Source organism: Phyllostomus hastatus, unplaced genomic scaffold (genome assembly GCF_019186645.2).
Source record: "Phyllostomus hastatus isolate PE091 unplaced genomic scaffold, TTU_PhHast_1.1 phas_scaffold_21, whole genome shotgun sequence".
NCBI classification, from domain to species: Eukaryota; Metazoa; Chordata; class Mammalia; order Chiroptera; family Phyllostomidae; genus Phyllostomus; species Phyllostomus hastatus.
In genome coordinates, this window is record NW_025334017.1 from 28,864,078 (window position 1) to 28,936,166 (window position 72,089).

The 72,089-nt window shown below is 39.8% G+C and overlaps 1 protein-coding gene and 1 pseudogene across 1 annotated transcript; both read left to right on the plus strand.

Annotated features, from left to right (window-relative positions):
• The first annotated feature begins 18,764 nt into the window (after positions 1 to 18,764).
• TRHR (thyrotropin releasing hormone receptor) lies at positions 18,765 to 54,255 on the plus strand. Its single transcript, XM_045861465.1, has 2 exons — positions 18,765 to 19,553; positions 53,615 to 54,255. Exons 1-2 carry the CDS (start codon positions 18,765 to 18,767, stop codon positions 54,020 to 54,022), a joined length of 1,197 nt encoding a protein of 398 aa, XP_045717421.1. The 3' UTR covers positions 54,023 to 54,255.
• On the plus strand, positions 39,725 to 39,915 carry LOC123833409 (annotated as a pseudogene).
• Positions 54,256 to 72,089: the final 17,834 nt, after the last annotated feature.

Here is a 72,089-nt window from a genome sequence, read left to right on the forward strand (position 1 = left end):
GCGATGTTGATTACAATATATGAAGAGTGACTACAGTGAAATGAGACAAATGTCTTACAGGATGCAGTGGCATTTATGCATCCTAACAATGCCATCTCCTTCAAAGTGTCATAGGGAAGAAGACAGTTGCAGCGGTTGCTATAGTTCCAAACATTTTAGGAAATTGTATTTTAGAATTCAAAAAAGATGATGACATTTTTTTCTTTTCTTTTTTTGCAGCTCTTATATGTGCATTTTTTTTCCATCCTGCTTGGATCTGTTCTACAGAGTAGGTCCTGGGTAGGCCCAGAACACGTGGTTAAGAACACAGACTCCAGGAAAAGACCGCCCTCAGTGAATTCCCAGCTCTCCTCCACATAAGCTGGAAAACCTTAAGTGAACTTCTCATCACCTCCTTGTCTGTTTTCGCACCTGCAAAGTGAGGATAATAACAATAGTTCCACATCGGCGGGTCTCGGGCAAGCCTGAGACTTTACGTAGGCTTGAAATCATTTTAGCATGAGGATAAGGTCCCTGGGAGCAAACAGGAGAAAAATATGGTATTGGTGAACAAATAAATCTGAACACTAAACTATTTTTTTATCACAAAATATTCTTCAGCAATGAAGTTAAATCTTAACAACCAAGTATCTCATGTTTAAAAAAATAAAAATAGAGCACCTTTGTAATTACTGTCTTAAATTGTTTAAAAAGAACAGATTCTCAAAATGTAAAGAAAGGGCAGAACAAGGTGCTTCTAAATTAACACCCCTGCCTTCAAGACAAATGAAAAACTACTGAGAAATTGAAGGGCAGTCTCCAGGTCCTCAGCTGGCTTGCCTTGAAGATGATGCAGTCTAAATGAGCTCTGCGTTGGGGAGGATTTTCCTGTCTCCCTTCAGTAATGCAGTGTTCATGGAGTGGTGTCAGCATGGCAGATCAAATTTCCTGTGAGAGGGCAAATTGGAAATATAGAATCAGTTAGTGACTAGTTTTATGGGTCCTCAAATTGTTTAATTACAGCCTTTACTGAATTTATTAATTTATATTCCCCACTGAGAACTGAGTGGTTATCCCCAAAACACCATGTAAACACAGGACTGCCATCTGCTGGAGCTGCAAAGGCCCCGTGCAGATGCATCCCTCGGGCTCCGTGACTCACGCAGAGCCCAGGACATCTGGGCCATCAAGCAGTATGGAGTAAGTCTTGCCATGAAACTGTTCACTGCTCTGGAAAGGTTCATGTGCACTCTGGGTTTTGTGTGAATACGTAAATTCAGACTTGTGAATGGCTACGGAAACAGTAGTTTGACCAAAAATGTGTTTCTTTATTGCCAGGTAGACCCTGACTTGAAGAATTCATGTGGGTCCTTCATTGTCTGTTTAGGCACATCACAAATCATGCCACAGGGAAGGAGGTGAGTGGTAGAATGTTCTAGTTGTCTGACCTTGGCCATGGCTGTTTTCTTGATTCTTCCTCAAAAGGATACTTTTGCTTTCAGGTATTATATCCCTGCCCATGCAATAGGTGTACAGCCCATCTTTCTGGTTATGAGCATCATATAAGCATTACCTAAACATTATCTGAACATAATTTATACAATGAACTTGAATCAGACAGAGGAGAAACCTTTATTAATGTACAAAACAGAATTCTTTCAAATCCAAGATGAAAGACTGTTTTTGGAGTACATATTTGCAAAGGATTTCAGCTATCGCTCTTACTTTTTTCTTATTATTTGCTTTTTTCTACCTGTTTCAAAGTGTTAATCTGATGCTTTCAAAGTTTCCTTTAAAAAAATTTAAGATACTATTAGGAACTCACTGTGGACAGTTCAAAGGAAAATCTCTAGGACTTCTGTAAGTTTGAGGAGATGTGAAGAAGACCTTTGTGCTTGGATGACATTGAATTTGACCTTTGGGACACCAGCAGGAATGTCAGTGTGAAGGAACGTAACAGACATACATGGGTGTTATATGAGCATATAAAAAATAAAGCTTTGTTTTTCAAAATGATTTCTACTAAATGAGGGCATGAAATACACACACTAGTGCATACACACACACACACACACACACACGGCAGGGGATAAAGAGGAGAGAATTCCATGGTCAAAGTCACTGGAGAAATGTTGTACACTACATTTTTTCATAGAGACACCCAATATGTATTACTATCTTAAAAGATATAAAATTTTCTGTAGCAGAAATATGTTTACACCAGAATTTCTCCAAGTGTTTGAACCACAGAATATCTTACCATTTGGGTTTAGTAGGATTTGTGTTTTCCACAAAACACTTTGGAAAACATTGCTTAGTAATCACCAGTTAAGGCTTGTATCAAGGAATAACTAATGTACTACTTTTAAAAAATAATTATTCCATCAATTTTAATCACATTATTCCTGTGAATTACATTACTATATCTCTACAATAGTCATTTGTATTTTTGAACACCTGTAAGTTTGAAGCACTGGAATGTTGAAGTTTTGTCTATAGAAGCCTGGAAACAATGCTTTGCTTGAATCAATAGATAATTACTTTTCTAACCTGGTGACTAATTTGGCTGTGGTCTTTCCTTTTTCAAAATCCTAGCTGATAATCACTGTAGCTTCCATATGCCTCCCATATGCCGGTTAGGGAGTGAATATTATTTTCCAGCTATAATGCAGTTATGTAAGATCGTCTCCATTTTATTAAGAAGAAAATGGAGCTACTAAAATGCTGAGAAACTTCACTAGCAAACAGCAAGGTGAGGGTCTGAACACAGGTCTCTTTGACTTCTCCTGCCTTCCTTTGAACCCCAGAGCCGCCCTCTACTGTGAGCCTACCTGCCATCTGCTTTTTAGGCAGAATATTGTGTCTACACTCAAAATAAAAGCACTCTGATCCCATCGGTTTTAAAGGATGAAAATTGACTGTGGGCTGTTACCTGAAGCCAAGGACCATCTGTCCACACGTCTGTCATCACCATTATCACACTCTGTTAAAATTATTGGCTTACTCATGGTTTCCTTTACAAATTTGTGTGTGGCTATGTTTTTTTGTGTCAAAATTCCTAGAAGTTACCATAAAGCATTGACTAATTAATTATAAATATAGTAATAGCTACCTGGATTAAGCAGTTACTTTGTGTTGGGACTTAATATAAATGCTTTAAATGCTTTTAACATATTTTCTACTCCAATACCATGACGTAAGTACCATTATTATCTTTCTGTTACAGATGAGCAGCCTGAAGCTCAGAGAGGTTATGCAACTTGCCCAAGGTCATATAGCTAGCAAATAAAAGAGGCCAAGCTGTGAGCATAGTAGGGACAAATAAATAATGATTGCAAAGAGCTAACACTGATTGAAGTATTACTCTGTACTAAGCACTACCTAAGAGCTTTACATGAATTATGACTTTTATTCTTACAAGTCTATGAGAGGAGTATGATTATTACCCCCACCCCCATTTTGTGCAGAGATGGAAATTTAGCAAAAAGAACTTAAATAACATTTTGTGTCAAAATGTTAGTAAGTGATGGGACTAGGATTAGAACTGACTCCAGAATCTATGTTTTGTGCTATAAATAAATGAACAATTTAATAAAGTTTTAAAAAACTGAACTAATTACAAGACAACTCAGTAGGGAGTCATACACAAAAAAATAGGAATCATATACTTACTAAAATCATTAATCTTAGAAAATGTCTGACACCATTTTTAAGAAGCAGTAAGAAGTGTTGTCAGTGGTTTCCATTGTGAAATTCTCCAAATAAACACTCGACTTTCCCGAAGTTAGAGAGAATATTTTGGTACAGCATTCCCTCTTGTGCTTTGTGTCTTTAAAAAAATAAATAATAAGGTTTTGATATGGTCTTTCTTGGAAAAGCTAATTTGAAAAATTTTAAACTAATTACCAAAAAGAAAGCTAAACAGAAAGTAAATCATCAGAGAATGACCTCTAGATATTTTCAAAACTCCTCCAAATAAAACATGCCTTTTCTATATACTCTATACTTTCCCTCAAAAAACTACAATCCTCAGCTCAAAATTCCTTGAAGAACCAGGAGCCAGAAACAAACAGGGGCAGTGAAAGGAGGAGAGAAAACAGCAAGCACCATAAAAAACTATTATTTTCACAGACAACTCTGGGAGGGCAGTTCTCGGCTGCCCAACAGCTGTGTAATGTTCAGCAAATTTTGCCTGTCTGGATTTATGGGGTATAAAAAATGGCCGTCATAAGGTCTGAAAATGATGAGCCTAGTCCTGAAATCACCATGTCAACCCTTAGAAAGTGCAGTGGAAGGCAAATAAAAACGATTACATTGTGTGTGACAGAAGGTGCCGGCCCATAGAGCACAAGCAGCCATTTCCACAGGGAAGCATTTGTCACAAGGGGGACATTGATGGCGGCCAGGAGCAGGCAGCCAAGGCAAGTGGGTGACAGGCAGGCTGCCTTGCTTTGGTGCCTGCAGAAGGAAGGGTGGGTATATAATCGATCCCAGCCACATTGGCTCTTTGGGTGGCCCAAAGATGTCCTGCCCCACGATGACACAGCATCTTCTGTTGTGCCCTGAGACCATCTGTGGATGAGAATTACTCTGATTGGTGAGCACTTACTATGTCAGAAGCAATTCTAACTACTGTATATCTATCCCCTTATTTAAACTCTAAAAGCTCCAGCTGTAGGTATTATCAATTTCACTGTACACCCTGGGAAACCAAGACATGGGGAAATTAACTGCCCAAAGCAGGTAGAGAGGAAGAGTCCAGAATTCTGAGAAAGACAATCTGACCTGATTTCACCCTAACATTCTATGCTGAGGTCAGCAAATAGCAACCTGCTGACCAAATGGGCCCACAGCTTGTTATTTTAGTGGCCCCTAAGCTAAGGATAGTTTTTACATTTTTAAATTTCTGGTGGGGACAAATCAAAGAAGAATAATATTTTGTGGCATGTGAAAGTCATTGCATTCAAACTTCATTGTCCATAAACAAAGTCTGATTGGAACACGACCACACTTATTCTTCTCTACATTGCTCACGGCTGCTCTTGTGCTACCATGAAAAAAGGTGAGCGGTTACAACCAAGGTGGCAAGGCGTGAAAAGCCAAAGCTAGTTCTCTGCCCTGTTACAGCAAGTTTTTTGGTACCCAGTCTACGCAATACTGAGCAAGGACTGAGGAGGATTCTCCACATTTGACGTAGTCAAGGGATGATCCAGGCAAACCTCCTATTCTCCCATCCCCATCCATTTCATTTCACGTCTTTGTTTCTGTACCTGAATGAGATGCAGTAGCAGGTTTCTGACCTACCACCAATCAGTTAGCTTGAGACATATGGCTAGAAATACCCCAGCAAAAGTGAGCGTTCTACAAAGTGGAACTAGTAACCACACCAAATTTCCAAAATATAGGTATTGTGACTTTAAAAATATTTGGGCCAGTGTTCAAGTGGGAGGGAAAAGAAGCATTGAAAATATCTTTGTAATTAGATTGCTCCCATCAAAGAATACAAAGTTAAATTGTTGCCCAGAAAAGGTGGGCCCTTCAGCTATTCCAGTCAGTCACCTGCCTTCACTGTGGTTCGGCGAGTCTCATCTGGGAATAAGAAAATGCAGGTGAGTCACTGCTGCTGAAGACACGTGTGTGCATAGAACAGCAATCAAGGAGGAAAAGGCAAAGGTCGTTGGGAAAGTAGTGTTGCAGCTTCCCTGATCACCGGATTTTGAATAGTTTAATAAATAAAGTCCACGTTTAATTTAAACATTAGTTTAATAAAAATTTCACCTGAATACTTCATGCCTGGCTTTTATCTCTCTGGGATCACTATAGCAACAGGACAGGAGCAGGATTTGGCATTTCCTTAACCGCAGTTAGGGGGGTAACTAATCGAAGAGGTGCGCTACAACAAAAGACCTGTAAAATATGCATCATTAGCCCAGTGGAGCTCTGGTTTTCTCTTGTGTTAATATGCATTCCAGAAGAACCGAGAACAAGACGGTCGATCTAATGATTATCTCCAAAGAGGAGATACTAACCTGTACTCCCAAGGGGACTGACTCATCTGCATAAGTACAGTGGGTTTAAAGGTCCCCAAGAGCTTGATTCTTTGACGTCAGCCATGTGGGTTTTTCTGCTCTTTTCCCTTATGCAGTTCTTAGCCTCCACAAGCTCTGAAAGATAAAGGCATTACCTCCCTGATGCACCAGAGCTTGAGCGTTTCTCCATGCTGAAGGGAAACTGGCATGAGAGCCAAACAGAGCAGCCCTGCAGGCTGCCAGCAAATGCAGGCAGTGTAGTTTTACAGACATGGGATGAAGTTTCAGCAGCACAAGCAGAGGGGCCAACTTCCCAGACTGGGTTCAGGAGACAGCTTAGTCCAGCTTCACAGAAGAAACCGACTTCTTCAACTTGGATTCCCTGGAGATGATGGGGTAGGAGAGAAGCTAGAATAGGATTGTACTACCTAAGCCTTAAACATCTTTTCTGTTGGTTCTTGAGAAGCACCTAAAATACTGTCAAAATCAAACATTTAAAACCAGAACATATCAATGATTCCAACACCCTCATTTTATAGACCAGGAAACTGAGGTTCAGAGAATTAAAGTAAATTGCCCAGGGTCATCAGATGATTTATGGGATGCTCAAGTCTTTTATGGGACACTGAAAGATTCCTTTTCTGTTACACACATCACCTTGCCTCCTTGCTCTTCCAAGCATGGACCAATCAGGAGAGAGCAATGGGGGAAAAGGTGGGACAACTGTAACTGAACAACAGTAAAAAAAGAATATAAAAAAAAGATGATATTGGATCACTGCTCATTATACTGCACTCTGGTAGCCAACAGTTAACGTTGCTTGTTGAAACATGTTGTTAAAAGCATATGTCTAGAATGAGGAAAAGATGTTCTCATGGTTTGTTCCACTCTGGGGAGCTGGGGAACACTTGACATACTAATTGAGACAAGCAAGGAAAGTTCACAATTGCTCCCTGCAGCGTCTCACTTGAAAGGCAGTCAATCAATCAACAGAAAGTGTTTCCATCTTTGAAACACACTAACCCCTTAGGTAAGTCAATTCAGCCAGAATTTATTAGGAACAAGCATACTGTTGTAGAGTTTTCCTTCTCCAGCTGGGCTAGTATTCAATTACCCATATTCAATAGAGCCTAGGAGAATGCAGCTAATTTTGGCAAGGTTCAGCATTTCTTCAGTTATTAGGATATTGTAGAAAAATATAGAATGTTTAACTGCAAAGTCTTTCTCATTGCTAGGAAACAGGGTAGTAAGTTGGAACAACTTATGTTATACTCCATTAAAATATTCCACTATCCCACTATTTCACTTTATTATGTACATTCATCATTCAGCCTGAAATATCTCTTCCTTTTTTATCCTCTGGGCCACACAGTGGCCACTCTTCTGTACAACTAAAGAGTGCACAGCATTTCTTCATATTTCTGCTGTTGAATTTGCAAGGTCATATTGTACCTCTATTTTGTGTTTGCTTGTCTCTCCCATTGGACTATAAATTACTGAAGAACAAGAGACCCTGCTTGTTTATCTTTGATTCCCACCATAATTGCAGTATGTAAGTTTATGGCAAATGTTTACTTTCTGAAATACATTTTTTGCGAATGATAGGAACAGAATTTTATATGATCTGCACATGCCAGCTGCTCACCGTTTTCTCTCCCTAAAAGGATGCCCTTGAAGAATTCGACATCTTACTCTTTTGCATACACGTACAATCCTCTGCCATTCTTAAATTGATTCAACCATTTGGCTGAAACTCAGAAGTAATGTGAACATTAACATTAGCTGTGATTGCCAAGAAGGGGGGAGGTTTGCAAAGGCAGCACACTTGACGAGAGACCTCAGAGTAGTAGGACTTGCTCATCTCTTCATCATATTGGCTTTCAAACTCTTTTGACCTAGACCCACAGTGAAGTGTACATTTTATACTATAGCCATATGCCTCATAGCTTCTGGCCAGACTGCCAGGTCTGCACGCTGGCTCTGGAATGTATCAACTCTCTGTCCTTGTAAAGTTTAACCCCTTGGTTAAACAAATTGGTTTCCCTATTCGCAAAACAGAGTTAGTCATTGATCTCCTAAGATTGTTATGAGACTTAATGGAGTATTATAAAGTTCTTAGAACACTATCAGTCATGTTATTATCCATATGACTTCAGTAAAACTAGAAGTTTATGAAATAATACTTACCCATATTATCTACAATCTAAAATAGTATTTGTCATAAAAATTTAAATTGATTTCATAACATAAAATTGAGTCTTAACCTACAGTTTGAAAAATAATGATGCTTGACAATTTTATTCTCTTTTTAAGTATTCATTTGCTAGATTTTGCTAAATATCTATTGCTTTCAAAAATTCCTTTAGAACACACAGAGAGACTATAAAGCTTCAGTCAGAAGAAGTCACAAAAATGGACATTCTAGTCTCCTTGACTTATTTTAAGAATCCATTCAGCAAAAAAGGAGCATCTCTATCCATTCCTCTCATCATTAAACAGATTGGAATCCTGGCTTTTCTCTGTTAGTTCTCTTCAACACTGATGACCATCTAGCTTTTTTAGACGGCCCTGTTACTTCTTTTTTTTTAAAGATTTTATTCATTTTATTTTTAGAGAAAGGGGAAGGGAGGCAGAAAGAGAGGAAGGGAAACATCGATGTGTGGTTACTTCTCATGTGCCCCCTAGTAGGGACCTGGCCTGCAACTCAGTCATGTGCCCTGACTGGGAATCAAACCAGTGACCCTGTGGTTCACAGGCTGTCACTAAATCCACTGACCATACTAGCTGAAGGACCCTGTTACTTCTTGAAGCCAATAAGCAGTTAGTTGTATATAACTTTCAAGACCCATGCCTCAAACTTCAGCAGAATTAGCAAACAATGTTTTTTCTACTCTAAATATAATAACAGTTAACTCAGTACACTTTTGTGTGGGCACAGTTCTAATAATTTTATTTCATATTATTTTATTTTATCCTAAAAAAGGCACACAACTCTATAACTATGATTAAAACAACTTGCCAAAGTCACACAGATAGTAAGTAAGCTGGGACTAAAGACCAGTCAGTCTGTGTCAAGACCACGGGCTTGGTGAATGCCTTTGCAAAAGGGTTCCTCACCCAGAGATGAAAAAGTCAGGCACTGCATGTTTTGCAGAGCAATGTTCACCTGTTACATCCTCAGAGAGAGGCTGGTTATCTGCTGCTTCACACCGGGAATCTTATATGCACGGTTCCATCTTTATTGCCCAGCTGGTTGGCCAGGGGCTACTTGTCCAATTCTTTATTGCTTCCCCCCTGCCCCCAGGCCCGAGACTTACTTTTTCCTTGGTCTGGAGAAATTCCTCCATACTATTTCAAATGGAATTAGTCGCTCCTTACACTATACACCCTTAAAAATGTGTCCACGCCTCCATTACAGCAGCTAAAACACTGCATAACAATCAGCAGTTTATGTGGGTGCCTCCTGCCAGGCTGGGAGCTCCTCTGTGCTCTTTGTAGTCACATGTTTATCTGCAGGGTCTGGCAGAGAGCCTGTCAAATAACTGACACTCAATGAGAAAGCATTTACCAAGCACAAATGGATAAACAGGTGGGCAGGCAACGGAACCTTTGCACTGAAGGTGAGAAATCGCTTCCTAATGTTGTCTCATAATTCATTCACCACACTCTGTTCCTGCCATTCTTCTTCCAGAAGGATTTCCCAGCACGCTGGACAGTTTATGAAAAAATACAGTAAGATGCTTCCAAAAAGTCTTGACTTAGAGGAAATTACCGTGATGATTTCACAAATTGAAAATGTGTTCCACATTAATGCCTCTTTTTATTTACAGTTATTTATTTATTAATCACTTCAATATTAAGGTGGCCTTTGAGTCTCTAAAACAACACTTCTGATTTTAGCCGATCTTACTTAACTCCTTCAGACAAACCACCAGTTCTTATCAGCATCACCCCCAAGGAGCTACCACCCCACCCACCTTCTCCATGCATTTGGGCCACCTGGGGGACTGTCGGAAAACATCTCTCATGGAGGTGTGGCCCATTCTGCACATGAGTGCTAGGATGATCTCACCAGCAACACCAGTTAGCCAGCTGCAACTAAAAACCTGATCACTGCCTGGATTTTATTTGTAATTACTGTCTTCCTTGCCTTTTTACTATGTATAGCTTCTATATTTTCTACTCTGTCTTAGGCTACTACATAAGCCAACAATTCCTAGCAATGAAAACAAATCATTTTTTTCAAGATTTTCTATCACAATCATTATAATTTCAAAAGCATCATAAGAATTTCAATTCTACAAATTCCTCTATTTCTTATAGACATAATTCTGGCAAATGAACAAATACTTGCATCTTTTAAAATTAATTAATAAATTCACCAATGCACACAAAAAATGTAATGTTCCCTTTTGCATTGACTCAGGTTTAGAAGGATGAGAGTAATACAGCACTAGGATCTCCGTAGAGATAGCTCTCAGGCAAACCACCAAAATACTCCGTGAGACACAGCAAGACATATCTTATAACTTAGATATTTTAAAGGTGCAGCATGGCATTTTACTGTTTAATACTGTCAGTTTTATTGTTCACAAATACATTGTGTTTATCAGGTAGCAAATACACTGAACTTGTATTATGTGCCAAGTGCTAGATTGAGTGCTTTACATATAGCATGTCATTTACTCATCACATCTATTCTATGAGTTATATTACAAGTTAGTCACTTGGGAAATGAGTCCGCTCATTTGCACAATAATGTATTGCACACAAGCTGCCCTCTCTGTGCTCTGTGTGTGTGTTGTCTGCTGCATGCTGGGGCCGCACCGATGCATCAAGGAGAGTTCTGAGCTTCCCCTACAAGTGTAGGGTTACTTTCTTGCTTTGAATGTTTTATACATAGCCATTATGCAGATTTGAATAAAAACAAAACATTATGTAGATTTGTATGAATATGGTGCAGTCATTTTGGAAAACATTTTGGCAGTTTCATAAAAATATAAACAAACTCTAAATTTATGTCCTAACAATTTTACTCTTAGGTAATTTGATAATCCTTGTTCAACAACTAGGACAAAATACTTCCACAGACATGGTATTTGTATGCATATTAACAGGAGTTTTATTCTAATAACCCAAACCTGAAAAAAATCAAAATGTCCACCAACAGTTGAATTAATAAACAAAATAAGGTATAGCTATATATCACTACAATGGATTATTATGCTGGTAAAAGGGGACAAACTACTGATTCATGTAACTAAATGCTGGTGGCCCTAGTCAGGTAGTTCAGTTGGTTGGAGCATCATCTCCTGATGCATGAAGGTTGCAGGTTTGATCCCTGGTCAGGGTACATATAAGAACCAACCAATGAATGCATAAATAAGTGGAACAACAACAAATCAATGTTTCTTTCTCTCCCCCTTTCTCTGATTTCAAAAAGCCAAGAATAAGAATACATGCTGTATGCTGTAAAACTTAATTTAAAAAATTGCTTTAAAAATCCCTACTGATTGCAAGATGACTATAAATGTTTAGGAAAACACTAAAAATTCAGAAGAATTATGGGATTGAGCAAAAAAAGGGGGAAAAGAGAAAAAACTTACGGACAGGGGCAACAGTTTGTTGACTGCCAGGCAGAGGGCTGGAGGGAGGCAGAGGATGGTATGGGGGGGGGGCCTGTGCACCTTATACCTGTAAAATTTTGTTCACCAGTATCACCGCAAAAATGCAATGAAAAAGAAAAACTATATGCTTTACAATTCTAATTATATAAAACTGTTCAAAATATCAACATAATCTAAAGATGGAAGGCTGAACAACGCTTACCTGAACACAGAATTGTTCGGGGGATAGAAACTCAACACAGAAGGAATGTGGGGGACATTTTAGGGTAATGGAAGCTTTCTGTATTATGTTCATGGTGGTGGCTACAAAGGTTTATAGACTTGTTAAAACTCATAAAACTCCACACTCAAAATAAGTTTATTGCATTTTAGGTAAATTTTGCCTGAATAAAATATATTTTTAGAGAAAATTATATATGCATATTTGGGAAGCAGCATTATATGTCCATATTTGTGGATATGATACAATAAAGAAATACGAATCAGAGGAGGAACCGAAGGTCAAATACCAAGTTGATAGATTTAGTAGGAAAAAAACTTTCATTGTTAAAGTCTTATGCAACTATTCATGTGAGGATACAAACTTGGACTTGAGATTTTTAACATTCAGAGTAAAGCATAAAACGTAATCAGCTATAAAATGGAAGTTTATAATAACTTAACAGTAACTTTTTAAAATTATGTGCATTTTTAAAAGTAAGTTTAGTGTTCCATAAAACATGCAATAACTTGAAATAAGCACAAGCTCAGAAGTTAGATGTTTTGATTAAATTCTCACTCTTCAATCTTTTGTGTAGGTCGTGCCCATGAGTGACACTTTGGGGAAACTTTTGTAAACAGGGTTAACTCTTCCTGAACATACTCCCCCGGTCAGGTGACAAAAGGGGGCAAGTACAGGGCAGAGGAGCTACATGTATGTGTTCACGCCTTTTCATTTTTAAACATTTTTAAGTCGAGTCCTATGGCGCTTTGTTTTTAAATTTAAGATCCTATTTTCTCCACAAATGTGGACTCTAGGATATATAAAAGTATATGCATACATGACAGAGAAATAGAAAAGAAGCATAGCTTGTGCCCAAAATACCCGACACAGAGTGTTTTATCTTTCGGGGTAAACAGGAATTCTTGTCTCCTCAATAAGCACAAACACAGCTTCATAATCCCATCACATAAAGTATTTTCCTTTGTTGATCAATGGCCAACAGTTGTCTCTAGCTAATATTTAAATTTCAGCAAAAAATGGATTTTGACATTTTTTCTCTCTAGTTTGCCAAATGCCTTCTTCTGTCCAGACTCTGTAGGAAGTTACACCTGAACTGAGGAAGCTGGAGGATCCTTAGTTCAGTATCTAGGTGACTCAGCATAAAGCACGTTGTTTTCTGCTCCCAGAACCCCGACCTCATATCCCAGTCCAGTGACTAAGTCTTTGACGCAGATTCTGCGCCCGAATATTAACTTGATAGACTGCACCGCATTCAGCACTTCCGAACCCAGATACCTGCACGGTACTACAAATTCTCCCAGGACCCAGGGACCTGTGCCAGGCCTCTGCTGCCAAAGTTCCCTGCTGGCCCCTTTGGGCATCTTGGCAGGTGACTTGCATCCAGTTTATTTCACCGTGCTGGCTGTCCTGCAGCCTCGCTGTCGTGTGCTCCGGTCCCTCATCTCCAGAGGCCAGCTTTTGTTGGTGTGGATCATTGGCTCTTGACCATCGTTGTATGTACTAAATCCTGGGCTTTATTTCATGGTTATTTAAATATCTGGAAGACGGGCCTAAGTATCTAAATTTTTAAAAACTTTCCAGATGATTCTAAAATTCAACCAAGGATGAGAAAGCTGGGAATAGGGAGAAGCAAGGGAGGGTACAAAATTCAAAGGAACTCAAAAACAAAATCCTAGTGATGGAGATACAACTTTAATGCTATAGTTGTAAAAATCAAAATGCATGACAAATAGTTCATAATAAACTATCAAACTTTTACATAAAGGCTCAATACTTGAAAACTTAACATGAAAAGAAAAATTTATGATATTGGTTTTGTCTTAAAAGTTTTGATATTTTATTCATCAAAGAACTTTTGCATTAATTCTTTTAAAAAACACCGTATTCAAATATTAATTTTAAATATCAATCACTGAGGTTTTGGTCACTCCTTTAAATGTTGACCCCTCCTTACTCTGCCCTGGGTGCTAAAACCCACTGACCCAGCTGAATGTCTACAGTGTCTGTGACCCCAGTGGCACTTGACTGTGGTGCACAGAGCTTTTCTATTTCCCAGCAACCCCCCACCTGTGAAGATCAGCCCCAGTTATGCCAATTTAAGACACACAATGAGATGAACACTTTTATCCAGGGGTCAGATCTCCTTCTCAGGCCCTTGTCCAATCCTGGGAAATATACCTCTATCTCAAATATGTAGGAGGGCTAGCAGGGTATGTACAATCTGAAACTCCCTCTAGGTGATTCTGATTCATCATTGCTCTTCACCTCCCACACAAGAACCATTAAGCTAGATTGTACAGTTCCTCACAGTGTTATTCAAACTGCAGTCCACAGACCACTAGCATCAGCACTACCTGGAAGTTTATAAGAAATGCACTACTCAGATCCCATCCTAGAGCAACTAAAACAGCAGTTTGGAGATGAATCCAGGGATGTAGGTTTTAATAAGGTCTCTGGGAAATTCAGATGCATGCTGAAGTTTGAGAAACACTGATAGCATAGTAATCATCTATCCTCTAATGGTTTTGTGAAAACCAGTGGTGTACCACCTACTACCTAGATAGCTAAGATCATCCCTGAATTCTTCTTGTGTAGAGGGAGGTGGGCCCAGCAGGTGCAATATCATGTCAGCCACTGTGTCTCAAGGACACACAGATAGTTTCCTAGAGTAGCAAGGAAAGAGAAAGTATGATACTGAGAGCAAGCTATCTGATTAGGAATGCCAAGGATGGGAAGCAGAAGTATGATACTAAATTTTCCCAAGTTCAAGGGTAAGGTCTGAGGCCAGACCCTCCCCAAAATAGTCCTGACCAGGATTCCAAGAACGTTCTTAGAGGAGCCTGTGAAGTCTGATGCTCATGTTGATACTGGCCAAGGTGTGCACAAGTGCAGCGGCCTGGCTGAAGGCAAAAGGTCAGAGAAAACAGGGAGGGACTGAATGGGCGTGAAAGCACTTGCGGTGTTCTGGGTTCCCCGTCTACATTGCTGTAGCCGTGACTTACCATCCTCTTTTCAAAATCAGATGCCACTGGACTGTCTTCAAAGCATGCATCTCTCTAGTCAAAGGTACTCAAAAGATATAAAAAGATATTTTAAAAGATATAAAAGCCACAATTCTAATATCTTCGAATTTAAGATATTATGAGAAACAAAAAGTCTGAACCCAAATGTAAGGTTTAGTCTAATTGTATCCTATTTTTGTGCAGTTCTTTACACATAGGGAGTGTTTATTAGACATTATCTAATCAGGGTTTACAAATTAAAAATTCTACCTCATAAAATTACAGTTACTTTGAAAATATAATTTCTCAAAGGGTATTTTAGTTTTGATTGAAAATAGGCAGGACCATAAAGCACAGACACATCTGGGAAGGTGGAGTCAGAAGGTTGGACTCCCCAGAGTTGAAAGGACAAGTTAAGGGAGGGGGATGGTCTAAGCCAGAGCGGAAGAGAGGGCCCGCTCCTCATCAGTGGCTGTCTCATCACCAGCTCAGACTCCTCACGGCCACAGCAGAATCATAAAATCACTGGCCCCACCCTCCAACATCTTGCTGTTTTACACAGCTGGGGTTTACATACCCTATGGCCTTCAGTCAGATCTCACTCTCCCCACCTAACGAAAGGAAGCTGTACTTTGCGCTGAGACTGAAGCCCTCTCTGGTCCCTCAGTCCATTGTCCCCCCACCCGCAGGTGACATCTCTTCCACAACCTAAACCCTCTTGGCATACTTTTTATCCCCATCACCCTGTAACTGTTTATAAGTTTGCTTCTCCCAATAGACTATGACCTCTTTGAAAGTAAAAACAAGATTTTATATACTAGGTCCTTAGTACATAGTAGGAGCTTAATAATTATGTGCTAAAAGAATAAAGAGAGACAGACACAAAATAGAGACTCAGAATGACGAATTTGCATAGAAATATTAAAGAATGTGATAAGAGAAGATTTGGAGCAGGGGTGGAATTGCCAGAGCACGTGGCATTATAAATGATCTCTCCCCTCATCCTTACTGCTCAAGTATAGGCCTTGAAGTAAGGTCTTTTGGGAGGCGTGGCAACTGAGTAAAACCCCAGGAAGAACAACAGGAGAAGGTGTGCTTTATGAAATATGACTTCAAGGGGCATTTCGGGTTGGAGGTGGTGGGGTTGGGATCAGGTAGGGAGGTCATGCCTTTATCTTAGAATTTTTTATCCTGAAATGCAGAGGTCTAATCAGGAAATCGGATGTTCAGAGCAACTTCTGTCCTCTAGACCAGGGAGAAAGGTGCAAGGTACATCCATTGTCCAATCTGCCAAACCAGTAGAGAACACAAACTGCTTCAATAGAATGTGGGCTGAGATTCTCCTTGGGGTAAAAAGAATTTGCAGGTGGCTGGTACTCTCCATTCTCTCTCCCAGGAACTTGTATATGACACAGAAGTTGAGACTCAAAGGGCTACAGAGACCAGGTGTGTGTGATAACTGAGTGAAGCCGGCTCGTGGGGCAGATGAGAAGGAGGTAGTTTCCATGAGGAAAATGGATGGCACTTCCTGTACCAAGGGTCCCCCAAACTGCTGCCCACAACCACCACTCAGCTTCAGATGATCATTTCTATGCAGGAAGAAGGGCCCATGGCGGCTACATCTTTCCTGTTCTCCAGGCAGACAAAAATCCAGATGTAGTATTCAATCTCTCAGTTTTGAAATGTAGACAATGATCAACTTATTGTAAATTACACTCAAGCTTACATTTGCAGGCTAAACAATATGCGTTTGGAAGCTGAATCTGGGTCATGAGTCATTAATTTGTAACTACCGATGATTTGAAAGGAGCAGTAGAAACTCCAGGAGCCCTTGGTTATTCAGAGGGTGGGATTTACTCCCTACCATCCAGAGCCCCACTTATAAGTCATTGTTACCTGGCCTTGAACATGGTTTTCATGCCCCCAGGGTCCCGTGTACTCGAAACCTATTCTTCCATTGACACCTTCTGGAAGGATGATGTCACCATGCAGGAATTTCAGTTAAGGGTTGTTTTTCTCAGTTAATAAAGAAAAAGTGGACGAGCATTAACATTTGGTGTATTCAGCTGGTGCCTGAGAGGTGAGACACCTTCTCTAAGCTTCCATAAAAAAAGATTCTCCATGGATGACTTTAAACAAATAAAAATCAATGTCAAGTTCACACTTCATTAAAAAAAAAAGATGCGTCTATAAAGTTTCATTTCAGATGTGTGGTACCAGAGAGGCATGAGTCACTGACCTAGGTTTCCACTGAACAAGTTTTCACCTGGAAATCAATGAACAGAACGCATTGCTGGGGGGTACCTCTGGCTGATAGTCCAGGAGGGAGGTGAAGACGGCAGAGGCACCAGGGCAATTAGGGAAATTCTATCAAGTGGTGCAGAGGCAGAACTGAAAAACAAGCTTAACAGACCAGGTGCAGATTTAAATTGATGTTCTCAGCTCAAACGTTTTTTTTAAATTCACTAATATTTATAAGCCACAGAAGACTGAAGCTAAAATGATTTTAGATGAATTTTAACTCATTCTCCATTCACATAGTATGAGAGGAGGGAGACAATTTTACTGGTCTTCTGGAGGAACAGTGTAAGGGTTTCTGCAGTCGAGAAAGAAGTTGGTTTCAGCTCAGACAGATATTTCAAGATCCAAGGGCTGTGTCTGGACTGAGAAGGATGTGCTTGGTATTCCAAAAGTCCTACCAAACAGGGAGTGTCGATATATTCCAGGACTGCTCAGGAACTGAAGTGCCCGCAGAACTCAGGCCATAAGCAACTGTAAAGACCACCTGCTACTGGATCCCTTGCTTGTGATTTCAGCCTTCCAGGGTGAAGAGTGTAACGTCAGCAGAGTTAAAAGTAAATCCTGCAAGGGGAGAAGATTAAGAATCAGTGAGGACTGAGAGGCATTTGTGTGTATGTCAATGTGTATGTAGTGTGTGTGTGTGAGAGAGAGAGAGATAGAAGTACAGAGAGAGAGTAATACAGAGAGAGAGAGAGAGTTCTCATTAGGAGACGATCTATGATTTGACAGCCTCGCTGCTCCTGCTCCTGCTCCTGCTGCTGCCTCTGCTGCGGCTGAATGGTCTGTCATCACTTGAACAGAGCTGCGAGGGTTCAGAGGAACTGCAGTTCTGGAGATGGAGCACTGCTAAGTGGTTTCCCTGTCAAACAAAGTAGACGAGAATTTCTGCAGCTTTGGGAACTTGGACTTCTTACTGCTTCATCCACCCAGGGAAGCAAGCAGCGCAACAGAAGAAGAAAGGTAAGAGAAGGCACTGTTCTTTAAGGGGTAGGCAGGACAGGGGGACACCGGATTTGTAGGCTCAAAGGCTTGCTTTTCTGTAGCAAAGGGATCTCGCCCCCTGAGAGCTATGGAGGTGGATGCTGATTTCCTATCAGGCTTGGTCAGTGAGCCTCTTGGTTTCCCCGACACCACCTCCCCTCTTCTCGTATCTTTTTCTTATTTTTACTTTTTTCAAGCATCTGAGAGGTTTCCTGGCATTTACTTTTTAGTTAGCATGTATTGTTTAGTCTTTTCTCTCTGAGCACTCTTTCAAAACAGGGAGCTTTTTCTGTTTCTTGTTTCTTAAACCTTTTTTCCACGAAGAGGAAACTGGTCCCTCTCACTGTAATCCGGTCAGAACAGTTCATCGTGCACTGGAGTTGCAATAAAAGGAGTTTTCAGAAGTACGCATCAGCCCTATTCTTGCAGAAAAAGGGGAGGGGAAAGGAGAGGAAGTGAGGGTTAGCAGGCAGAAGCTGTGTCTTAATCTGAAACGGCAAGGCTGTGAATGAATATGGACTATCACTCTCCACAGGGCAGAGAAGCACTGTCATAAAGGCAGGGCGCTGGGCAGAAAATGTTTTGAGAAGTGTTGTTTCAGAAAAACTTCATACCACTGAAGATGGAAAACGAGACAGTCAGTGAACTGAACCAAACACAGCTGCAGCCACGAGCAGTAGTGGCCCTCGAATACCAAGTGGTCACCATCTTACTTGTGCTCATTATCTGTGGCCTGGGCATCGTGGGCAACATCATGGTAGTCCTGGTGGTCATGAGAACCAAGCACATGAGGACCCCCACAAACTGCTACTTGGTGAGTCTGGCAGTCGCCGATCTCATGGTCCTGGTGGCTGCGGGCCTGCCCAACATCACAGACAGTATCTACGGCTTCTGGGTCTATGGCTATGTGGGCTGTCTGTGCATTACGTACCTCCAGTACTTGGGCATTAATGCATCCTCCTGTTCCATCACAGCCTTTACCATTGAGAGGTACATAGCAATCTGTCACCCCATCAAAGCCCAGTTTCTCTGCACATTTTCCAGAGCCAAAAAGATCATCATCTTTGTCTGGGCTTTCACCTCCGTTTACTGCATGCTCTGGTTCTTCCTGCTGGATCTCAACATTAGCACCTACAAAAATGCGATCGTCGTCTCCTGTGGCTACAAGATCTCCAGAAATTACTACTCACCAATTTACCTAATGGACTTTGCTGTCTTCTATGTGGTGCCAATGATCCTGGCCACTGTCCTCTATGGATTCATAGCTAGGATCCTCTTCTTAAATCCCATTCCTTCAGATCCTAAAGAAAACTCTAAGACGTGGAAAAATGACTCACTTCATCAGAACAAGAATTTGAATTCCAAGGCCTCTAATAGGTGTTTCAACAGCACCGTATCTTCAAGGAAGCAGGTAAGTACATGTGAATGCCCAGGTCCACAGGGGAAATGTGGGCCAGAGGTCCTTGTGAGATGAAATCAACTTTGCCCTTCTTAGCTGATGCCTCAACCAAAATGCAATCATGCAAACATTTCCCAGCGTAAGCTTCTGCTTTACATATTAAATCCATCTCTAGAGCAACTGAAAACCTAAAAATAGATGAGGAGATGTTGGTAGAACATCAACAGGTACTGGTTCAGGTGTTACTAACATATAAGGAAGTACAAGCAGAAGCCCTAGAAATCTACCTTTAAATGTTTGTGCCTCTCTGGGAAATGTTATCAAAATTTGTATCTCCTGTCTGGCTTCTGGAGGGAGCAGCTGGATATCTTTAAGAATTTTATTGCACAGCAAAGGTTTGACAAGACAGCTTGAGAAAAGGCAAGACAAAGCAATGATGAAACTTTTCTTAGCGTCCTGTTGTTGCTCTCGACTGAGACACATAACTGAGAGGGGTTCCTGAACTTACTGTTAAAAATCTTGGTGGGAAAGATTCCCTCACCCTCTTCCCCAGTTCCCTATAAAATGCCTCATCCTGCAGAAGCTGAAAATGCATTTTGCTCAGGAAATGTTCTAATAAAAGCCTAACACCAAGCTCAACTTGTTATAAAAAATGATTGAATTTTTAAAAGTGCCTGTTTTTCCTGCTAAGCATGACTAAAAATCCTTTCATGTTTTCAGGTCACCTGATTCCCTATGCGGTTACAGCTGAATAGTGGTTTTACTAGTGAACGAAGTACAACTTTGTTACAGTAGATATGGTTTAAAAGACAATTTAGGAACTAAATACTTTTATAGTACATACTTATTTATATTCACACAATTGTTCTAAGTTGTTTATGAACTTAGCTTTTAGTTCTTTTTCTTTCTTTGCTAAACTGAATAGGCACATGGTAAACATTTATTCTCAGAGCTGAAAAAGAAACCTTGAAAGCAACACTACCAGCTCTTTCAAATGGGCTGGTTTTGTGTGTGTGTGTGTGTGTGTGTGTGTGTGTGTGTGCACATGTAGAGAATGCAATTCTCCCCATGTGCAGAGGTAGAAGCTGAGTATACCTTTTACCGTGTGCATATGGATCATCTATGCTATCACTTCCTAACCTCTAGATTAGCTGACATTGGAGGAATTATGATAGGACATTTGGGTACAAGTGAAATAAACTACTAATAAATGTATCTGCTTTAGATCAGCATGAATGAATAACGAACTGTGACTGAAAGAAATATTTACCACATTTTATATGTTGTGGTGCTTGATTTATACAACATTTATTAGTAAAGATGCTTCGATGATAGACAGGGAAGACCTGAGCAACTATTGCCAGCTCTCAGATTCCTATTGCTTTGGGTCTAGCAGTGCCACCGGGTACAAGGCACATTTGGCCACCTATTACTCAAAACCTGATTAAGGGAAATTTACAGAGAACTGCTGACCATCTGCCAAGACAAACATTAACAAATACAATACGACAGTAAAGAATATGCATGTCTCAATTACAGATAAATCGTGGGTTAATATCTGCAGCAAAGAAGGTCAGTGAGTAAATTTATTCATTAGACTCTAACTGATAGTCTTGTTATAAATTCTGAAACATTGTGTGTCTGGTCTCACATCATTCCTTTCAATTATAGTCATTAGTGCCTAACATCATTAATAATGTCCTTTAAATTGATAATTGTGTTACACGTTCACACTATTGTTTCAGGTTAGGATAGACTGTCTTTATAGGGGCTGTGTGGTTAAAGAAAAAAACAAAAATTTGGCTCCGAACAATCCTGAGCTTAAATGCCAAGGTTCTCATTAAAATTGTGCAATCTTGGATAAGCAGGACTCTCAGTGCCTCAGTTTCCTCATTTATAAAATGAGGCTAGTTAGCAACATCCAGGGTTGTAAGAGTTCAATGAACTATCTTATAAAAGACACCTAAAATGAATGGTGATTAACATGAGGTGTTAGTTAGCCTCCTTCCTAAACTTGTAATATGTTGGTAACTATTAAGAAAATATAGATTTATTCTTAAAAATACACTTTTGACACTTAAAGATTGTTTGTTAAAATTATTTGTTAAATAGGTGTGTTTATCACATAGTAACTTCTCTAAGGAAATTTTCAATAATTAGGGCATTTGGAAATGTATTCAGAGCTCCTTGAGTTGTCACAATAACATCACTGTCATTTAGCATCAAGAGCCTGGGGTGCCAAATATCCTGAAACATGCAAGACAGTCCCACACAATGAAGTGCCCTGTTACCAATGCCAATAACACCCTCAGTGAGAAATATGGGATGGCAAATAAATCAATAGCATTGTATTGTAAGTACCATGATCAAGGCGTCACATAATTTTGTCCTGATCGTGGATAGGATAGAAGTTCAGGGAAAAGAAAGGAAATTATGAAGCTAGAGAGAACAGGGAAGGCATCATGGAAGAGGTGGCATTTGAGAAGGCTCTAAGAAGATGGGATAATCTGGAAAGCAAAAGCCAGGAGGGACAGCACTCCACATGGAAAGGCCATGGATGGGATGGGAAGGGTATGGGTTTGAAGACGGGACAACAAGCACATAGGGAACGATTTTTAATGGGATGAGTGACTTGGCTGACAGAAACAAATGATGTATTTGGGCGAGTAGTGAAGACTAGGATTGGATGATAGGGGTGTGTGTGTGTGTGTGCGCGCGCTCGCGTGAGAGAGAGAGAGAGGGAGGGCGGGGGGAGAGAAGGCTTTGGAGAACCCCAAGTATCAGGCAAAGGAAGGAGCCTGAACTTAGTGCAGAGGCGACGAGGAATGAGAGCGGTGAGCAGGAAGCAGCAATGAGGGAAGTGGTGCTGGGGCTGATGACCCTGACGGCTGTGGACAGGGCTGATTTGGGGGCGAGGCACTAGTGGCAGAAAGACCACTCTGGAAATTGCTTGTAGTGACTCAGGAATGAGGCCGTAAGCCTCCCCATCAGGAAAAGGTAAAGTAAGGTGTGAACTGCAGAGATGTTTCAAAGAAAGAAAGAGTGAGGGGTGAGCATGTTAGACACAAAAGTTGCAGCGAGGACGACTCAGTGTGGCACCAGGGCTCTGAGCTGGGACAACGGCGGTGCCCCTGATAAACGGGAGCAAGCGCAGTGAGATTGGGTCCAAAATCAGTGGCCCCGGCTGATCTGGCTTCTTCCTCTTCTGAATAGTTCTTTCCTTACATCTTTGAAAGTTTACACCTCCACCTGCTATAACCTAAGGGCTTTTATTTTAATATTTTCTCTGCATTTTTTTCTTTCAAGCAAGTTTAATTCATGTTTTAATAACTATTCTATCTAGTCAGGTCTTTCTAACCAAGTTATTGAAGTCAAATGTACATAGCCTAAAAAACTACATTTAGAAAGGAAATAGCATTTATCTGTAAGGGACAGACATGATCTTTTTGTTTGCTTTTAATTTATATTGTTTATGCAGAAAACGCAGGCCAGAATCTTTTATTCCCTAGTATCCAGAGACTTAATTATATTTTAAGAAACTAAATAAATATTTGGTAAATCAATGAAACAACCTACTCGAACGAATGCATAGACAAAAGAAATATTTGGCAGACTAAATTTTTGACTTTGCAACTGGTTGTTTTGATAGTGAGGGAACACGGTTTAAATAATCAATTTGTCCCATTTCAGCTGTAGCTGCACAATGCAGAAATATTCTCTCAGTCCAGTCAATTCAGGCGTCCAGCACTGTGTAGAAAAACTCTCTCTCATTGATTGTCTGTGTCAAAGGAATTGATTGGATCTTTGGCATTTTGAATGCAACAAAAAAACATGTGCCTCCAGAGGACTACCGCAGGGATAGACACGCTCCATTTGAATGCTCGCTGTCTGCAGAACGCAGGGGTCGGCAGAACCCTTTACTCACCACGCTGCCACTTGTATTTTCAGCTGATTCACGCTCACACAGTTTTCTGTCAGTGCAACTGGTAGGGCAACTCTAACATAGTCCAGAGAGAAGCTTCCAGGCTTTATGGGCGAATTTTCATTATGAGTTGCATGTGTCTAAACAAGCCTTTAAAATATCAAACAGTCTTGGTTTCCATAAATTTCTTAAAAAGGCTTCCACCTCTACTGGAAGAAGGTTGGTAGCCCAAGAAACAAAAGCAGGGTTTTTTTTTCTCAAGCAATACTTGCCTTTTGTTGTTGTTGCCATTGTTACCGTGATAGCAATACAAAAGCAATCATGCGTTTTATGAAACACACAGAAAACTAGAAATAAGAAAAAGGTGTCCTTTATGCCCCTTCTTAGAATCACAATTTATTAGCATTTAGTTATATTCTTTTTCTAATGTTTTTACTGGATTTTTTATACAATTATAATATATAGATATTATGAATAAATGTTCTCAAAGAAAACAGCACAGAAAAAAGAAAATGGGTAAGACTGAGCTAGTTTCTCTCAATCTCAGTTTTCTTATCAATAAATTGGGAATAACAATTACTCATAGAATTGCTGTTCAAATTAAATGAGATGCATCGGACAAAACTCACGTTTGCTCTCTTCCCACCCGTCCCATGGGCTACCTTCCCTCACACCTGTCCTCGGCGATCTCCGTCTCCTTGACAGCCTCCCCTCTCTCCTAATCGATTTCCTGTGGTACGATGTGCTCATGGAAAATGAAGAAAGGGCTTTAATGTGTCTTCTCCCTACTCCCCCTGCCTCCCTCCAACCCCCACCTCAATTGCCATTTACTTTTTCAAGAAGAAATCTTAAACCAGAAAAGACCCTTTAAGACACAGGGAAGGAGATATAACGGTAGAACGTCAGGCAGTAGGGCTGATATTTGGGAGCACAGAGTCCCTTAAGTTACATAAGTAGCTTAATTTCCTTACAAGGCAAATTAATGACACAAAACTCTTCAACATTACATCTAAATTAGAGGTTTCTCAAACTCATTGGGACTGTTTTTACAGTGTTTTCACAGGCCCATCTTTTATTTGTAATTGTTTTATTTGTTCCACTTGTCTGGGTTCAACTATATCCTTAACAGTTTAAAGATATCCATGTTGGAAAAAAAGTGCTATTTTTGTCATGCAGCACACAGAAATCTAAGTGTGCCATCTTATTCTTCTTATTAAAAAATAGCCTTATATTTTCGCATTCACACTGTGTATATCCCATAAACTGACTAAGTGAAAATCCCCTGCAGTTAGCTGCTTTGCATGCTATGGTTAGATGAACACACATTGTTTGTTCTCAGTTTTATACTTGTAGCTACGAGCCATAATTTCATCAGCAAAGAAAAATTAATTTTTCTAAATGCCTGTAAGAAGGGAAAACTTGAACTCCTTCAGAATTCTCAATTTGGCCACACATACAAAAAAAAAAAAGGGCCACCATAAAATCAGCTAACCTTGAAAATAACAAACTAATTTATACTTTTTTACGTAGCCTCTTGTGAATTCTTCCTACTGGAAACAGATATCCCAAGTTCCAAACAGATGAAGGTATGGCTGTAACTATATCTCATAGATAGTGAAGTCTCCCTTACTTTTTTTTAATTAGTTAGAGGAGGGGTGAATGGTATAAAGCTAGATCTTGGCCAACACTAGGTCAAATTTTGCAGTGGGTCATTTTATATTCAATGCCATCCTCCATTAAATGAAACTGCCCACGAAACACCTAGCGCTGGCAGAGTTGTTGAGGCTGTAGGGTTACATAAAGACAAGCTCTTCAGCTTCAAGGAGCTCAGTGCTGGCCATGTACACAAGTAATTCTGAATGGGCCAATATGTTCTACAATAGAGGGCACACACCTTATTGCTTTCTTCTTATTCAGCAATAAGGAGAAAGAGAGAAAAGGAAGGAAGACAGCTCAACACAAAAATGAATTGTCTAGAGGGGAAGTCAAAACCAGGTTGCAGTGCCGCTCCACCTAACTCCTGTCTGCCCTTCCAGCCCTGCCCTTTGCCATACAGCCTGCTTTCCCCGTCCCCACTGGCACAGCTACCACCTCCCAGTCTCCATAGACAGCTCCAGCAAAGACAAATCCTGGCCCGTAGGATCAGGTTTGTGGACCTCAGGCGTGTACATCCAATCTAATCTGTCTAAAACTAAACCCATTATTTCCCCTGATAAAACTTTACCTTCTCTCGTTCCTGTTTTAGGTTCCCAAGCCAGAAAGCTAGGAGGCCCTACAAGTGCCTTTTGGTCCCACACACCTGCCAATCCCAGCAATAGCCAAGGCCTGGCACTCACAGCTCCTAACTCTCAACTCTGACTGCCCCCATCCCTCTACATTGTCCTAGTTCACTATTTGTCTCCTGCTTAGTACAACACACACCTCGCCAGCCTTTCTGATCCCATTCTACTCACCCCACCCCCCAATCATTCTGCACAGATCTGACACAGAGATAGCTTATCAAAATGATTTGCATAGCTCCTTGAGGCCTAGAGTTTAAACAAATAAGATCCTGGCTCCTCCCTATGTTCTCATCATCATCTCTTCTGGCTCTCCTAACTTAACTTTCTGCCAGTGATACCAGATTATTTGTAGTTTTTTGAACTTTCTATGTTCTCTCATTGAAGTGCCCTTCATCTGGCAAACTCCCAGTAATCTTTCATGTCTAAGAGCGATTGATACCCACCATGTACCTCATCAAGCCTTCCCTGAATTTCTGCAGCAAATTTATATACCTGAATGCCTAAATGTATCTATGCATGTTAGGAGCTCTATGTATGCTTTTACAGTACTTTGCATATACTTTTGGTGTAGTTATTCTTATGTATCATAATTGTTAGTTTGTCAGTCTTTCCACTGTCACTAACATCCTTAAGAGCAGGGTCTTCCATCCCCAGTACCCTCAGCCCTGCGTCTGACATACAGTAGGCTCCCAGAAGTTTATATTTGTTGTTGTATGTTATAGCCAAAGAATATAGGCTTCATAAATGCAGGTTATTAGCATCTCTTCCCAACTCTCTGTTCAGTGACAACAAACTGAGTGGTTAAAATGGGTCTTGGTTAGAGTACTCACATTGCAGAAATCAACAACTATCACAACTCAGGGCCCCTCCCTTCTTTTGTGGTGAGGCAATTGTTAAATATTTACCAGTATACTTTGTGTGCATACATGTGTCATATATAACTTTATATATAATAAATGAGTGTGAAATATTACTTACATGCATGCTTTGAGGCTCAGTCAATTCCAACACTTTATTTTGTTCCCCCCAAAATTGTTAACTTATGCTTTGACCTTCTCCGATTTTAATTAAAATTTCCCTGTCTTATTGAATTCCAAAATAGTCAAACTAGCTGCCTGCTAGTATGATGGTGAGTTTGCTAGTAACTAAGGCTTTTTAGGAAGATTTCTCTCTTCCCAGCAGGTCAGGATAACTTAGAAAATGGCAGACTCAAATAATAATTTACATTTTGTATAAATTCCTGTTGGTTTTCCAATGAGCCTTTCAAACGCCCTCCAGGATGAGGGAGCTCCACTGGACAGAATGGGCAAAGGTGCTGAGGGTTGGCAACTGTGGGAAGGAAAACAGTGTGAGCAGAGAGGTATAAAGATGAGAATGAATTTGTCTAAGAGCTCCTATGTGACCAATTTTCCTAAAACAATTTGCGTACATCACCTTTTCAAAAAGACATACCCCCAATCTCCTCTGACTAGCTTTCAAAGCCTATTAAAATCTGACCTTTTCCTCATTTTTCTGGCTTTGTTCATCCATTATTTCTTTAATTCAACACACAATTATTGAGTACCAATTTCATACCAGGCATTGCTCTAGAGAACCACTGATAGCCACAATCTTATGGAACTGCAGTAAAATATGAAAGATCATTATTCAAAAATAGCTGGAAAACGTAAGTTCAGGCTGTACAGTGTACAAACTGAGTGGTACAGAAGAGGTACAAAGAAGGGGTGAACACTATACTTAAGGCTGGAGAGCAAGCCCCTAACAAACTGAGAGTCACTTCTGCTTTTATGTAGTGGGTAGACATTCACCAGGCCAATGTGAAAAACAAGACCTTCAAACCATCAGAAGTAGTCATTTATGTGAGCAAGCTGAGCCCAGGGCAAGACCTGGAAGGCCCTGGGTGTTATCCATAGACATCTGAACTTAGTTCTAAAGCGCTGGGGAACCACTGAAGGCCTCTATCAAGGACAGTGACCAATGGGACTTGACTTTTGGGAACTTTTCTCATAAAATTGTCAACCCGGAACCAGGCAAAGAGAAATAAGGCTTTTGCCACAATCCAATCCAAGCCACAAGCAAAGAAGTCTTGAGTTAGGAGGTAACAGTAGGGAAGGCTAGGAACGATGTATATCAGTCAAATCGATGGTGTTTCACTATTAATTTAGCAGATGAACGAGAAAAGTTTCTAAGGAGCATCCCAGATTTTTAGCTGGGATGACTAGACAGGCAGGCAGTGGTGTTATTAAGCATGGCACAGAAAACAAGAGGAAGAGAGGTCTTACTTATATTTATTACTTCCCCATAGGTTCAGGTGCATCTCACCAGATGTTCCTAAATACCAAGCTCATTTATATTTTCAACCTGGCTCATGTAATTGTTTCCCACTTGTAAATACCCCTCTACTCTTGGCATTTCCACACCTATGAGCAAAGCTCAAGATCCAAGTTCAGGCTACAGTTAGATCAGGAGATCCCGTATGTTGGATGTATATTGGAAGGCAGATGGGTATGAACTCTACAGTCAGAAAACCCTAAGTTTAAGTCCTAGTTCTTCTACTTCTAATCTCTTTAGCTTTGGATAAGTTATTTTGCTTCTTGGTACTTCAGTTTGTTCATATGTAAAGTAATTATAACCATTTATAGGGTTACTGTAAGGAGATTCATGCCTAGTACATACTAAGCACTCAATACTCCTTATTTACTTTATCTAAATTATATGTTATATTTCAAATAGTATTTGCTCCCTCCTTATTATAAAATAGCAAAAATATAGACTGGTAATTCTTTCCTGAAGAAGACAAAGTTTAGAGGTTATAATCGAAGTAGATCTTCTAGGCTCATCTAATAACATATTTATAAGGTCAAATTAGTAAATACTTCTTGAGCATCTACTATATGCCCAGGGTGAAATATAATAAGTACAACTACACACATAACAAAAGCTAAGCATTTTTGACTTTTTATTATGTATTCTGTACTGTTCAAGTGTTTTACATGAATTAACTCAATAAATCTTCAAACAAACATGGAAAGTAAGCACTAATTATAGAAGAGGGTTTGGAGGCATAGAGATGCTAAGTGACCTTTTCTGGGTCATGCTGCTAGTTGTGGCAAAGCCAGGATTTGAACCTAGCACTCCTGCTCCTGAGCATCTATTCAGATCAATGATAGGGCAAGAGAAAAATCAAATAGGGGTGAGATTGCTGGAGGTTAGAGTAAGTCTCTTGAAGCTAGTAGAATGAAAGGGTCTAGAGGGTTGAGGAGGGTTAAAGAAAATGAGAAAAGAAAGTTTGTTCCAGATAAAATAGAAAGAAAGGAAGAATGTTTCAGTGTTATCAATAGGAGAAAAAAAAAATCCCAGGATTTAAAAGAGCATGTGCTGTCTGAGGAATAGTGATGAGACTAGCCAGATGTGGGCCAAAGGTTCATGTTAGGGAGACGTGGGAAGCAAATCTGGAGGGCATGCAGGCTGGGGCTGCGTCATTTGGGCCAGAAAACCAAGCACAAGATCCACACCTGTCTCCTCATCCTGCTATTGAGCAACACCAGGGAAACGCACACTTGAAATGCAGCATGTACTTGAGCCTTAGAGTTTCCATTCCACTGGGCCTTCAGTGACATCTGTCTATCCATTTACAGGGTCATAATGTATTCCCTCTTTTCATGACTTAAATGTCTATTTCAAAACTTCTTACTCCCCTCAAGTTGTTATACCTGGAACTTTTTTCCTCTGAAGTCCTCCCACATCCAACTTCTTTCAATTGCCATTTCCTCAGTTCGAGTCTCACAATTTCCTCTCAGCACTGCAGATGAGGAGTTTAGTCTCTGCTTTGCCACTGTTGCAAAGGCTCCCTAACCAATCTTTGTCTCTTAATTGCCCTCTTATTTTTTTAAAGATTTTATTTATTTATTTTTAGAGAGGGAAAGGAGGGAGAAAGAGAGAGAGAGAGAAATATCAATGAGCAGTTGCTGGGGGCCATGGCCTGCAACCCAGGCATGTGCCCTGACTGGGAATCGAACCTGCGACACTTTGGTTCACAGCCCATGCTCAATCCACTGAGCTATGCCAGCCAGGTTAATGGCCCTCTTCTAAATCTAGGACCCTGTGGGTCTCTCCAGTGAACTGTCCTGTGGGGCTGGGAGTTTCTCCCGCCACCTCCTCAACCCCCACAGGTGTTTTCAGTCAGAGGTTTTGAGGCTTTATTTCCTCATGCTGGAACTCTGGGTTGCAGGGTCTATCTCACTCCCCAGTCATTCCTCCCATTTATCTGCACATGAATGTGAGGCCCCCCACTCTGCCAGCCACTGCCCACCCCTGTCCTCCAGCCACAGCCTTGCTGTGAGTCCTCTTCACTCGTCTACCCATCTCCGCCCCTCCTACCGGTCTGGGCGAATATTTCTTCTTTAACTCCTTGGTTGTTGGACTTCCATACAGTTCAATTTTCTAGCAGTGCTGGTTGTTTTTTCTTTTTAAACTTGTTGTTATCCTTCTTTTGGTTCTATGAGGAGGCACAGTATATCTACTCTATCCAGCCTCCATCTTGGCTGGAAGTCTCTATTTCTTATAGGTTTAAATCCAATGTCATTATCATGCACATGTTCAGCTCTCTGCTTCCTTTCTTAAACCTATCTTTTCTTTGTCCTCAACATGCCTTTCAACATGCAATTTCCTAAACTGGCCACACACTACCATGCCACTAAGTCAGTAGGCACACTCCCCCAGCCACCAGCACTCTGTAGGCCTCATTTGACCTCCTCTAATGCGCCCTCTCTAGATGGCCCCTCAGAGCAGGCTTTCCTGACTTCCACTGGCAGCATTTGGTGTTTCTCCCTCCTCTTTGTGGCACTTTGTTCTTGCATCTGTATAACACACTGTGCTGCTATAGTAATTTGTCCAAATATCTCTCCCACCAAATTGTACACCCACAGTGGCTGAACATCATCCCATTCATATTTGTGTCCACAGAGTCATGGTGCCCAGAGATATACTGATAAATGACAAAACTAGTAGAGACTGGATACAAAGAGTAAGATAGATGACAGAATCAAATATGACTCAAAAGATTGTTTCAGGAGACTGGAAATGGAATTGTTAAAAGAAATGTTGAGAGAGAGATGTTAAAATTTTCAAGTTAAGCCCTGGTTGGTGTGGCTCAGTTGACTGAAACTTTGTCCCATAACTGATAGGTTGCTCATCCGATTCCCAGTCAAGGCGCAGGCCTAGGTTGTGAGTTCAGTCTCCAGTCTACGCATTTACAATCCCCCATCCAGACACGTACAGGAGGCAATCAAACAATGCTTCTCTCTCTCACTTCTACGTTTCCCTCTCTCCCTTCCTCTCTCTCCACAAAAGCAATAAAAAATATTCTCTGGTGAGGATATTAAAAAAAGTTTTTAATCTATGGGCTAAGATGAGGATATGGAAATTTTAGGTTGTAAGTGAGTGGTCAAGATCAGATATATGGATTTGGAAATCAATAGAATAATAAGAAAAATGTATGACTCAGACTGAATTTTAAAAGGAGGACAGACTGACAAAAACTGAGTTCTGGGGGAAGTTATACATTTTAGGAGACTAGAAGAGAAATGAAGTCTTAGCTAGAGGTAAAAAGACCTATTTTTGCCTCTTGGAACATGGCCAGAGGACCAAAGACAGCATTGCATAGGATGCTCCAAGTTGGGAGGAAAGCAAAGAAAGAAGAACCCAAGGACGGAGGGAAGGTTTAGTTAAAAGAGCAAGTGGATTGAATGTATTCCTTGATAAATGTATTCGTCCATTATTCAACAAATACATTTTATGTTAAATTTTAAACAGTGAGTTAATCTACAAATATAGAATGTGCAAATGGTAAAAAAATGTTTACATGAAAGTCATTAAAATTGTTCTTTTCAAAGTGAAAAAAAGAATAAATGTATTCTCTACAGCTGAGAAGTCATGGCTTTGCCACTAAAACACAGCTCTTCAGAGATTCATGAGAGGCACATGGTAGGAACTGGAATCAACTAAAAATTAAATTAGCTCAGAAAATTAAATAGGGCTAAATACGTGTGCATATGAAATAGGATGAATAATGTAAAAACACCTGACAATCATATTTGGTTGAAATAAAAATAAATAACATCATTCTGGAAAAGAAAATGCTGTAACCTTTCCTAAACAGTGGTGACTTTTGGCTATATCTCTCAGAGAGATTGCCCGAACATAATTATATAGTTGCTGCAAGTAAGTGAGACATCCTATGCTTCTCCATTCTGTGCTTCTGTTGTTTGAGTTTTATGGGGATTTATGATTATGGAAGAACTCAGCATATTTTCTGCAGGCAGCCGTTCTTAGCTTAGACAATAACGAAGTGACTCAGAGAGACATGGCACCATTGTGAGAGCTGGAAAGGGCAGAAACAGGGCAAATGCAGAGCACCCAGTGAAACTTTAAAGGTCATTTGTAAAGCCAAGTATCTGAAGCCTCCACCACCATGCAGACTGACGCCCTGCCACGTTTCCTCTCACGGGGGTTCGGCTCTGTGACTGTTTCTATTTAGCACACATTTGGAAGACTTTGCATATAGAAGATTGGGTGGGGGAGAGTAGGAGAAAAGCATGCACTGAGCTATTTTCTACTCTACCAGGAAAGAGAGAATTCAGGGTAAATTTACCGGAGAAACATTTAACAGAAATTATCAAATGCTAAGATGGACCTCCAGGCATGTCTTTATGAATCAATTAGACTCCTCTGTGAATATGTTAACATCAATCAAGTCAAAACTTTTGTGTAAATGAATTGCAGGGCACAGAGGCACTGCTAGCCTACAACTAAAGATGGTCTTGTCATTATATGAAATAGGCAATGATGGAGGCAAGGACAGATTTGCACCTATACGTTTATGATTCTAATGAAAACCCACAATACATGAGACCCTGCGTTAGGCACTAGGATACAAAACAGACACCTGTTCACAAAGAGTTCACGGTCTGAGAGAAAAAAAAGGAAAGTAAACTGATAATTAAAGCCATAGAAGAATAAGTGTTACTGTAGAAACAGGCATGGATTAGTGTTACCTGACCTGGGTGGCTTGTGAAGAGGTGAGCATAAAAAAGGCTTTTTGGAAAAGGAAACTCATAGGCTGGGCCTAGCAAATTAACAGTAGTTTCATAGGTGGAGATGGGAAGGAAGATAGTTATGCAGGGGGAACTATAGAGGTAAAGGCCAGGGGCCCCAAAAGGACGTAGAGAACTTCAAGTAGCCCACTGGTGCTGGGCAACAAAAGATGAGAATAATGAGGCAAGCAGGGATCAGGAGATAGAGCCTTTATATAAGACATTGAGGGATTTGGACAACATTCTCAAAGCTATAAGAAGTCACTGGAAGGTGACAAGGCAAAGCATATTATAATCAGATTGATGCTTGAGGAAGATTACTGTCTTCAGTGTAGGCAAGGATTAGACCAGAGTCAAGGTCATTAATTAGGAGAGTGCTACAACCATATGGGCAAGATGATGATCCTGTGAAGGCCTAATATGATCAGGGAAATGGCAGTAAGAATAAAAAGAAATAGACACATTGGGAATAGAATCAATAGACTTCAGGTGAGTAGATGTGAGGACAGGGGAAGGGAAAGGAGCCAAAAGTACTCACTTAAACCAGTGAGAAAGAATGCAGAGAGACAGTTGAGAACCTGTATTCTAGAATCTCACTCCATGGGGTCAGGGCCAGGGTTGGCCACTGACTGAGTGCTGTGAGCGTTAATTTGACTCAGTTTGCACATCTGTTGTAAAGGATGTTAGTACTAATGTCTGTCTCTAATGGCAGTTACATATTATTAGGATTTGGTGCAAAAATCCACATAAAGGACTATGCAGGGCGCCTGGTACATGAAAATAATAAATGGTAACTACTGTTATTATTAATTATGTAGGATAACTTGCCTAAATGAGGACAATTAGTGGGAGAACATGTTTCAAAGCAGCGAGCATATTTCGTTCTGTTTTGCCCACACTGTGTGTGAAGCGTCTATAGACTGACTACCAGCGTACGGTTAGAAATACCGTAGGTATCAGAGATTGGAATCAGAGCTCAGAAGAATCATCTGGCCAGGAGATATGCACAGATGGTTTGTTGAAGACTTTGAAGTGGATATGATTACTGGGGGAAATTTTGTGGAATAGAAAAAGAAATCTTGGAGTACCTAAAATTCCAGCAAGATAGGATGAAGAGCCATAAAATAAACAGAAGGAATCACCTGAGAGGTAGGAGGAAAACCAGGAGAAAGTAGAGTAACAAAAGCCAAAGAAGGAGACTTGAAAAGTGGTCAACAGAAAGAGTAAAGACAAGAATTGGGAGAGCGCCCAAATGAGGCATTGGTAACTTTGGTGAGTGCAGTTTCCGTAAAGGGTTAGCAGGAATAAATTAGACTTCATGGAGTTGGCAAATGAATTGGTGGGGTGGGATTGGGGGGACCTGAGAACTGTACAGAGAGTAAGAGTAGCCAATTGTTTTAACAAACTTGACTATGGCAGAGAGAGAGAGGGAGAGGGAGGGAGAGAGAGAGAGAGAGAGGGAAAGTGAGAGAGAGAGAGGGCACAGGAATGACAGGGAGAAATAAATAACTCAGGGTATTTTAATTTGTTTTATTTACTTCTTAAGACAGAAGAAACCAGAGCCTGTTTCAATCCTGATCGAAAAGAGCTAGTCAAGTAGGACGAATTATTTGTAGATATACAAGCAAGATTTAATTTCGATAGAGCTCAGTGCCTGAGGGGGCCAGAAGGAATGGCATAAAGACTGTAGGCAAAGAGAATTACCTTGGAGATAAAAGGGACATTTTTCTTTCCTGACAGCAAGGATTGTGTCTAATTCACTGAGCCGTCTGCACCTCCCAGCACAGTGGCTGGCACCTAGAAATATCCAGTTAATGCCAAACAAACAAATGGCTAACCAAGTGAATTAAAGAAGGAACGAGTAAGAGGCCAGGAAAGGAGATAAGGATGATTATGGTTGCAGATCAGTTTTAGGTGATAGGGCAGGATGTGGTGATTTCTCACAAGCTGGTCTTTGCTTTCTCAGAGAGTGAAGGGGCAATGGCAGAGGGAGGGGACATGAAGAGAGACATGGCCACTCACGGTGAGAAATGAGAGGGGTAGATGACAGGTGGAATGATAACAGGATTAAGTCCCATTCGTGTTTAGAAAAACTGACCTGGTGCAGTAGCAAATAACAGGTGCCCTGAATTCCTTAGAGACATCTAAGCACTTGGGAGTGAGCCTGTCCTGGGACCCATTCCCAGTTAACATCTCAAGAAAATTAGGAAAAATCCATTCTTTTTATTTTTCTTTTAGAGAATCAGAGGCACTGGTCCTAAAGGTCTTTATGCTTGGTGTCTTACTTAGATGAGCCATTTCATTGTCTTCAGTTCGTTCCCTTTACTGTTGTGGCAAGTGCATACCCACTATATACATGCACAGTTTCACATGCAGCACTTAACCCCCTCCACTGAGGCAAGGATCTTCTGATAAGGGCCGGGCTGGATCGGAGTTGATGAATTGCCGCAGGGCAGGGATTTCTACAGTCACAAAAACCTCCCATCCTCAGCCCTGCCTCACAAACATGTAGAAGCCATGTGCCTCAGTAAACAAACCCCTTGCTCAAAAACATTGCGAGCAGAAACAAGTCGTGGATGATGACTCTGCCCTCCCCATCCTGAGCCACGTCTCTTCTTTATTGGCATCTCCAGCTGGCATAGCTGGTGTTCCCAGCCTGTTTTGTCTTCCCTCAAACATCCTGGCTCTTTCCAATTTATCTTTGAAAGATTCTGGAAACATACACGAAAGCAATTAGCCTTGTGATAATAGCAACCAGCTCCATTTCACACACAGTTCTTGACTTTGTTACTGACTTTTGCTCAAAGAAAAATGCTATCAGAAGGTGTGAATAATAAACAAGAATCGACACGATCAAGAGTGCTTAACTCTTGTTGGGTTTTGTGCCTCCCAAGACCCTTGAGACACTAAAGGTAAAAGCCAGAGAGGCTCCTCAGGACAACACTGCCTCTAACGATGCACCACTCTTCAGCATCGTGAAGGATGTTTGTTTGTCACTCAGGAGAATTCTCCCAACTCGAGAAGTCTGTGCCAAGCCACTCGAAGTCCAACGCAGACCCCACATTCAGAAAGGCAGAACACAGCTGCTACTGACCGTGGCTTTTAAGATAATCAACAACAGCTTCTGTTTTGGGCTTCTCCCTAACTCCACCCCTTTCCTCAGAATGATTAGGCAAAAGGGTTATTAAATCACATCAGGATTATTGTCCCCACTCTAAATGTGTTTGGAAACAGACAATTATTTGTGCATATACTGCAAGTAGAAAAACCGTCTTATTTTTTTTTAATCATGAAGACTGCGGCAGTGAAAGGAAACTCGTGTTCTTATTACACCCAGTTAGTCAAAAGACAGAAATTTCTGGGCTGTGACAGCATGAATTATCTTCTCAAATAATCTTTAATGGTCATTAAGAAGCTCTTAGTAGCACTGAAGGAAGGTACATTAATTTTTACAAACTGATACCTAAATGCAAGCCTACTTTCAGACAATGCTGCTATCTTTTAAAGAATCATAGAGTAAATTAAGACTAAAACTATTAAAATTAGATTTCTATTTATTTGGTAAGGTCACCTTTCTGCTTCAGCTAAACCAATCCAATAGGATCCCAAAATTCAAAAGAGAGTCATGCTATTTAGAATATAAAGTGTTCTTTCAAAAACACCAATAATTTATCATAAAAACAATTTGGAGTACGATGATTAGCAAAAGTAAAATTCACAAAGTCATTTCCCCCCAAAGAGACATAGAAATGTCTGCATTCAGAAGTAAAATATCTTGGTACACTGTTAAAGCATTGCTCTGGGAAATGCTCTGCACCAGAGCCTCTGTAATGAGCAGTGATTTCTCTCTATACTAACTAGCCAATATTTCAGACATATGCCATTTTACAGTCAGCGTAAAGTTTTGAACATATTACCTCTTAGTAATGAATTGTAAATTTATCAACATTTACTCCACTCCAGAACCTTGCGGGGCAGGACAGTTTACCTTCAGTAGCAGAAGCACATTCCGGAACAAACGCTAAAGGGCAGGGGGAAATTCCAAGAGATTCTTACAACCGTCTTCAAAGCCTCCCATACCATTTCAAGAGTAACTGTTTAAGTATTCTAGCTTAGATTCTTCCGTTAATATCACGCACCAGGCTACTTGTCTGGGCTTCCTCTCACCTGGAAGGGAACCTGGAAAATTGTCCCACTTGCATCGGTGTCTGTGGTTTATTCACCTTTCTGATAGGTAATATTTTGGAGCTCTTGCTATGCACCAGGCATGGTGCTCAGGGATTTTCACACACCATCTCGTTTGCATGGATAATGTAGGTATAATTCTTCAACTCCATTTTAAAGGTGAGGAGTCTGAGATCTCGTCACATAAGTTCAAGGTCACCCAATCACAAATGGAAGAACAGAGTCTAATCCTAGCATCTAATTCAAAGCCTCTGATGGCAACATTACACTCCACCTCTTCACACATGTCACCATGTACTAGAATCTCAGAGGTGAGTTACACAGTGAACCATATCTGCTTAAGAAAAAGGGAACTTTCTTTTTATATATGACAATGTGATGGATTCATTCATTCTACAAAGTATATTGAACAGCTGCTTAAAGTTTCTGAGCACTGTTTTAGACCTTGGGAACACAGTAATGAACAAATAATATAAATAACCCTGTCCCGTCAAGCTTACATTGTGGGGGGTGGGGGTGGAATCAGGAAATAAAAACACATTGTATATGAATAAATATGCATATTTTCATCAAATTATGACATGTCATATTGCTGAGAAAATTAAGCAGATAAGGAGGATATGGAATGCTGACATTGAAGGGGTGTAATTTTAAATAGGGTTGTCAGAAATATCAAAAAATAGCCATTTTCACAATGAAGTATTATTTTGATTCTATATACAAGGCACAAGCAAATGTCATTTATAAATCAATGACTGAAACAACAGAGTTTTTCCTATTAATGCAATGTTAAAACACTAGGCTGGCCTATGCAAGCCATTGGCTTTTATGCATAAGAAGTATGTATAGCATTATTGGTACTATTCAATTACATTTCATAAGCTTTTATAACACCTATTCTAAAAGAAAATGATTCGATGTTTGAATTCAGAACAAAACATTTCCCAGTGGTGGAAATGGGACCTCTGGGTAGGTCAGAGACTGAGAGAAGTTGGTGATGAACGTTGCTTTGCCCAAATACAGTGTAGGCTTGCTTCATTTTTGTGAGAGAATGTATAACAACTCTGGTAGTCTCACTTGGGGAATAAGAAACAGTTGCCCTTTTGGGGGAGGACTGACCAGAGACTTCTGTCTTTTTGGTGGCGGCCAGAGTGGTTAAAGTGCAGATTGAAGCAAACTGTCTGGATCAAATTCCAGCTTTACCACTTGCAAGTGGTATATGCATTCCCTCATTTGTAAAATGGAGATAATGATAGTACCTTCCTCACAACGCTGCTGTTGTAGGCCATGTAGCCTCCGCCCCAGCTGCTCAGCTCTGCCATGGCAACGTGAAAGCCCCCATAGACAATCCATAAATGAATGGGCCTGGTCCACAAAAGCTAATATATTTACTCTCTGAGTCCTTCATGGTAAAAGTTTGCTGACTCCTGAATGATTTCGAAACATTTAAAATTTTGTTTGTGAAAATATTGTATACTTAGTATAGACACAGGCACAAAGAAATAAAGGATAAATACATATTGAATAAATATGTTTGAATTCCACAAAATTACCCAAAACAGGAAAGTTCAAGCTTATCACAGGCAGCCTAAATTAGCAGCTAGTGAATTCCCTGACATCTCTCGATTCTGTGTCTCCTAGAGAAAGTGCTTTGCCCATTATGTGAAAAAATCCTTGATTTTAATGGCTCTTGAAATACAAATCATCTAGAAAGAAAGTTTTTCTACAACTTTGTAAGTGACAGAGAAGGCACAGATGATTAAATATGAAAGGACAGAGATAAGACAAAACAAGAATACCTGCCATTAATGAAATTTGTGTCTTATGGTGGCAAATCCTACCATACTTAGGTATATATTAACATAGAATTAATCAATATCCAGTAATGGGAAATGAACTTAGCATAAATCTTATTGAGTTAGCATCTCCTTAGCTCTTTATGTTTTCTAGGCTCTTCATAACAATAAATCCAACAGCTCTTTATTTCTAGAGTAACATAGTAAATAATGGAACAATAGGAAAACAAAGTTCCCCAGAACATTTTCTTTGCCAGAATTCCAGTCTGATCTATCATGTGTCTTTTTGAGACTGAATTTTTACACATTGATTTTAATTTTTAACTTGAAGAATTTTTAATGCTTAACCTGGTTTTTAGTGGCTAGAGAAAAAAATAGGCAATATACATTACTTATGCTATCAAGATCTTACATATCAGAAAAGAAATAAGACCCAAAATAAAAATGATATTAGTATTAGGGCTTGGAAGGACCAAAATGACAACATAGTGAATTAATCCTTCCTTCCTTCCTTCCTTCCTTCCTTCCTTCCTTCCTTCCTTCCTTCCTTCCTTCCTTCCTTCCTTCCTTCCTTTTCTGAATCTCTATTGCACCTACCAGGTACCAGGCCCGCATGTTGCTCCTTGCAGGTAGGGTAGGGCAGGGATCCCCGGAGAGCCTTTATTCTAGGGAAGAAAGAGAGACAATAAACAGGTAAACAAATGAAGGAACAATCCTTTTAGAATGTTACACTTAGTACAGATAAAATAAACGGGGAGCTATGAGAGAAAGTATGTCACTTGGGGAGTGGTTAGTTCCCACCACTCTCTCCCACCACTCTCTCTAACTACTCTACCTATTTTATAAGTAGAGATTAAGTAATTCAATAATGTCTCTACTGCTGTGTTTAAGATCTTTTAAGTGCCGCTTTGCACAGTGGTAGTATCGTAGCCAATGAGGTTTATCCAAGGTGTGATTATTGCTAATTGAAAATCTATTAAGTGCTGAATACAGTATTGCTATCATCATCATCACCATCACCATCATCATCATCATCATCATCATCATCAAAAGCTCCTTTCTCATTTGGTTAAATTCTCCACATTTTCCCAGAGATGGGGTGTCTCAGCACTCCAGATGTAAAGTTAGATATTGTTTATTGAGTACCATACGCTATGCTGGTGCCTTGCATAAACCACCTCATTTATTCTTATACTTACTTCTATTTTACAGATGAATATACTGAGGCTTAAAATGGTGAGATGGCTTGTTCAATGACATACAGCTAGTAAGAAGCAGAGCTAGAATTAGAATCCAGCTATGTCCAGCTCCAGAATCTCTTCCCTTTACCACGATACTAAAACTACAAGGAGTCCTGAACAATAGAATCAAAAAGAGACCCGAATGACTTACTGATCTCTGGTTAAAGCTTGGGCCTCATAACACAGGACCAGTGTGTCATGGTTTGTATCATACACCTCGTAGAGTCTAATGGGTCTCTACTCAGACACGTAGAAAACAGATAAATGCAAAGAATCCTCATTCAATCCATTGGGTGAACACAGACTGATAAAGCTAGAACTCCTTACCAGTGATGCAGATTTTAAGACCAGCTAAGAAATACAATAGAACTTTATATTAGAAAGGTATAGTATATGTCACAAAGTGTTTTCACATCCTCCTTGCAATTAATCCTCAAACATATGTTTTCATTCATTAACTGTAGACACCAAGCCAAGAAAGCTCTGAGTGGTGATGAGCAGTACAGCTGAGATTTCAGACCAAATCTTCTGATTTTAAGTCTCATGTTTAGCACATTGGAAAGCTAAAATCTGAAAATGCTAAATTTATGGTTTTCTAAAGAAAAGAAATCAATCACCACCATTTTGGACTTCTCTGTGATCTTCTTTCATGACAGCTAGAAAGTTAGCTCTTTAATGCCAGCTGGGCACAAGTGTGGATGGTACAGATAGTCTCCCCTGGGAGAAACTCGGGTGAAGAGGGAATTGGCTGTCCCCCAGGAATGCTCAAGCTCCATGGAACTTTGGCCAAGACTATCGGAAACAACACAACTAAATGTCCACTAAAAATCTGGCAGCCCTGAGAGCTTTACTTCTTTTTAGAGATCACCTCCCTCCCCATTCATCATTCACATTTTACATTTTAAAATATTCTCATTGATTTTCTATCCCCTGTTGCATGAGCGGCTGAGGGATTGCTTCTCTGTATCACAGTCTACAATGTCACCCTTACGGGGCTGTGTGGCCAGAGAAGCCCAGGGGAGCGATGAGATTGGGAAATATGTCCCTCAGGAAGGATCAGTCCCTTCATAGAAATATTACAGGTAGCAATGAGGTTCCCACCTCAGAGCCAGCCACAGTGCTTCATTCAGAATTTCTAAGGGCTGCTTCCAATGAGAAAAACGACCAGGAGAAGTAAGCATACCCCAGAGAACAAATGTAAGCAAGTGTTTCAAGCAGATGAATCAAGGCAAGCTTTTCCACATGTTTAGCCATTGGCCAATAACTTAAGAAAAGGCTAAACAGTACATGCCACCCACGGCAGGTGAACTGTAGCATCGTTCCAGCATGGCCCATGGAAGAATGCAGAACGGCATTTTATTTTCTAAACTGAAATGTGATTACACTTTTGAATCCCCATTCTGCCAGCTGAGCTTTTCCCTTCCCAGCGTGTTTCCAAATATCTGCCTCCTGTGAACGAGAGCACATCCGAGCAGCAGGAGGGGAGCCAGCCTTTCGTCAGGCATGAACACCAGACTGTAATCAATACTGACACCTCCATACTTGCATTAGTTGCTAGTGTAGCGGAAAGTTGTGCCTCTAATCTTCGAGTCTAGTTGCAAATGTTACCTAGCATGCAGCTGCTTTCCATTCTGAACAGAAGAACCTTGAAATCAGAAACATTAAAAAAATCATGTTGCATCAGGACTTCGTATCACCGTGTGAGCAGAAATATCTTTGTTAGGTGTTGAGGCAACAATGCTTGGATAGAAATAAAAATTAGGTTTTCCCTCTCCCTACTTCATCCCTACATACAGCCTTCACCGATTCCAACCATTAAAACTTCAGAAAAATATCTTTTACCCCAAATTCAAGGCATTTCAGTAAATAAGAGACTCTGGAGTCAAATATACATGTTCTTAAAGTGTGCCTTTTGTTCATTAACACATGGCATTGTTTTGGCATTGGTATTATTCACTGTAAAATGCAAGACGCTTAAGAACGTGCCAAGCACAGTGCCTGGCACATACTGGGCGTTTCCTACGTCTTAATGCTCTCCTTCTCTTTCATCTGCTAGTTCCTATTATTAGATTGGAATGCCTCCTATTTTCACCTCTTCTTCCTCATTCTCGATTGAAGCCTGTTAAGAAATACTGCACTGTTCCCATGTAACCCAGACTCCTGGAGATTCTCAGAAAGCGAGGCTCGTGAGCCCTTAGGGTCTCTCTCTCAAGGGAGTCCTGAACCACTAAGCAGAACAGCTTCATGTTCCATCACTTTTTTCTACTCATCATGTGCCTGTGCCAACTTGGCTCTTTAAAAAAAGTACAGGCTTTAAAGTCTCATCCCACATCAGAGACTTGAACGCAGAGCTCTGTCCACTTTCCTTAAGAAATGCCCTCACACTGGTGATGTTAGTCATTTTACTGAGAACTGGAGGTGTCACGAAGGAAGAGTCGTGTCATGTTCTGCACAGAAGGGCGCCCTCCTGTACCTCTGGCTCCCATCGTGCCCTCAGGTCTTACCAACAGGAGTGACAACATGGGACCCTACCAGCACAGGCAGTCCCGCTGGGAGAGAGTCCAGTTTTCTGGGGACACTTGTCCCCACAAGTGTCTCACACAGGAAGCAGCTCTACTTGGCAAGTCTGCCTTCCTCAGCACCCTTAGGTTTGTAGAGAAAACTTTTTTTTCCAAGTTCACTGCATACACCACACTTATAAATTTGCACTTAAAAAATCTTGTATCACCATTTTTTTCTTAATAACCCACTTCTTTCTCAAGCATCACCAGATACAACCAAAGTTTCTCTCTTGTGAATCTCTGGTAATATTTTCATGGACATTTTAATCAGAGCAGAGCCCAGAAAATCCTTCATAATTCTTGCCAGAATGGCTATTCTGAAAGGAACATTTAAATATTGTACTTGACAGATAGAGTTAAAAACCCATGCATTAGCCTCTCTGGGTGGCTCCTTGTCAAGAAATCTATAAGTAATCCACAATGCAGGGTGCGACAGGCCATGATTGCTCCACCATGAATCATCACTCCAACTTCATTCACTTATATTATACTTTACCTGACTTTGAATTGATTCCAAGCCCTTTTCCAGCCCGATCAGTCGATTTTTAAGCCCCGCCAATGATTTCACTCCATGGCATGAAGCACCCCACATTAATTATAACAGCCATTTAAAAGCTGATGTATGTCCAGACACTAAGACAAAACAAAGCAGAGAACTCTACCAGAGGGAAATCTGAGAGGCCTCAGTCATTGTAGAAGCTAGGCTAACTCAGATTTCAATAATTGTCTGTGCAAGTTTATCTTTCAATGGGGTCACTTAATGCAACAAAATGCAAAGGGTCACCACTCACGTTGCTGAAGGCCATGTGAGAGCACAGCACACCCAGGAACAGGAGTCTTCGTTACTATGCAGCAGTGCAGGAGAAGATGAACAGACTCCAAATGCAGAGCGCACTGTTGCCCATAGAGAGTGGCATCAGAATATTAAAACTAACTGTTTTGTGTTCAGTGACCAAGAGAATGTTTCCAGATGGAAGTATGCACATGAAAAATGGGACTATTCCAGCCAGAGTACAAGAACTAGAACATTTTGCTAATTTAAAGAGCCCTTAACCCACACACATGCTCCTACAATTATATTTTATAGTTGTGGAAAATAAATATTTACTCAACAACAATTCAGCTGTGTGAATTGAGCACTTATACTGTGGCAGGCATATGTACTAAGGACTTCTACCAATCCTCTATGCAGCAGATACCCAATAAAATTTTGTTGTTTCACTCTGTTCGTGAAGCCAAAAATAGACCTTTGGCATTATAGAATGTGCGATCCAAAATTAATAAAGAGCCTAGTCACAATTCACAAGACCTCCTTTGATGGTATTGAAGATTATTGATGATAAAATTGGTGAATAGTCTTCAAAGACCAGTTTACTGGTGTGGTGGTCACCTCTTGTTGCATAGCTTTGCCTTTTTAGTACTAACAAAACTTTTGCACTTATATTGTCCTGAAATTTAGATATTCTGCTACTGAATGATAGGCAAATGTTTGAAGGAGGCCCTGCTACCTTTTATTAAATAACTTTTATCTAACCAATCCTTTCAAAATTTATATTGATTGTTTAAATTGACAGTACTCCTTAAAAAAATTTCTTTGTTCTCTTTCTAAAAGTGATACCGTTACACATTTCTGTGACTCCATTTCCTCAACAATATTTCGGTTGTAGTGAACTTTAAAAGAGAAAGTAGGAGTAGGTTGGGGAGCCAGGGGCCTGGGACAGGTTCTTACTTAGCTGTAGGAAATGAAAGTGAATTCTCGTAATTTCTTTAGCACTTCAGGAAACTGCATCACCTCTGTGATGCCGTTATTAAGATGGTTCCTGACAATCCTGTGATTAAGATAGGAATCTTCCTATGGTTTATCAGCACATCCGGGGATACATACGACACACTGGGTACTACTTCACTTTGCCTGGCTTTGTAATGCCCAAATAACAAATCTTAATTATGTGAACGTGATCATAATTCTGTCTGAATATTATGTTACCATTAGTAACAGATCAGTTAGATTTTCTAAGAATGTAAGAACTGGAGAGACTTTACAGAGGAATCCAGATTGTACATTTACTAATTCTGGAAACTGAGGTCCAGGCAGAAGACCACGTGACCTGCCCAGCTTCCTCGGGGCCAGAGACGGGTTGTGAGCCCCAGAAGCTGGAAGCAAACTGCGGCTCTTCCCTCTGTGTCCACTCCACTTAGTCATTCCCTAACATACAGAAGGACCAGGCCACAGCTTTTATCTCCCAAGGAAGAAGGTCTAGATGATAATAGCAAGACCTATGCTCATGCACAAAATCTTTTTCTGCATAGGATTAAAAAAATAAGATTTTTTTTCTGAATCAGTACAAGAATTCCAACTAAATCTCCCAGACAACTTAATATAAATCAACTCCCTATGACTCCTAGTCAGACTAATGAACTAATCTCTGATAATTAATGAAAATGTCCACAAACTCCATATAACATGATCCTGGTAAATGATAGGCTATTAACAGGGCTTTGACCCCACAAAATAGAAGTTTCCATTTTACTACCATATTTTTGGACTGTAAGATGCACTGGACCATAAGACACACCTAGGTTTTAGAGGAGGAAAATAGGAAAAAAATTTTTTGAAGCAAAAAATATGGTGAAATATTTAATAACATAAATAACATAGGCCACCACCCCCCGCCACAGTAAGCCAGATAAGCTACATTCGGATTATAAGACGTGCCCTCATTTTCCTCCTAAATTTGGGAGGAGTGCATCTTACAGTCCGATAAATATGGCACTTTTTCATTTTCTTGGGTGTCTTTTCCCTAGGAAATAGCTTGTTGTGAAGGATTCCTATCTGCCTGATTGTGACAGCTTTCTTCTCCCCAGTCAGTACTCTCTGAATGTAGAACTTCAGTTTGGGGAGGGGGGAACATGGTTCCAGGCTGCCAATGTTTCTTGCCAACAATGCTGTCCTTTCCAAATATTTCAAAAACATTATTTACAATGATTAGAAGACTTCGATTCACTAGATATGTTAATTTTGGTATGATCTAGAAAAAAACCTAGGCTTAGAGTCAAAGACCTTACTTAACTCAATAACTAGCTTTGTTATTTAATGAGTTGTATGACCTTTTATCTCTGCTTTTCCAAGCTCAGTTTCCATTTCCTCATCAATGAAAGGGGAATAATAACACCTTTTCTACAGGCCTCAAAGGAATAGGAGCACAAACTATTTCAATGATGATGAAAGCACTTTGTTAATTTCAAGAAATTAAACAATTAACTACTCCCAGGACTCCATTCAAGATTCAGGGCATTGACAAGAAAAGTGCCATTTTCTTTTGTTATCTTGATCTCTTAGATTAAGTGTGGCTAGGAAAAAGGGGCAGATGTCAAAAAGTGACTTTGCACATAGGCTTGGCCACTTGTGCACTGGGCACTCTTCCTCACTCAAGAACCCAGGTAGTTCCACCAATCATCACCTTTCTCTCTCTCCTGGACCATAAGTTTTCCCCTCTCTATCAAAGGTACGGTAATATTGTCCATATTAGAAAAAGTAGATTGACTCTTTATTTCCTATGGAATGCCCTCTATTTCTCTACTTCCTTTCCAGCAAAACTCTCAAAATATATGTTTATAATGACTATCCCTTTCTCTCTGATCTTCTCTTGGACCCATTCCAAAATAGGCTTATCTGATAAATGAAAGTTTTTATTAATACAAATAAATAACGATTTTCTCCACAAATACCCATTTCCTTTTACTCATGTTTTCTGTCTTGCACTTTTTCTCCAAATTTCAAAAGCAGCCTAAGAATTCATCTCAACTGTTTTGGTTTTGTCTTTACTCTATCTTTTTTCAGTCCCAATATATCTGTAAAATCAGTAATACTTTTTACTTAGGTATTTAGTAATAATTATCTGTCAGAATTGCTTTGAATATTAAATGTTTAATATTCTTGAATACTTTATAATTTAAAAAGCAATATACAACCCAGCAATTCTACTCCTGGGTCTACTAAAGAAAAATAAAAAACATCCATGTAAAAATCTGTACACAAATCTTGACAGCAGTGTTATTCATTATAAGCAAAAAGTGGAAACCAACCAACTGAACAGAAAAATAAAATGTGGCATATATTGAATACATAAGACAATTACTCAACACGGAAGGAATGAAGCACTGATCCATGTCACAGCATAGGTGAAGCTTAAAAGCATTATGCTAAATGACCGAAGCCAGTCACACACAGAAGACTGCTGGCTCCATTCATGTAAGATACTCAGAACAGGAGAAAGTACAGTAGTGGTTGCCTGAGGCTGGCAAAAACTTGAGGGAGGTAAAGAGTAACTGCTAATGGGTATGGGGCTTCCATTCAGGGTGAAGAGAAAGTTGTACAATTGGATCGTGGTGAGGGTTGTACAACTCTGTGAATATACTAACAACTCTTAAATTGGACACTTTAAGTGGGTGAACTGAATGACATGTAAACTATAGCTCACCAAAGCAACATACAAGGTGAACATCACCTGTCACCAGTCAAGCTGACAGCGTGCACCCTTGGTAGGTTGTGTTGAGAAAGGCACTTCACCTCTGTGGCTTTCATCCCCAAAACTCGTAACTTTATTCTTAACTATAAAAAAAAATTAGTCACACACAAAATGAGGACTATTCTACAAAATACCTAGCCAATGTACTTCAATGCTAGCAAAGCCAACCAAAATAAGGAAAGTTAACAAAAAAGTTATAATCCAAAGGAAACTAAGGAAACGTGATGACAAAAATAATGTGGTGTCCAGGATAGCAACCTGGAACAGAAAAGGACACTAGGGAAAAACTAGTGAAATCCAAATAAGGTAGGGAGCTAACTCCATATAAAAGTTATCAGTGTTGCTCACTGATCATGATGAATGTGCCATGCAATGCAAGGTGTCAATAATAGGGAGCCTTTGAGGTAGGGCATAAGGAAACTCTATACTACCTTGGTAACTTTTCTATAAATTTTTTTAAAAGCAATATGCAAAGGCTAGTTAATAGTTTCAGAACTTGCAGCAAAAGTCATGGTGCTAATACAAGTGACAGTAGTGATGCAAGGTTTCTTGGCAGGACAGAGTGGAGAACCCAGTCAGCTGCTGGTTTCCACGTGCAGCACACCTGTGCAGAGCTGAGCTTGCGCCCATTCAGGGCACTGTAATCTCAGCTCTTAGAATCAGATCAAAATTTATCCAGTTCACATTTAAAATAGAAAGAAAAAAATCTCTTAATAGGTCATTATCTAGAGTTGATAAAGGTGATAAAGATGACAAAAGGATAGAAGAAGAAGTGAATCCAAACCCTTATGAGACCTATATGCTGCTATTCCACACAACTAAATACAATGAACAGTTTTCAATATATACATGTGTGGATGTGTATGTACGTATGTGTGTGTGTGTGTGTGTGTGTGTGTACATATATATTGACTTAAAATTTCAACCTGATCCTCACAATGAAAGATAACCCTTCAGCATGGTGGCCGAGGGCAGAAGCTTGTCCAGCTCCTGGACCATCCTGTTCCCACTCTGTTCTTCTCCTTAACCATCTCTGCTGGCAATCTCTCCCTTTAAACACTACATTTTAGTCGACTGATTTTTAATCAACTTCTTGTCTGGCCTTCAATACACTCTACAAAAATGGCTCCTTCCTGGAGGACAAGGGGCTCCAAGGAGCTGATGTTTTCAGAAGACCGTCTGCCCTGCGGCTCTGTCTGCTCTGGTAGTGGTGCTGCTCCTTGTTTTCCTGGCAATGGAAAGCCAAGCATCCTACAGAGCAGGGGTGTCCAGCATTTCAGCATCTCTGGGCCACACTGGGAGAAGAAGAGTTGTCTTGGGCCACCTATTAAATACACAAACACTAATGAAAACTAGTGAGCAAAAAAAAAAGTTTTAAGTAAATTTACAATTTGTGTTGGGTCACATTCACAGCCATCTGGGCCGCATGTGGCTCATGGACTGTGGTTTGGACACCCCTGCTACAGAGTGTGACTTCACCTCATCATACAAAAATGATGGCTTTTGCCCTGCCGAGGTGGCACAGTTGGCTGGAGCATCATCCCATGCACCAAAAGGTTGCAGGTTCAATTCCTGGTCAGGGCACATGCCAAGTTTCAGGTTTCATCCCTGGTTGGGCATATGCAGGAGGCAGTCATTCAAGGTTTCTCTCTCACATGGGTATTTCTCTCTTTCTCTTCCCTTCACCACTCCTCTCTCTAAAAGCAATGAACATAGTCTTGGATGAGGAATTAAAAAAGAAGAAGAAAATGGCTTTTCTAATGGTGTAATGGTTTCTACAAGTTTCCTAAAGAAAAAGAAAGCTCCACTTATTTACATGATCTGCAACTGGAAATTGCAGAGTGTACACTTCTGGTCCCCATGATACGCCCTGTTGCCTCATGCCTCCTGATCCTCCTGATGATCACACAAATCTCTGCAGGCCTGTCCCCCACCTCTCTTCACATTCAGATTTTGGCTTAGGCGTCATTGAAACCAGAAGGTCCTCACTATCTACTCTTCCACCTCAAGTCCGGATCAGGTGCTCTCTGAGAACCCAAAATACCCTTTGTCCTAGCATACATTATATTATAACTGCCACCAGAGTGTAAGGTGCATGAAACCACTGGCAATGTCTCTCTGCATCACTGTCAAATCCACAAGGGCCAGGACTTGGACAGGTACAGTGTGAGTGCAAATGGACTCTTAGGATGAATAGATAAATTTCCTCCCAATCAAAAATGTACTGTAAGGTTATTTTCCTTTGATGATTATGTCATGCTGTTTCTGAAGGACACTTCCATCCTGGGGCAGAGACTTCTGTAAAGAAGACAACTTTGTTAATATAATTGTATATCCATGCATTGCCTCGACAAAAATTGCAATGCTTAAAAATAATAGCCCAAGATATTTTCAAATTAGCACTTTTGTCACTTTATTTTGGATGAAGAATAACAACAGAAATAAAACTTCAGCAACCACTGTGAAATTAATTGAATACAAAAGGCAATCTCCAGGATATTTCCTTTCTAGGAAAGGACATTTTAGCACGTCTTAATCCCATACTGGGTGAGCGGTGCTAAAATCCGAGCTATGGCTACACTAAATATACTTGTGAATGCTTTAGAAAGTGATTAAATGTAATCAAAGATATTTGAAATTAACTAAAAGTAATTACGAGTGGGGTTAAGTGTATTCTCTATTAGCCCACTGGAGACATAATTTCTTCTGGGTCAACCTTAGAAAATCATTATATTTGTTTCATTTCATACCTCCCTAAATTTTCTACAATATATTTCAAATAAAAAGTTGAAACGTATTAAGGACTCATTTTACTAATTAAGCCATCTCCATTTAAAAAGGATTTTTAATATTCAAAATGCAGTATTTGCAAAACTGTTCTAACATTATGTTGGAGAACTGAAGCCCAGAAAAAGATGATGGTTACATATTTTTAAATAATTCTTTCAATGCCTGAATTTACTCAACATGTATTGAAGACTATACTGTGTCACCTACTATACTAAATCCCTGAAGAGAGAGAAATAAATAACCTTCCTTTGCCCTACATAAGTGCACTGTCTGCTGGAAAGATGAAGAAATACAGTTCATCGAGATGAAAAGTTTGGGGAGTGATGTCCAAGCATGCACAGGGGACTGTGGAAGTTTATGGCCGAGATTCTAACCTCAAAGGAAAACAAGAAAACAGGCTGTTTTCCTTTGAGATAATGAAAGTTGCTCTCTCACTGACATTACTTGAAAACAGACAGGCAGATATTAAATGTGGATTCAATGTTTCACCTGACAATTGTAGAGAAAAACATAAAGATAGATGACATTCAAACTGTAAGTTTGGAAATTTAGCAGCAATAAGTTTGTTGGATTTATACTTTGAAGAAGTTAAATGTTTTTGTGACCATGACTATGATGGGGATGACACAGTTTAAGTCTCGTCATTGAAATGCAAAAGACTTTCACAGAGAGAACAAATTGTGAAGGAAAGAGGGTGGGCTTTGGCTGAAGTAGACTCAGGTGGAATTACTGCTCTGTCACTTACTCCCCATGAGTCTTTGGACAAATCACGTACACTCCCAAAACCCCAGTTTCTTCATATGCAAAGTGGGGCTAACAGTAGCATACACATTGAGTTATTCTAAGCATTAAATATGATAACATTTACATATCTTTGTGATGGGCCATCATGAAGGACGCCAATGCAACAGGAGCAGTCTAATTGGAAATCAAACCCAGGATGCCAATGTAGGCTGCCGAGTCCTTGGCAAGGAGAAGGAGGATGTTGGCAAAGGTGAAACAGTGACCTTATGTCAGGGACCATGGAGTACTAGGCAGGAAGCAAAGGCAGGGATTTTAGGACAATGATGATGATAATAAAGATAATAATTACAATAGCTCCTTCCAAACCTCAGAATATTATCACTAAATCAAGCCTTTGACTTCCTAGGACCAATTATTTACTCATAATCTTAAGTCTGTTTAGGAAATATCAGGCTTCAATTAACCTCTTGACTGAGTAGACCCTCCTTAGCTCTAAAGGAAGTCAGACTCTCTGGAACGCCTTACTTGGTGTTACCAAAGTGAAAATCAGACCTCCCCACTGAACAACCTCTCAACCCCCCAGGGAACAAAATGTGAAGCGTAACTATCCTACACGCACTGAGTCAGAAGAGACGCTCGGTGAACAGAGAGTGAGTTAGAACAGGAGGGCAAGGAGAGCTCCCAGAAAGTGGTAAGACAGCGTCAGAAGCAAAGGAAACAAAGCACTTGAGAGCAGGTGGATAGCTCACAGGTGCCATTGCAAGAAAGTGGTAGAAGTCATTCAAAAAAAGATAGTAGTGGTTCAGAAAGAGATGGAGGTGGTGTGTACCCATAGATGAGGAGTCTTACAGCAATTGATATTTGGAGAGCCAAGGATGGAGGCAATCACTATAGACCCAGGAAGGATAGTAGCATGAGATTAGCATTGCCTCTGCAATTCAAGATTCATGGGAGCTCCTAGCTGGAGTGGAAGAGATAAGGTTAAGGGTAAGATAGAACCCCACGACTAGCAGACTAGGAGTGCTAGGGGAAAAGGGAGGTATTCTCACACAGGAGACTAACATGGATTCTATGACCAGGATTAAGTACAAGGTTGGGAGCTGAGTTTATAGTACATATCAAGGACAGAATAGCTGTCCAGATGTGGAATCTCTATTTCTGCATTAAAGAACTTTAAAAAGCCCTCTCTAAAAACAGAATCTCCCCCAGTGTCAGAGGAAAATAGAGGCTGCTGGCGGGGGCTGTAGTGAAACAGCTGAGAGGTTAAGAGGGAGGAGGGAGCAGGAATCCGTTCCTTCTATGTTGTTGGGAATTTTTCAAGTTCAGAACATCTAGAAACTGTGAGCTGAGGAAGCTGAATTTTCTCAAACTCTGTGGGAGGCTAAATATATCTGAAACCTTATTTTTAAATGTGTGAAGTGTTGCCCTTGAAGAAAATCAATCAGTTATTATCTCTCCCACCCAAAGATAATCACTGCTACAGTTTTAATACATCTTTCCTATATTTGAAACACTATGGTCTCTACATTGTCATTAGTCAAAGGGTAATAATTTCCACAGTGCTTTAAAGTTTCAAAGCCCTTCTCACGTTCATAATTTCACTTTCTCCGTATCTCTGTGAAGTAAATGAAACAATATGATCATATTTCTAGGCGGAGGAATGGAAGTATGGATGAATGACTTTATTAAGGTCTTAAAACCACTTATGAAATCAAAGCCAGATGATTTAACTCTGAATTCAGGCCAATTCCCAGCCTTTCACTGAGCATGGTGGTGAGTGAGAGAAGAATCTGCTAAATTATGCCCATCAATAATCTTGTCTTTGGGCAATCTCAGATATTAAACCTCACCCTACCTGTTGTCCTAGCTCCTGTGAATTGCTCGTACTTAGGACCACATTCAATTCCAGAGTTTGTCTTCTCTGGCCTCCACCTCCCATTGCCCCGAAGAAAAGCTGTGCAGTGAAAGGGGCAAAGGCTTTGGGTTCCTGGTAACATGGATTCCAGTCCCGGCTCTAAGACCCTACAACTCCCACACAGTACTTACCAGCATCTGTACCTCCATTTTCTAGTTTGAACAGGAGAGGATCTAATACCTATTTTGGAGGGTTTGGGGCTTTTTAAATGGGATCACATATGTAAAACACCTAGTGTAGTGTCTGGCTTGTAGACATTCAATTACCATTGGCTTTTTTTGCTTAAGACACTCTGTCCTTTTCAAGCTACCATGTTATCTCATTTAACATAGGGGAGCAATATTGGCTCTGTTTCACAGAGGAGCCATAAGAAAGGTTAAGGTCATTTTCTGGGATCACATATAAGGTAAGTAAAGTGGAGGTTAGACCCTCAGTCTCCTAGTGTTTGTCGCAGACACACATTTTGACACCCTGTGTCGCACCCTCTTAGTGGGACTGATTGCAGTCATGGCTACAGTGCATGGTCCCTACTTGCAGAGAACGTCCCACTTCAGGTGTCCACTGCCCCCTGACTGTTTATCCTATTCTTTGCCTCAAGGTAGGTTCCAGACCCCCAGGCAGGAGAATCCTGGACATGCAGGACCATTAAAGCCCCTAACGCTACCCCTCAGCAAAGCGGGGGAGGCCAACTGGTGGGTAAATGCCCCCACCTTTCTTCCTCCAGACAGATAACGCTGAACTGCACTATTTGATCTGCAGTTTCACAAAATGGGGACTATCTCAGTAACACACACTCTATTTTGGCTTTTCCTCCTCTGAGACACTTTCCTCCACATCCTTGATTGGCTTCCTGGGGCCATTTCCCAAATAAACTGTCTACACTTAAGTCCTTGTCTCAGCATCTTGGGAACTAAAGGTTGGGTGGGGGAGGATTGTATTGTTTCCATTCTTTTGCTTTGCTTTGTTTTCATTTGTGTTTGCACTGCTTTTTTCTCTTTATTTCTCTCTCCACAGGTCACCAAGATGCTGGCAGTGGTTGTAATTCTGTTTGCCCTTTTATGGATGCCCTACCGGACTCTTGTGGTTGTTAATTCATTTCTCTCCAGTCCTTTCCAAGAAAATTGGTTCTTACTCTTTTGCAGAATTTGCATTTATCTCAACAGTGCCATCAATCCAGTGATTTACAACCTCATGTCCCAGAAATTCCGAGCAGCCTTCAGAAAACTCTGCAACTGTAAACAGAAGCCGCCGGAGAAACCCGCTAACTACAGTGTGGCTCTGAATTACAGCGTCATTAAGGAGTCAGATCACTTAAGCACGGAGCACGATGATATCATGGTCACTGACACTTATTTGTCTGCCACGAAAGTGTCTTTTGATGACACCTGCTTGGCTTCTGAAATAACTTTTAGTCAAAGCTGATTCATGAGTTAGAAGAAAATGGACCACAAAGGAAATCTGTGCAGTTATCAACCCAAGCGAGGAAAAGGCCAATACTCATATGTGAAGACAGCAGATAAAATCTTTTCCAGTGTTCTAACAAATCCTGGCCCAAGACAGTTTAACCCACAGAATGATTTATGTTCCCCTTCTAGAATCACCAAGCTAATATCATAAAATATGAAGCAGATTTGTGAAGTAGCCAAAGGGTGACAGTCAAGAGGGTAGCCCTTTCTCACTGAGAAATTTATTTTATTTGGGGGGACTATGGAGCTTAGATAAAATCTAGAGATCAATTTACATTATCCATAATAGCTCTATTAAATATGATTTCTCAACTGCTCCCCCAAATTATTTATATATAAGGTGAGGTAAAACTAGGTTTACAGTTGTTTATATGGAAAATAATACAATAATTAATAAATAATAATACAAGAGTAAACTCTGTTTCCCATATTCACAACTGTAAACTTACTTTTGCTATCCCTGTCTTTGGTAATTTTACAAAATGCAAATGTTTTGCATTTAGCACTTCAACAAAGTACAATGTTATATCATGGATATCTGAGACTACAGGAAAAAATACAAAAAATACTTTACTTCTTGAGTAAACATGAGATTTCAAACAAATATGTACTATACTAAAACAAATACAAAAGCAAATATCATAATGCTTATAAAATTTTGAGATGACTTTTATCTCTTACAAGGTAGATAGTCATCATTTCAACTTTAATGTAAAAAAGGTTACAAAACAGCCAAAATTACAAATTATGAGGACATGTAGATTTAATTTTTAGATGTATCCAGTTCTTACCGACTCTTCAAGCCTCCTAACTGATGGATGAGACATGAGAATTATTCAGGTTAAATAACTGCAAAGATAAAAACTAACACACGATTAATATTGAAAACTATAGTCAAGACAAGACCAAGTGTTTAAAATAGGGTTTTACCTTTCTCTGAAACTTTTAAGAAAGAATCTTTTTTGAGCAAGCATTCTTGTGTATAAATTACTGAGCCATGTCAAGTGACTAAGTCCTTCTAACTGAATCTGGCTTAAAAGTCAGAATGTTACTTGTTGTTACGTAAGTACTTTACTTACTTACCTGCTAAAGTGGAAAGCTTACTTGCTGTTCTCAAAGTCTAACCACAACACTCCCAGATGAAGACGCCCCTCTGAGCGTTGTGTGGAGCCTACAGACTTTAACTTGTCTGCAATTGTTTGTCCTTTCTGCCTGATTGTTATTTGTAGGTTCTTTATCTTTTTTCAAATGCTTAGTGATATTTTGTTTATAGAGTCTAAATCAGAGCAATGCAAAATGTTGTTGGTTTTATTTCCTACAGAGAGAAAACTGATTTCGACTCATGATCAGTATCTCTTTAGAGTTATGACTTAGACCTGCTATTTTATTCCAGTGGTTATATGAGAGAAGTAGGAATGTGAATTTTCCCAGTACATAGTGTCTGGTCTTACGTTAAGTCCTTTCAAAAGACTCACCTGCTGAGATTTGGCCAATCAGCATCTCCAAGTGTATACATTACACTTGGCAATGACTCAGTAATAGCTGATTTTTAATGACTGAGTCAGAAAGTCCTGGGTACCTTTAAGTGTTCCATAGGCTGGAATTTCTCCTCTCTAGCCTGTGTCCCGTTTTGTGCTTTTTTTTTTTCTGGAATCTAATCATTAATGATAATCACCCTACCCCACTTTTCTAAATGAAGAATACACCATTCTGTTTTGGAAACTTCAGGTTTAAAATGCTGTTTCATGGAGACTTTGCCATCCAGAACTTCATTTCGAAATATACTTCTGTACAAATCGGCCTCATCTACTCCGGGAAGACATTCTTGTCCTGTCCCTGTGTCAGTAAACAAGCGCAAGCAAATATTTATGTACATACCCTAAAATCTGTCTGCATGACACTAAGAAACCTATTTTAACTGACTTGCATCTGGATTGAATGTTAATCTTGGAAGCATGTAGAGAGATCACCAACTCCACACCACACAAGCACATGGGCAGGTGCATATGAACATAGACACACATATAAATAAATTGCTTAACAGAGGGGATTGGACTATATTAGATTTTTTTCACTGGGGTAAAGAACTTATATCATTGAACTTCTAACGATGTCTCAGGCATGCTGTTAGGTCCTTAGCCAACGTTATCTTCACCACAATCTCACTGCGGCTGTAATGTCTCTTATGATAAAACCAAGCATCAGGGATCAAGACAGCTTCCCTAAATTGTGTAGCTGTTAGAGAGAGAGAACATGTCTCTTTTTTAAGCCAGCATGCTGATTAAAATTCTTGTAGCCTAAAGGCTTAAATAATAAAATATATATATATACTTCATAGGATGGTAGTATCATATATTGAAAAAAATTACAGTTTGTCTTACATGTTATACACAGAACACATTATACCTCTCCCACCTTTGGAAATTTAATATCTGAGCCCAATTTTTCCATTTTAATTTTTTAAATTATTTGCTCATAATCTGTTAGTTTTAGACCACAAAGGAAATGCAGAAGAGCACGGTTCACAATGTCTCAACTCTAAAGCAAATGCCATAGCAAAATTAAATGTTCCTGTGCAATGTCCAATAGGTGCTTGGGTTTACACAGAAGACATATGGCTTTCTTTCTCACACTGTACTAAATGGTAAAGAAGTTCCATGAAGAATCAAAACTTAATATACCATCAAATGAAAAATTAAGAACTAAATTAAAAACTGCTACTGGAGTGAAATAACATTATTAAAGGCTCCCCTTAACATAATTCCTTGAGTTGTTTTATCCCAATTTCATTAGTTGCTGAGTGTCTTTAGTTAGATCTTGCACTTGAGATAATTAGGTAAAAGTCACAAATCATGAATAAAACAAGCAAACATAAATTCCCTCCTAAGACTTCACCATCAGTATTGTGAATATATCTCTGGAGCTTCACTCAATACAACTACCGTAAATACTGGAAAGAAATGGGAAAAATCTAAGTTAGATTCAGTCTTAAACAGGCTAAATGCACAGAACAACACAACTTGACAATGTTTGAAACAAAAGGATGGTTTGAGCTAAACAATTAGTACAGACAAAGGAAAACTGTAGCCATGAAACTTAGTTTTGTATAACTAAATCTTAAATGGACACTGTTAAATTTTCAGAAGAATGTGTTGGAATAACAAGACAATCTGTCAATGAAGCTGAGTCCACACGGCGCTGGACCACTCTTACAGAAGAAGAGCTCATCATTCTGAACTATGTGACGTCTGTAAACCTGACAGAAGAGAGAGAATATTAACTTTTTGGAGGAAAAGGAGATTTTAAATAGTTTACCCATGACCCTGAGAACTCTATAAATGTTATATCCCAAATTAAAGAATGGAGCAAGAATAGAGTCAGGAAACTAGATGTGAATGAGAGAGTGTCCAGAAACAACTAGTCAGTCCTAAGCTCAAAGAAAAGTTTTTTCAAATGTTTGGATTCCCTTGTTCCCCTTGGAAGAAGCAGAGAATGAAAACCTCTAGCAATTTATTTTCTATTGATGTTCAGTTGTCTATTGTAAACATCCACCAAAGCCAAGATTTGGCTGAGTAAATATGTTTTCAGAGTAATGCACATGAAGAAGCCTTACAGAGCTCTGTAGAAGACAAACGTAGTTTTTTTTTCTTTCCCTCCTCCTCTATCAAGCTCTTACCCCTGAATAAACAAACCTCTTCCTCAGAGCAGGTAGTTTCATTTGACTTCATTTAAGATAAAACCTGGATGTGTGAAAGTGTAAATATTCTTTCAACTGTATTTATCTACAAGAAAATATTTTGCTGTTCTGAAAACTGTCATGTTTTCATAAAATCATATTTAAATTATGGAAAAACTGATGCTTATAAAATCTCTAACTTATGTCCTTGTTTTCAGTGGGAGTCATTTGTAGAGTGAAGCCAGCTACTCAATGTGGCTTGTCCCTCTCCCCACAAAAAAGAGGTTTGGTGTTTCAGAAGTTTCCATGAGAAACCAGTAAAAGAGCACTCAATGTGTCCAAAGTCATTGCAGAACACAGAGGTCTCTCCCCATCCTTGAGGAGCTTGCAGTCCATAAAAAAATACATATATGATACCATTTCAAGATAACTGTTTGGTAACATCTAGAGTTTTAATTAGAGATGTCATGTTCTAAAAACGCAATTATTAAAAATTTTAGATATGCCTTAAAATTACTTTTAATATAAAGGTCATTTAAGTACTGTAATTCTATTTTATGAACGATAATTAGATATATCGATTCATTTAATTCTTAACTGCATCAATTCCACAGGGGAAAAAAGGTCAGATAACACCCTGCGATATTTTTGTTCCTATGTTTGGTCTATATAAGTATAATCTCAAATCACCCTGCAGAAAACCTCACTTACATGAGTTGCACATTGGGGAACAGTTTGGTTACCGACATGGTTAGCATCAAATGGACCATGCTGGTAGAAACTAGTCCTATATGGTTCCTATTTTAATATTCAAATACTCTCTTTTGAGAAGAGTGGCTAGGCACGTGTGTACACAACGTTGGCAGGCCTATTTACGTTCCTCTACACCAAGCCCACTCGTGGTCAATCCAATCTGAGGTGACTGATTGATGTTTTAGAAATTACATCTGGAAACACAGGGGGCAGCATGAAACAGTACAGCTTGGACAGCACATTGTCAGAGCCGTCAAGTCTGGATCCAGCAAGAAAACAAGACAGTTTTACGGCCCATAAACAGCAAATCCACAGAATGATTGCCTGCTGTCCTCACAGAGGGGCATCTGGGTCGAGTCCATACTACAGGCTCTCCACTGTGATAATGGAAATGAAAGCACTTTGAAAACTATAAAAGTTAAAAGGACAGGATAAGCGATGGAGTTGGCTAGAGCTTCTGTAACTTATTTGAGCCCCAAAGCATCAACACCTATAAGTGACTATTTTGTTCCTCAGAGAATAATAGACTATTTTTTATGTAAGTGGCTGTTCTCTGACTTGCAAAAGTGAAAAAAAAAAGAGAGAACAAAGCTTCTCAAGAATGTTATGGACTGATATAGATAAGACGGAGACTTTCCAGAAAAGAAAAAGAAAACCCAGCATGGCAGTAGAATGAGCCACCACCTACCTGGAGGTCTGAATTCAGAAGTCAGTGAGAACAGTCTCTGTATTCCTGAAAGGTGCACACAAGGGCACCTCCTCCAGGAAGGAGGCCAAGTGTTTACTCCCTGGCTGGGAAGGATGGACCACTCCCACTTTGGTAAACACAAGAATTATCGGGGAGCTTATCTTAAAGTGAACTTTATTTGACCTTGCCCCAAGAGATTCTCATTTATTAGGTGATTTTCACTGACGTATATAATCTGACCACACCTTGAAAGCCACAGACTCCTGGTCCCCTCTGTAGATGCTTGAAGTCTCTTACTTATCCCACAATTCTTAATAAACAAACTCCATGGACAAATCCTTGAGGTGAAGTCTATTTCATCTTTGTATTTCACAAACTATCTAAACTTGGGTGACATCTGTAAGTATCTGTCCAATGAATGAATAAATCAGCGAATCCCAAACTAAGGAATGCATTTTGAAATCTGCCGAAGCCCAATTCGCCTTTAGGTCTGTCTGCACAATCGGATAACTAGTCCTATTTGTTTCCTATTTTTTAAAATACTTTTCTCGGCTCAGCGAAAGCCACCGCTTTAAGTGTGCTAGATCACGGTCAGAATGATCCCTTCCATAGGCACAATGCTCGACAATTTCAACCGCACTTCCAAGTCCTAATTTAAAAGTCATCTAATTTAATAATGAGAAAAAAGACTACTAACACATTGTCTCTGCCCTCAAGGAGATTACGATGTAATGACAACATATGAACTCAGAAACATAAGAAATACAAAATTCATAATTGGAAGCCATATTCAGTGCTTTCAGAATTATAAACAAATGAGTTCTTCCAAGGAAAAGGTGTCATCAGTCAGACCCGGAGTCACTAAGGAGGACTTTGTAGATAGAGATCATAGGGCTTTTTTCAAAGATAGATTTGACTTCGATAGTTAAAGACAAGACAATCCACATGGGAAAAACAAAATGAGTGAGGGCAGGGAGACTCAAATAAACCTTAAAGCGAGGCTCTGGATACAAAGAGCATATATATATCCAAGGCAAGTCCGTCTCGTGTAGCAAGTCCGTCTCGTGATTGAGATGGGCAGCTTGCCCTTTAGTATTGCCACCGCCAGTGAAGCCCCAAGGAAAGCACAAGAAAAGAAGGGAAGCACCTGCTGGCACTCACATTTGGTGAGGAAATACTCCCCCCGACACTAGACTATAAGAAACATATTGTCCAGCTATGTTAATATTCTATACTTCGAATTTCACTCATCTATAGAAAATATAGTACGCTATTTCTTATGTGTTATAATTCTTATGGTTTTAATTTTCCAAGTACAAAATGTATATAAAATGTGTATGTATGTATATGTATATATACATATATATATCTTTGTTTCTATATTATATTGTCACTATATATTTAAAAATATACCTGCGTATGTTATCCAGGGGTCCTTAACAACGGTCAGTTTATCCAATTATGCTAAACACGGAGATTGGAGCTAGCTCGGGGACCCTGGCCCTTTATGAACTTAAGTTTCAAGTTTAAATATAAAACTGAAAAGCATGTAGTGATTAGCTTCAGATACTTGCATGTCGCTTATAATGCACTTCTGAATGCATTGGCTTCCTTCTGTCAGTTCCAGAGAGAGTTATGCTGACTCACTTCATCACCTGGGAACTAACTGTTGTGTCCTGATGGGACAAAGACTCTTCTTTAGGAAAGTGCGCTATCATGTGCTCTGCTGTGGGAAGCTGTGTGTCTATTTCAGTAACTGTATCGTGAGCAATAAAGCATCAAACTAAAAGAATTTACTCTGTAGCTTTCTTTTTCTACCAAATTATTTCACTTTTGGTGTAACCTGAGCCTAAACCACTCACCCTGAAGAACTTTATTTCAATTCACTGGCAGCCCACATGTACCACTGTGGCATTTTTCAATGATTAGAAGTAATACACAGAGAGACACTTTCCATTTTAATAATACACTTAATGTGTAGCAAAGCAAATATAACTAGCACATCAAATTCATGATATCAGTGATATTACTAAATTTGCTTAATGTTGGTATTAGATAAGACCAAAGCCATGAGGGTAAAATAAGTGGCTGAAATTTGGACAGCACTGAAGTAGTTGTTTCAAATGTCTCTGTCTCCTTTCCAACAAAATAGCAAAGTAACCTTGATTACTTGTGAATTACTGTGAAGCAGACTGCATCATTACCTTGGTAATGCCACAAAGTCTCCAGTTTACCTGGAACAGGCAGATCAAAGCGACACAAAGCATGAATTTCGCTGCTCTGGTAAACAGACTCCATTTGACAAAGTTCTTCTTGCTGTGTGAAAGGAAATGCTTGCTTAAATAAGTCTCAAGCTTTGCTTGAATGGCCTCATTCTTTCACACTTGGAGAACATGGGAATAGTACTATTGAAAACTGCGTCTGAAGCACTGTAGTGTTCAGTGAACGAGAGAGGATTCTTAGAATCTCTGCTTGAGAGTAAAACAGCCTTTGCCATCACTAACACCATCTACTTTTCTGAACACGTGTTCTCATATTATGACAGTTAGCACCTCCAGCCAATTAAATTTTCCTCAATTCTCCCATGTGATTGGTTTAGTGGGATTTTACCAAGTAGCATATTCCTCTTCCCCAGATATCCTAAAAATGCTGTAAAAATCAATGAAGATAGATGTTTCTCACCGTGATCAGTAAAAGGCTGTGACTAGCATACTACCTGGTGCATAATGGACCCTCCAAAAACATGTTAATCAATGTAAATGAATGTGCTTTTAAATAATTAAATTTAATGAAGAGAAAGCATTTTCTACCACGGAAAAGAACTACTAAGAGAGCAGATTTCATGTAGACACTAAAAGCCTTAGGCTTCCTCAATCAGGAGCTCCCACCACCTACTCCTGTTAGCCTTAAGATATGTTCAGCTTCATGATTCAGTGCGCTTCCTCTGACATGAAAATCCACTAAATGTGATCACCCCATCTATTCCACAAGCCTGTCAGTTCTGTTGATAGAATTGTTATAAAAGGTGAGATAATGTAGATGATTCTATGCAAATAAGCCAGTGGAAGGAGTCTCCTGTGGAGCTTTTGCCATGTCTCTGCGCCCATGATTTCAGCATGGCTATGGCGGACACTGCCGCTCCCCGGTCTCCAGTGAATCAGGAAGACTCTGCTTTTCTGATTCACAGCTTTCTCCAAAGCTGTGCAAAGCCATGCAGCTTAAGCGTAGGTAGCCAAGGATTTTGATGTCTCTAGGGACAACACTAACACAGTGAGGGATGAAAACCAATGGACAAATGCTCCAGCCTCTTGTCTTCTGGTGAAATATTTCTGAGGCATCTTCAAAATGGTCCTTTACAGAATCTGCAGAATGACTGAGCCCCATTCTCCATATTGGTAACTATCTCCAAACCCATCCTTCATTAACTTCTCCTCCTTTCTTATCTCCCGCTCCAACTTTTCACTTCTGCTTCCTGAAGTCACCTACAAAATTTAATATTTGCATCAAATTCTTGCTTTGGAGTACCCTGCTTTGGGGTGCCATTGGAGATGGCCATCTAAAATCTCAAAGACCTGACATTGCTTACGTGGATCAGTTTTTATACCTCTAGCACAGCACAAATTTTTATTAGTCAAATAAGTTTTTTGCCCGCACTACTGAATCATAAAGAATCCTGCCATTTCAATTCACCTTTGTTCTCATTCTCTCTTTTAAAGTTTATAAGTATGTGACTCAACATATAATCATTGCATCTGTAAAGTGGAGATAGAAACTTCTAATTCAGGCATGAACTTTGAGGATTAAATTAAATTACACATAAAATTAGTTATACATGGCCCATGGTGTGCACTCAACATTTTTTAAGAATTACTAATCAGTCTTAAAACAAGGAATTTCAACCACATAAAGTCACAAATATTCATTGAGAATGCTATGCACACAGCACTTTCCTGAGTCCTGAGGTAAGAAAAAGAAGGCAACAATTGTCCTCACGGAACTTATAATATGGCTGAAGAGACCAAATATGAGCATTTAAAATTTGGGTGATGGCACAAATTTAGCTAGCAGTACAAGATGCCAAGAAAAGGGAAAATAAGTTCAGGGTAGATTTCCTAATTATTTTTTATTGAATTTATTGGGGTGGCATTGCTTAATACAATTATAAAGGTTTCAGTGATCAAGTCTATAATAAATAATCTGTATATTGTATTGTAAATTCACCATCCCAAATTAAGTTTCTTCTCATCACCATTTACACCACCCTTACTCTCTTCTGCCTCCCCCACCCTCTTTCCCTCTGGTAATCACCATTTTGTTGTCGGCCAATGAGGTGTTTTTGTCTTGCTTAATCCCTTCACATTATTCACCCAGCCTCGCAACCCCATCCCGCTGACAGCCATCAGTTTGTTCTCTGTATCTGTGAGACTGTTTCTGTTTTCTTTGTTAGTGTATTGTGTTCATTAGATTCCATATATAAGTGAAATCATATGGTACTTGTCTTTCTCTGACTGGCTATTTCAATTAGCATGATACGCTCCAGGTCCATCCATGCTGTCACAAAAAGTAAGATTTCCTTCTTTTTACAGCTAAGTAGTATTCCACTGTGTAAATGTACCACAGCATTTTTGTCCACTCATCCACTAATGGGTACTTGAGCTGCTTCCAAACCTTGGCCATTGTAAATAATGCTGCGATGGACATAGGAGTGCAAATATTCTTTTGAGTTAGTGTTCCAGGTTTCATTGGGTATATTCCCAGAAGTGAAATCACTGGGTTGTAAGGCAGTTTCACTTCTAATTTTGCAAGGAAACTCTTAATTGTTTTTCACAGAGGCTGCACCAGTCTGCATTCCCACCAACAGTGAACAAAGGTTCCCTTTTCTTCACATCCTCACCAGCACTGATTGTTTGTTGATTTATTGATGATAGCCATTCTGATAGGTATGGGGTGATATCTCACTGTGGTTTTAATTTGCACCTCTCTGATGATTAGTGATGCTGAACATCTTTTCATATGTCTACTGGCCATATGTATGTCTCTTATGGAGAAGTCTCTATGCAGGTTCTTTGCCCATTTTTTAATTGGATTATTTGAGGTTTTAGTATTGAGTTTTATAGGTCCTTTATAAACTTTGGCTATTAACCCATTATCAGATGCATCATTGGCAAATCATAAAAAATCCTACAAGAATACACAGAAGCAGTAAAATCTCATATATTATTTGTAGCAATATTTTTTCTGATACATCTTGGGCAAGGGAAACAAAAGATAAAATAAACTAATGGGATTATATCAAACTAAAAAGTTTTTGTACAGCAAAGGAAACCATCCAGTGAATGGGATTTCCCTAATTATTAACACAGACAATAATTGCCATGAAAGTTCAGAAGAGAGAAATCACTCCAGACTAAGCCAACCAGAGGAGACCTTGAAGAGGCAGTGGAATATGAGCTGAAGGTTAAATAGTAGTAAGATATGGAAGAGCAAAGAAGGTATAGAGTGGAGTAGACAAAAAGTGAGGCATTTAAAAAATGTCTCAGCAAATAATAAGAGATCAGATGCAGTGGGGACAGAGGAGAGTGATAAAAAGTATGAAAAACTAACTTGTTTGCAATAGACTATCAAGAGCAGAATGACAATGCAAAGGCAGGTAGTGCTCATTCAAAAAGGGAAGTTGGACAACAATGTGGTGAAGGCTGGGGTTGGGGAGGGAGTTGGGTGGAGGAGGGGGAAGAGGGAAAAAGGGGGGTATCTGTGTTAGTGTCAAAAATAGAAGGGAGGGGTTTAGTCAGGCTAGGTTTTACTTTCAAATTAAGAATTTTCTTTAAAATATAAGGCATGAAACTTATAATACTGTTACGGACTAAATATCTGTGTCCCCCTAAAATTCATATGTTGAAATCCTAACCCCAGGGTGGTGGTATTTGGTGTGGGGACTTTGGGAGGTGATGGATCAGAGAGCAGACCCTTACGAACGGGATTAGTGTCCTTATAAAAAGACCATAGAAACTTAATCCTTATGCCATGTTAGAGTAAAGCAAGAACATTACCTCTATATACCAGTCACCGAGTCTGTCAGTGCCTAGCTCTTAGACTTTCCCACACTCTGAGGCTATGAGAAATAAATTTCTCTTGTTTCTAAGTCACCCAGTCTGCAGTATTCCGCAGCCCAAGTGGGCTAAGACAAATACTACTTAGGTTCACTTTTTTTTGGTTTAGAAAAGTAGAAAGTAAGCAGAATAATAGTAGTATCTTTAAACCTGTCTATGAATCTAACTTTCACATAATAATATGTTTACTAAAAAAATGACAAATATTTGTCATAGAATTCCAGGAGGAAAATAGATTATTCTAGAATGTTTTTCCTATAAGCCTCCAAATTATTTTGACATTGAGATACTTTCTTAAAAAAATAGTCAAATGGGAAAATTAAGCAAATCCTCTCACCAAAATCACTAACAATGGTCATGGCTATCAAACTATAACTCAAGTGCATTAGGACTGTCTTTGCAAGAGCTTTTTGAATGGTTCTCACTTGAGTCACTTAACTTTATATTTTGTTACATAGCACTGTACCCCCAAAAACCACAACCTAACCTCAAATACACACACACACACACACACACACACTCTGCCAGGTCACATAATTTACAGAAGTATAAACCAGAAGGGAGACCAGAGTGACCATAGACATTTTTCTTTCTTAACTTCATCCACTTAACTGTTCATCAATTATCTCCTACATGACTTGGCCATCCTCAGGTGTTGCAAAATGCACCCTAGTTGACTCCCCAGAGATCTAGTGACTCTGCCTTTGCCAGTTCCCCTCAGAGAAATGCCACACTGACGACTAAAACAGCGTTTTAACTTTTACCCCACACTCCAGGCCTTGACTGATACACGTCTTCATGTCTTCTGCTGTTATGGCAGGTGACGTGGTTGTGGCAATTTCCAAGTTCTTAGAAGCCCTAACTTATGAGCTGAAAAAAGAAAAAAAATGAAAAATAAGTGACAATAGCAGCAATTAGAATATCTGTCTGTTTAGTTTCTCAGTCCTATTAGCTGTAATTGGACAGAGGTATACAGAAACATCTTGAGACATCACCCTAATAGTCAGATGAAAGGAAGAAAAGGAAAAAAAAACAAACAAACAGAATTGATGAAAATAACTCCTCTAAATACAATGTATTCTGTGTTGGATTTATGGGGGATAAAAGTTGTTTCAGAGTTTCATATTCAATATTTAATATAAACACTGCTATTTAGTTTATAATCAGTCATTTTCTCTGGGAAGAATGTAACTGACCACCAGAAGAATTGGAGACAGCTGAAAGAATTGTTGCCTTTGCTTAGACCACTGAGCACATTCTTATTGTCCAGATATGAAGGGGTAGAAATACTGATTTCTGTAGCCAAATGGTGAACTACAGCTTCTTTCAAATGTGCTAAGTTTACCCGTATCATGTATTGTTTATCTGTGCTATACTTCATGCTTCCTTCTGGTTGCTGATAAGAAGTAGTGATGGGCATAATTAGTGTGAATTGCTGTCTTTTGATTTCTTATGTTAGTTACATGTATTTGGGGCTTTTATAAAATTGATATTGCCAAGTCTGATGACTGGCATGATGTAGTCAAATAGAGTGGCATTCAGAAGACAGAGAGTGATTGGGACCCAGCCTCAAAACTGCTGTCTATATGAAATAAGCCCTGAGAAAGAAGTTGGGCTGAGGGCCCCTCTGTCTATAGAAACACAGACGGAGTCCAGTCCATTTCAGGAAATGGCGTCCACATAATTCAGTTTAAGCAACAAGTGCGTAGTGACCATCTACAATGCGCCGACACTGTAACCTGTATAATACAAGACACAGGACATATAATGGGAAGTCCAATGTAGAGTTGTTTACTGATTCAAAAGGCAAACACAGAAACTTAAGGAGTTTAGTGATATACAGAGATCTAAGGAAACAGACATCCATGTAAATAATCAGAGCCCTACTAAATTATGGGTGACTTGATGCTGTGAATAGCAGTAATAAGGTAGGTGCTCCCATGCAGCCAGCTGAGGTCACAACTCATCCGAGAGCCTGAAATGGGTCTGAGCCTGCAGAGTGAGGTCGAGTGACCCCAGCGCTGGAAGGGAGACTGCAGAGGTTCAAGGACGAGACAGACCTGACCAATGTGAGGCTGACATTTTCTCACCCGCTTAAACATTGTGATTACTGTTCAGATAAGGAAAATTTCAGTTTGTCTTTTCAGGAATGGGTTGAGGAGAAATATGCCTTTCCCCAGCTGCTTGCCAGAGCAAAGCAGGTACGTGTTTGAAAATCTGGATCATCAATGTTTTAAATATTTTAAATAAAATGCTTTTATTGGAAAAGGAAAAAAACTCTTCATTACTGTTTTTAAAACTCTGATTAACCACAAAACGAAGAATGAAAGAATGTTCTGGAAATTAATTAAAATTATTAAGATTGTGTGTGTGTGTGTGTGTGTGTGTATGTGTATTCTCATACCAAAATCTATTCCAAGTAGTAGGAGAGATTTCAATAGTTGGGATCGTAAGTAGTGAAACATGCAGTTTGTAACAGAATAAGTAAAAGGATTACTTTTAGGGCATTTTATATGCTGAGACTTATATAGAGCTTTTAAGGGAAAAATGTTTTGGTCTTTATGGTGACGGAGGAAAACTCACACCTCTAATATGGTTCCTCGGAAAAAGAATGGGTCAGGAATTAGACACTTCAGTTTTTCAGAACTCCAGTCAGTGGGATAAAGGACTCCATTCAAAGGGAAGATGCTATCAGTGTTTATTGGTTGTTACAGAAATTGATGAGTCCTGTCTGGTTGAATATCAAATCATGAAGTGGAAATTTACTTTAAAGCTTTTGAGGCTTTAGAGTAAAGCAGATCGAGGTTGAAATCTCAGATCTATAGCAATTTTCTATGTGATCTCGGGGTAACTGTATAATTTCCCTGGCCGTCTCTAAAACAGCCAAACCAAAGATTTAGGTAAAAATGAATGAGAAATGGGTGCAAAGTACTTGGCACGGTGACTTTAATAATAGACACTGTTATTGTGACAAGTCTGTAAGAGTTCAAGGGAACTGGAGCCGCCATGTTTCATAAAGTTATTCGAGCACTGTGCAAGGCATCTGCATTCCCTGTTCTCTCTTCCGTCATGGACACAGAAAGATTACATATCCCAGCTCCTCTGCACTTGGGAGGTGTCATGTGACTAGTTGTGACTAAACTTCTAGGTTGAAGTACTTAAGATACAATGCACAATTCATCCTCTTGCTCCCTGCTGGCAGATAATAATATGTGTTATGACAGGTGACACAAACCAAAAAGTTTGGTTCACTGGCCCCTGAGGTGAGAGAGCCACCCAGACTTGCAGCAGAATACCCCTGAGCAACAAGTGAAATTTGTTGTGTTAAGCCAATGAGACATCAGGTAGTGGGATTGCAGCATAACCTCACACATCCTGACTGAGACCAGCTGTTAATGGAGACAATGGCCAACTACAGACTTTAAGAGACACAGAGTACATGTGTGCAAAGATCCTAGGCCTTTGTCTTAGCCCCTTGGGGCTGCTATAAAAAATTGTCATAGACTGGTGGCTTATAAACAATGGAAATTTACTTCTCATAGTTCTAGAGGTTGGCACATCCAAAATCAAGGCACCAACAGATTCGGTGTCTGATGTGAGCCTGCTTCCTCACGCAGACAGCAATCTTCTTGCTGCATCCTCACATGGCAGAAAAAAAGGAAGGATCTCTCTGGGACCTCTCTTATAAGGGCCCTGATCTCACTCATGAGGGCCCCACCCTTTTCACCTAATCACCTCCCAAAGGTCTCATCTTCTGATACCATTATCTTGGGGGTTGGGATTTCAACATGTGAATTTGAGAGGAACACAGACATTCAATCTAAAGGAGCATTAGAGTCAGACTGGGGTTTAAATTTTTCTTCTGCTTCTTATTCCCTCGGTGTCCTGCCAATTTACTGAGCTTGTTCCTTATTTAGAAAATGCAGATTGTAATATCTTTGCACAGGATTGCTGTGGAGTAGAGATAATGTATGTAAAGTACCTGGCACAAGGTAGGTCATCATCATCACTCATTATCATCATCAATCATCGTCATCATCATCATCATCATCTCAATGCACATTTGTAAATAAAGTTGCTTTCTGCTTTCCAGGCAGGGAAGGGTTTCTTGACTTTCTGGGGAGATTTGCATGGCTGGTCAAACGAGGCAGGCAGTGCACACTGGGGAAAGTGGTCCTTAGTTTAGGGGAAGAGATACTGGATAGACAGCTATGAGGACCTTGAAGATGGCTCTCAAATGAAATTCATGGATAACATTGAGAAACTTTTTTTTTTACTGACAATGCTTTCATGAACTAGATCATCTCCTTTCTCCAAATCAGGAATTCATGAAAAGCTTTCTTTGCCTTCTATGGACATATTACCAAAAAGAGAATTCCCTCTTTTGAGAACGTGCACTCATAAGAATCAGTAACATTTATAGAATACCTCTTATATCCTGGACATTGTGCCAACTGTTTTACATGCATTGTCTCATATAAGTCTCACAACATTCCCATGAGATAGGTACTATATATTCTCTTTTATAACGAAGAGATTTCACCATGGAAAGAATTGAGAACAATCATGTGCCAAGCACTCTTCTTAGCTTTGTATGGATTGTTTCATTTGATTTCCAATACCATCCCATGAAGTCTTATTATTATCTTGCATTTATAAATGAGGAGACTGTGGCTCAGAGAGATGGGTACATTCCTCAAGGTCGCACAGCTTGCAGAGAGCTAACTATCATTCACATTTTGACAGTCTGACTTCGGAGCCCTGTCCAGAAGCTCACACCATGGTGCAATGTGCGCACGGGCTCTGGACGCATAAGCAGAGATGGAAACCTAACCCAGATTAACGGGACCCCAGACTACAGAATCACATTATAACCCTTAGCAACACTATAAAAAGTCTATAGTTTCCCCAACATGTATGCATATATCATTCAAAGTTAAAATCACCCTAAATTATGAAATCAAACTTACATGTATGCTAAAATCAAAATATCTATCTAGCTTTTCTGAAGTCACAACTCTAACTATGGGTCTATAAAATAAACTCTTCCACATTTTTTGTGTCACCTCTAGAAGGATACCACTTTTCTACCATCTCCTATTTTTGGTGCAACAAAGAATAGAAAAGTCATTCTTGTCAGACTTTAGAAAAAGACATCAGATGCAAATAAGCTGAAATAATGGAAGTGCAGCAAAGAAGGCAATTTTTCTCAGCCAATAATTTGGCATTACCTCAAAGTACCCTATGGCAAGAGTACAATGTCTCTGTTTCCAAGTGGATTAAAATCTGCAGGCACAAACGAAGTCACATTCACATTAGCACACAATCAATGCTTAGTCAAACCATCTATCTAACCAGAAGCACTCAGCCTGCACTTCAGTTATTTTTTGTATACCTGAGGGTGCATCACTTTGCTGAGGACCCGTCTTATCTTGTTCAACTCAGCCCCGTCACTGAAGAAAACCACCAGAAAACAGCATCTCCTAGCTGCTGGGGCTGCCAGTTACCACCACGAACATACAGCTTTTTAAAAAAGATTTTATTTATTTATTTTTAGAGAGGGAAGGGAGGGAGATAGAGAGAGAGAAATATCAATGTGCAGTTGCTGGGGGTCATGGCCTGCAACCCAGGCATGTACCCTGGCTGGGAATCAAACCTGCAACATTTTGGTTCGCAGCCCACGCTCAATCCACTGAGCTACGCCAGCCAGGGCGAGAACACAGCTTTGCCCAAGGACCATCTCTTTCAACTTCAATAGGTAAAAAGCTTTTGAGTAGCCAAAATGAACTGCAGTTCTTTCCTTGCTCCATGTAAATTGCACCTCTCTTCCTTCCTTGATATCATCTTTAAAAATGCCCTTGGATCTGTGGATCGCTGCTTATGCTCTGCATGTAGCAATGACTCCTATGAAAACAGGCTCTCAGCTTCCTCCTGCAAATACTCTCTTGCTAAAAGATCAGATCCAGCCTGAGTTTGAGGCCAAGGAACAATACCACATTGTCCTTTGCCTCCCCTCATCTCTGTTCTCAGACACACATCACAGAACTTCTGCCTCTGGCATCTTTTCGCCCTTAACACAGATCAGCTCATGAGTGTAGGCAAGGAAGGGCACTGGTCCACCAGAGCAGTGGATTTAATCCCAGCTTAGGTTCCAGGAAAATTACAGTTATATTGAAAACAGATTAAGTTTGAGCAACAAAGTAGACATGCTAATTTACTCTTCTGTCTGGGACTTGAAAAACCAAATGCTAAAGGGGAAAATAAAAACTCAAGGGATCCTGAGGTTACTTCAAATCTGAGTGCAGCCCTCCCCAAACAAGTCCTAATGCCAATGTCAGGCATGGTCTTTCGGGGCTTCAGGTTGTCTCTCAAGCTTCAGCCAACCCAAGCAATCAGATGGGGTGAGCGAGGGGGAGAGTCGGAATGAGTATATCTGGCTGTCATTAGACTATAAATGACTAAAAAGACAAATGTTTGCTTAATTTGACCAACTGACAGCTGATAAAAGTGGAATTTTGAAATCAAACAGGGAGATTTAGCTGTTCAAATAATATTCAATGCTAACTGTAATTGAAAAATACAATTTTTAAAATGGATAAAATAAAATGGCATTTCACAAGCACCACCTTGTGCAAGGGAAAAACGTGCTAGAAGCAAATATATTCGGTGGTATTGATTCTCCTTTGAGCTGTTCTTTTGAAAAGCTACAGACTGACCTGAGTTGAGTTCACAAAGCATTCAGCCCAGCCAACCTAGACATGCTGATTTGTCAGTGCATGAAGAGAGAGGCCACAGG

Bases quoted from the DNA above. Each gene is read 5' to 3' on its own strand.
- TRHR (XM_045861465.1), top strand. From the start codon at position 18,765: ATGGAAAACGAGACAGTCAGTGAACTGAACCAAACACAGCTGCAGCCA. The intron at 19,554-53,614 runs GTAAGTACATGT...CTCTCTCCACAG, and splicing joins CCGTATCTTCAAGGAAGCAG to GTCACCAAGATGCTGGCAGT.